Source organism: Ochotona princeps, chromosome 28, assembly GCF_030435755.1.
Source record: "Ochotona princeps isolate mOchPri1 chromosome 28, mOchPri1.hap1, whole genome shotgun sequence".
In the NCBI taxonomy this organism is placed as follows: Eukaryota; Metazoa; Chordata; class Mammalia; order Lagomorpha; family Ochotonidae; genus Ochotona; species Ochotona princeps.
In genome coordinates, this window is record NC_080859.1 from 24,405,416 (window position 1) to 24,477,504 (window position 72,089).

General features: G+C 44.5%; 1 protein-coding gene and 1 long non-coding RNA gene across 2 annotated transcripts; one reads left to right on the plus strand and one right to left on the minus strand.

The window, feature by feature from the left end:
* Nucleotides 1-27,205: 27,205 nt before the first annotated feature.
* Nucleotides 27,206-29,399, minus strand: LOC131478191 (MAP/microtubule affinity-regulating kinase 3-like). The gene has a single exon (XM_058656327.1). It carries the CDS (start codon nt 28,801-28,803, stop codon nt 27,310-27,312), a length of 1,494 nt encoding a protein of 497 aa, XP_058512310.1. The 5' UTR covers nt 28,804-29,399; the 3' UTR covers nt 27,206-27,309.
* Nucleotides 29,400-50,097: 20,698 nt separating this feature from the next.
* Nucleotides 50,098-58,106, plus strand: LOC131478209 (uncharacterized). Its single transcript, XR_009244361.1, has 4 exons — nt 50,098-50,259; nt 51,948-52,084; nt 54,635-54,807; nt 57,874-58,106. It is a non-coding gene; the product is annotated as an uncharacterized LOC131478209 (long non-coding RNA).
* The last annotated feature ends 13,983 nt before the right edge of the window (nt 58,107-72,089 follow it).

The window sequence follows — 72,089 nt, forward strand, 5'->3', positions numbered from 1 at the left end:
CAGAATAATGACACCCTAAAATTCTCTCTCTAGTGTTAGACTAAAACTAGTTAGTTATTCTCAGGACTTTTTCTCTGAGATCCAGACCCGATTCTAGCTGACTGCCGAATGTCCCATGGATATTCCATGCTCATGCATACCTCCAGCTTCTCACACAACTACTTTTCTACTCTACTTGTGTTCCTCAGACATTTCCGTGGTAATACTGTCTCTGCTGGTGCCATCCATTCAAGTCCCTGGAGACCATCGAAGCTCCTCTTCTACACCCATCCACTTCAAAGGGTTTCCTTCCCTTGCTTATTCTCAACCTCTCCCTTCTCTTCTAGCACACTGCCTAGCTTAATGCAGTCATTTCCATTCAACCCTTCCCATGATATTGCCTGTCTTAAGAGAATTTTACAGTTTTCCTCCATTTATACAGGTGAGATAATCATCTTCAACTAATATGCACATAATGATACATGTATAGCCACGGAGACTTGATTTTATGCCATTTTCTATTCTAACTGCGTCATGTATATTTCCCTGTAACATCTCACTTTGTTGTTTCATTAGTCGTTGATGTGGGAACTGGTATCTCAGTACTTACGCAGGCATGGAAGCTCCTGTCCTACATACTAAGGCCAGTTTGTGATGGAGTAAGAACAAACAACAGGTTCATTGCAGAGCTGCTATTATTAAGGCCTGATTGGCCTTACTGACTAGAGTGGCTTTATCTTCGGACATCTTCTTCCCCTCCTGAGACACGCCCCTCACAGGACAGCTTCCTGAACCTGTTACATGATGCACTATCTCCATATCTTTGCATAGGGGGATCTTCTATCTCCCTTTTCCTGCATCTTACTGGATTCCCAATAAACTCTTACTCATCTCTGTCTGAATAACGTTCCAGGAGCCTGTCTCACTAGACAGAGTCAATCTCGACTTCCAAAGAGTTTTTTGAGAAATTGTCTTTTTTTCTCTCTGCTTACTTGGGACCATGATGTCTTTCTACCGTGGTACTCATCCTAGAACCTTCCAGCAATGTGCCATGGGTGATTATTTTCTAGTAACCTCTAAGATCTTGGAGGGCCAGGACAGAGTCCTGCCAAACATGCTCATGCATGTTTAGCACTCCATGAATTAATAACAGCTCCTTCCCATCCTCGCACAGCACTAGACATCAGGTTGACTTTCCCATCTCAACTTGGAATATTGTAAATAAAGTTTAAGGGCACTCTCCAACCCCGGTATTCCCTTAATTTGCAGTCCTACCCTAACCTGAGCAGTTTCAGTTTTTCATCACACACTATACTTTTCCTTCATTTCCAATGAAGTTAACTGAATACTGCTAGATGATTTTGCTAACGGCATTCATCCATCAGTAAGGGCAAGAAAAAGAGCCAAACTATTTATGCCTCAAGGCAATTTCCTCCCACAACAAAGTCATCTTAAAATATCATTACTTTATTTACTCTGTATAGGAACACCTTTGTACATATTTTGTCCCTTAATCAAACCAAATAAGTCAGCTGACCTTTCTCTAACTTTTCTCCTTCTTGAACATTCCTTTCAGCCTGCTGTCGCCGGAAGCACATGCTTAAAATCTAATAAAATAAACCCCATTTTTGCCAAAAAACACTTTCAACTTGCCTGTACAATGTCCCAGTGAGGTCGACATGCATGGCATCATTTTAGCAGCAGGCAAGCCCAGCACAGAGAAGAAGTTGCTGGGCCCCAGGCCATCGGACAAGTCAGTACCAGTGCTGGAATCAGATGGGAGGAACCCTGGCCCTCAGCCTTGGATGCAAACACTAGGTCATCGTAACTTCACAATCCCTTTCCTTAGACTGACATTGTATGGAAGATGTGAGAGAGTGGAAAAGTTATCTAGTTAGTAAAAAAAAAATTCTCAAACCCAACATAATTAAGAAAGTTCACTCAAGTGATGCTACAATGAGAGGACGCATGAGAGATCTCATCTTCCTTTCTCTGCCTCTCTTTGCTCTCTCTTCTTTCCCTCCTTCTATCACTTTTCTTTCTCTCCCTTTCCCTCTCCCTCTCCCCCTTAAATAGCGGAAGTGGCCGTCTTTGACATCACTACAGGCTCAACACTTCCTATCTGAGCCTCCAAAAACCTGTTTCTAAGCTCAAGTCCCTGCTAATGTTTGAATTCAGAGTCAGCGAGTTACAAAGTTTCACTATGCATGAAATGTCCTTGACCACTCCCCAGGCCAAGGCCCCACCAAGGATAGCTTGCACCTTGTCTCCCAGATAGGACAAAGGGGCCGGCGGCTCTCTTCTGTAGTTGCTCTGGGAACAGTCCCCTCCACCCTGGCCCACTCTGCAGCAAAGTATTCTCAAAAAGCATTTCTTGGCAGCAAGCAAAATTTCCATAAAGCTTTTAAATATAATAAAATGTAATTAAAGTGCCACATTGAGTTAGGTCTCTTTGAAGTTTCACACTTGCATAATAAACCAAGTCGTAAACCAGGATTTGAATTGGAGGTTTTATTCCTTTTTACAGATTAATTCTCATTAATTATCTACTTGACTCCTCCTGTTATAGAGAAGTACCTGGTGCACCATAATTTGTGCTGATAAAAGGCAGTAAAAGATGAACTCACCATGGAAAATGGAAACTCACACACTGAATGTCACTCTGTAGAGAGAGAAAATTAGAGCCTGTGTTTAGAAATAACATTCTCACAGCCCCATATGACCCCAGAAATGTGAATGTATTTTGTATTACTTTGTCTTTTACTTCTCTGAGAATTTCCATTTTTATGTCATGGTTTCTTACAATGCTTCCTTCTCCAGACCCACAGTGCACAGACCTTGAAACCAGCCAGCCAGCATACCATAGAGGGTATGGAACAGCTATTATGTGTCGAGTTAGAGAAATAAACTTGCAGGGTTTCCTGCAGCTTCACAGGTACACTAATAGCCCTATAGACAATGGAGACTCCTAAGAAATACCTAACTTACAGGTTGTGTTTCAAACAGTGACTTACACTCAGTGAAGGCTCCTTGGATGAATTGCCACTAAGTCTCACTGCTAAAAAGTATGTGTGTCCATGGATACTTACTTGTTTATACTGCATGCATGCCTGTGTTAAGTCTCTATACAAGCAGTTTGTGTGTTCTTTCCTCCTGGCCTAAGAACTCGAGGTGTCCTTTAGGAAACAAACACGTCCGTATAGTGAGAGGATTGGAGCAGATTGTTCAGGGAACCCAAACAGCATAGTTGGTTTAAAAAGAGCAGTTGAGAAAAGGGCTTTTTAGGCAAAAAACAAACAAACATACAAACAAAAACCTAGTGTTTGGGAAGAAAATATGATGGATAATGAAAGTCACAGATTTTTTTTTTTTCACATAGGTATCTCTTGACTGGGAAAGTTGCTGGGCTTGATCAAATGGAGGAAAGATAAGATTACACAAAAGAGGCTAGACAGCAACTAAGGACCCTGAAGCACCAAGTTCAACTAGAGGATATGTTGACCCCATCCACATTGTCTTGCTGTATCATGGGGACATGCTGTCATAGCAGGTCTCAGCAATGAGCCCTGGTGATCACATCTACCAGAGCACATGTGCATCTTGGAGGAGGATATGCAGTGTCAAGTTGGAAAAGAAGGGCCCAGTGAAGCAATGTCATGAGCATCAACAACTTGATGTATCTTGCTCAGAAGATATTTGGAAAGATGCATGAAGTAAGACTTGGGATTCTAACTAAGAAAAATGAACTCTAGCAAGATAGCAGAAATGGGAAGATTATTCTGAATAATTCATTGGATTCTGGGGCAAATATAGATCCAGGATTGACAACGACCTGGAATCAGAGGTCAGCATCTTTGGGGCCCAGTAGGCATTCTTTATTTGATTTTCAACTCGTTTATGTTTTTGCAAGTCTCTGTTTTTGCATGCTTCCACAGGTTAGTTGTCTTTCCTTCTTGATCTGATAAACAATCCTAACACAAGTCAACAATCTACAAGCTTTATTTCCTTGGTCTAAAAGATCAGCATGAAAAAACATTGCACTCTAAATTGTGAAGGCCATGTTTTCCATTGGCCCACACTGAATCAGAGGTTCACTGTTAACAAATCAAGTGTCAGATTGGGTGTAGCAGTTGGGGGACAGATTGAATGGAATTGTGTTTTGTGATACTGCAGAAGAAGCAGGATTCCTGGAAATCAGGGACAGAAGATGGTAAGTGGATTGGACAAAATTCAAATATTTGTCACACAGAGATATTATAGCTAAAATGAGAAGTAAACAGAACCACATGCGATGGTCGTCATTTAGGGTTTAGCTATGAAGAGAAAATTCTAGAAAGGTCTTGATAAATTATGATGGTAAACACAGGAAGGCAACCTTGTAATAGAAGTTTTACGACATTGCTATTTGAATCAGAGAATGTGCCACATGCGTGTTGTCCGACAATGCTAAGCGCTGTCGCCGATGGTGGAGCAGGGTGATCCAATCGATTTTGATGTTATCACAGATTTTCAGCCAAACATGGGGAGGTTCATCTTTTTAAGGGAGGGCAGTGAGGTGACAGGAAGGAACACAAGGTTGCAGGCCACCCTGCCGCCCCTACTTCCAGTGACTGCAGAGCAGTTTCTCAAAATGTCCCAAGAGCCGAGCAAGCATTCTGACGGCAGCTGTGTTTACCAAGAGAATGGGTCTGCTTTTCTTGCTCACTGTGTGTGTCGCCTGGCTGATTCAAGTATTTCACAGTGCTTTGTAGCTGTGTAAACTATTTCCCTACAGAGAACAGCAACTCTCCCAGGGGTAAAAGCCCACTAAGCCAAAGATTTCATAAAGAGTCATAAAAATTAGTGATGGAAACAATTATGAGGTCACCCACACTTTCCTCTGTCAACCATGAAAGACCCTTCCCCAGGACAGTCCCTGGTGAATCTTGTCTAGCCGTGCTTTGAATGGGAATAAAAGTGACATTTCAGTACTTTCCCAGATGATATACAAGGCTATACTTAAGACTGCTTATTTTGTGGTCTTGAAGTCAACTATGTGCCTGGTTAAATTGAATTTTTCTTTCTTTCACTTATGTTTATGGTAATTGAATTTATTATTGCCATGAGCATCGTGCACAACTGGAGAATTAGGCAGAAGGACTAGGACTAGGGGAAGGGAGCTGTTGCAGTAGAACACAACAGCAAATGACAGCAAACAGCAGAGGGAGAAGTTGGCTTTGCATGTGTCCCTCTGAAAAGTCTTCTTCTTTTTTTTATATTTATTGATTTTTTTTTTATTGCAAAGGCAGATTTACACAGAGAAGGAGAGACGGAAACATCTTCCATCTCCTGGTTTACTCCCCAAGTGACTTCAATAGCTGAGCTGATCCAAAGCCGGGAGACAGGAGCTTCTTCCAGGTCTCTCACATAGGTTCAGGGTCCCAAGGCTTTAGGCCATCCTCAGCTGCTTTCCCAGGCCACAAACAGGGAGCTGGAAGGGAAGTGGAGCTGCTGGGATACAAAATGGCGCCCATCTGGGATCCAGGCGCATGCAAGGTAAGGACTTTAGCCATTAGGCTATTGTGCTGGCCCCCCCCCCCAAAAAGTTTTTGCAAACTTTGGGAAGCTTGGGTGTGCACAATGCAACCTGGGAGCCTCAAGGGGCAGTTCTCTGCATTTGACAGAGTTTCATTTCACTCCTGCAAATGTCATTCTTCTGTACTGTAGGTATCACATAATGTCAAGGATAGATATTAACTCTTCCATATGTTAGACCAGATTTTATCAGAGTTCTTCAGAGAAATAGAGTAAACATGAGGATCCTTCAAAAAGTCTGTGAAAAGTAGAATTGAAAGACAAATTCTTTTGGTGCCTCTCAGCTTTCTGAAAATAACTCACATGCATGTATGTTCGTTTTTAGGCACCAAAATAAGCCAATCTTTTAATTCTTATTTTCCATGAACTTTTTGAAATATCCTGCCACAAATCTGGGGGTTTGTGAAATGAGAAGAGAAAGTGTATCTCACCGAATGCATTGCCTTTCTTATGTGTGTGTAAGAGTGTGTGCATTTTCCTTGCAGTCTAAGAGAGTTACATTCAGATAAACGCATCCTCCATCGACAATATCACAAGTTAAGTGCATCCAATAGAACGAGACGACTGCATGTCAGTTTCAGCAATGATATCCTGCAGTGTGGGTTTAACCTCAGTCACCTGGCTGATGAGGGGCTGCTTATCAGTGCCACTGCCTGGCATCATGGAACAGAAACACACCACAGAGCTTCCGCCTGGGAAAAGACCAAAAGTCAAACTGTGATTACTAAGTGTGAATGCCTATTTCTTTTGCGCCATCCAAAAGTCGAAACATTAGCCGTCACATCATTGTAAAGTCAGGGCCAGTCTGTGTAGGGCGAGAGACTGCTGACAAGGTATTCATTCATGGTTGGCGAAAGCTCAGAACTTCTACATTCCACTGTTGACAAGCTGGAGATCTGGTACGATTTCAGCTTGAGCTTGTGTTTGCAGGTGAGAGCTGGCAGCCCATGCTAGTCAACCTCTGAAAGCTCAGACCACTCATTGGGGAACAGAAGTATAAGAACAGAAGTTAGCCAGTGTTCGCTACCTTTGGATGAGGTAGCTATGGCTTTTGGGGATCAGTGATTTCCACAGCCTACAGAATATGGCTGCAAGACTTTCTGATGAATATCAGAATTAAACATTTGCTTCACTGTTGTGATGAAGCAAATCGCTCACATCCTACAGAAAATACAGCTCATGCTCACCCAAAACCTATAACATGGTCACAGAATTATAGGCAAAGCTGCAATCTTCTTATCAACCAAGTGTCCAAGCCTGTGCATAATTTTAGATGAAGGCCCTTCTCATATCTGTGAGTAAGTATACTTTGGTGCAAAAAGAGACAAGGTGTGGCTCCCATGCCAACTGTATGCATAATTTAATAGGACAACCTAAAAGCTAAAGAACACTCAAGAGTCTGCATTGTACTCTGGTCTGCAGGAAACATTGATCAAAGCAGTGCCTGGGGCCCAGCGCCGTACCCTAGTGGCTAAAGTCCTTGCCTTGCATGCAATGGGATCCCATATGGGTTCTAGTCCATGTCCTGGTTGCTCCACTTCTTTTCCAGCTCCTTGCTTGTGGCCTGGGAAAGCAGTCACAGACAGCACAAGGCCTGGGAACCCTACACTCAGGTGGGAGGCCCAGAAGAGGCTCCTGGCTCCTGGTTTCAGATTGGCTCAGCTCTGGGCATTGCAGCCGCTTATGGAGTGAATTAGTGGATAGAAGATCTTTCTCTCTGTAAATTCACTTTTCCAATAAAAATTTTGGAATGTCAAAGTCAGTTTTGAGGCTCAGCTGATGCCAGAAAGCCAGCTGATCCACCCTACAGTGCTGAAGAGAGAGGAGAGAATTCTCTAAAAGATGAAACACAGATGAAGCAGAAATGGACGGGGGTAGGAAACAGGAAGTGCCTCTTTGCACACTGCTGGGGGTTCTCACAGGCTCAGGGAGCTTAGGTTTGTTCATAGCTCTAATACTAAGGACAGTGAGTTGGACCCTATCTTAGGAAAGGAGCAATTTACTCAGAGAGAAAAGGAGCTGTAGGCATACTTTCATCATTGACCACACTTAGGGAATGCGAGAAGCCAATGCATTTTAGTCTTGATAAATGTCTTGGAGAATTTTGGTTTCCTTTATTTTAAACCTCAGCATATTTTCAGGACAATGGGACACCACCATTTTCCTTTCATTTCCGCTTAATGCATCGTGGTGATGTGCAATGATTGCCATTAATGTTCAGACCCTTCCATTAACACATTAGGAACATCTTGAGGCATTCGTATCCCGAGTCTGGAAGCCAGCTAAACCAGATCTGAGGAGAACCCCATTTGGCTTGAAATCTAATTCTCTTTAGGCTCTTTTAGATACCATCTCTGGGAAAATAATTTTCTCTTATCTTAAATCCAGAGTTAACAAGACTGCTACATTCAGCCCTGCTTGCCCTGCTCAAGATTGAGTGTTTAGGGAAATTGTTGGAACACTTGATTGCAACGCTCATCCCAAGCAAATAGTTCTGAAACAAATGAAGAGTAGATATTCCATGTTCAAGTTTGTCTCTAGGATGAGTGTAAAACAGCATGTGATGAAGCAATCTTCCCAGGGAAACCCAGCAGGGAGGGCTTGATAACAATCCATGATCTATTTCTCTGGCCCTTGCCTGCTTCCAACTTTGGGTCCCCACCCTCTTTCGTAAGGACCATCAGGAACGCTCCAGAAATCCCTCAAAACAAACAAACTAGAATAGATAGACAGAGAACAACTAGGAAAGCTTAGAAACAGACAGGAAGCGGTCAGCCGGGATGCACTTATAACTCACTGGGTGGGACACAAAGATCAGTTTCTCCTCTCTGGGGTGATAAAGATTTCTCTGCACACCCCTCCCAAAAACGTTCACCTAAACTGTTGACATATGTCCTGTTAAAGTTATAGAGTTAGACTACCCGAAAAACAACCAGGTTCAGCAAACTCATGCTTCAATGCTATAAAATGCTAAATACTAACATTAAAATAGACAAGAGACAGCTGAATAGCAATCTATAGCCATTTTAAGGTATATAGAACACGGTTGAATATAAACCAAAATTGAAATGTCTATGAGGAAGTCACAGGTTGTGGTTGAGAACCTGCATTTTCCTATTAACATATTGGTTAATCAATACCATGTCAATTAATGCCACAATGTTGTAAATGGTTGGAAATATTATGTTGGGGCTTTTAATTGATTGGGATGATACTCTGCTGGCTCTACCTTCAGACCAGAGATGGTTCCACCAAGAAACCATTGAACTTACCAGGACAATAAGATGCTGGACTTTATGATTGGTAAATACCTCCAATGAAAGAATGTCAACTGAATTTGAATTATGGAAATGCAACAAGGTGGAGCAATATGCCGTGGGGGGGGGGGAGGGTTTGGGGAGGAGCGGGGGGAATCCCAGTGCATAAAAAAATGTGTCACATAATGCAATGAAATTAATAAAAAAAAATCCATGATCTACTGTAATGTGAAACTCAAGTTTGCTTCTCAGGAAGATTCCATCAAACATTTTTCCTATTTTCATTGACGTCAAGGAAGTATAGGATGAGGAGCAAAGGAATGCCACTGTCAACGTAATGCAACAGAAGTATTTTTAAAGACGCAGTGCAGGGCGAGCTGTCATGTGTTATGACTCGTTGTCATTGCAGAGAAAGGAAGTGAATTCTGCGTTTCTTTCCAGTACTAAAAGTTAAAAGTCATTGGTCAGAGCATTGGCCTGGTGTCTAGTTGTAGCATACTCAGTTTAGACGGGGAGACAAAGAAATCATCCCCCCCTCTTAAGAACAAATAACTTGTACTACATTATGATTGATGCATGAGAGAAAGAAATGATAAAGCAAGTGAAGGAATTTAGTTTAAGATGGATAAGAAGGTGTTTCTGAAGGATGCAGGCAGAATGAGTAAGAATGGGATAAAGAAAAATTGGTCCCATTGCTGGGCAAAGGAAACAGTAGGCAGAAAATATTTGGAATTGGAAGGTGGTCAAAAAAGGCAGCTGGGAGGTGACAGTCAAGGTCATGGCCAAGTAACACTGGCATTATCCATGCATTCGAAACAGGCGCATTGCGTTAATCTGTGCCAAACCGTGTTCCCAAGCCATCTTATCAATGAGGCTATGTTATTCTTACTTTTTGATTCTTTGCTAGTTTTTTTTTTTTCCTCTTTGAGTTCTTTGCCCTTGATTTCAAGACTGTGTTTGTGCATTTTGTCCTTAGTATAAGTCCCAAATGTAGGTGACAGGTCATGTTTCCCTCCTCGTGGTTTTCAAAGTGTGGCACTATCAGTTGTCTCTGCGTTGCCTGGAGCTTGTAAGGAAAGAAAAAAGGAGGGAGAGGGACGGCTGGTCATGACATTTGGAAGCACCTTCCATGAGCAGTACTGTTCTACTTCATTCAAAGTCTTGCAACAGCAGCCCCAGACAAGGTTACCCTGAATCCATGATACATGAAACAAAGCAAGGCCATTACACGACTTTATCTAAAGGCAGACAAAACAAGGTCAGTGTGCCCAACACAGGTTACTGAACACCCCATTTTTTGACCGAAAGGAGTGATTGCTTCTTTACAAAGTATAGCTTGTGTTCCAACTTTCCTTTCCTTCCTATAGATGAAATTTGTAAGGATTCCTTATCTTAGGCTTGCCCCCATTTTATGACAACATCCAACATATAGCAAGGACCTGCTTTGTTAAACGTTCTTTCAAACCTCTTGAAGTCTAACTTCTACAGTAAGATGTTCACACCACTGACTGAAACACCCATGAATTCCCGTGTTGTGTGTTCTTTTTTGCAACCACTCTTCGGCGGTGTGGTTTCAGACGTGTTTAAGCTCAGGTGGGTTCCTGGTGGTCTACAGCTTAAGGGACATTGACTTCTGAGTTCCATCCCAGACCTCGGAGTCAGAAACTCCCAAGGTAGAGCCCAACATCCTGTGTTTTCACTTTGAGTGCCACTGCTTTGTTAAGGCAATAGTTCCCCGTCCTGGCTGTCACTTAGAATACAGATGCTTGAATCCCCCCCAGATTCCCCCTCGTTAGTCTGGAGTCAAGTCTAGGAACATGTACATTCCTTAAACTCCATAAGCAATTCCTTCGGCGGTGACATGGTCATTGGAGCATAATGTCCACATTTGAAATGATTTCATATCAGCTTAGATGTGCGTGCTAGGGACACTATTATAATTCTGTTTCTCGCTATCAATGGCATGCAGTGTGTCTTATCACAAAAAAAAGTTAGAACTTTGTTTGAGGGAATTTCACCTTGGCTTCCTAGTCATGTGCCAACATATTGCTAACCATATTTTCTCTTGTCCTAGCTACCTTTCTCTCTTCCTGAATTATATGGACAATTGCTTAACTAGGAATGCATGAGTATTTCTCTCTCTCAGTGCCAAAATGCTCTTACAAGCCTGGGTACTTGATACTAAGTACATTTATTTAAATAGCTCAGTGGCGCATGGAACAATTCTAATCTTGACTTTTATTTCATGTTGAAACTCTGAAATTAGAAGATGTCTTAGCAATAAATGATTGACATCAGATTGACATTTTTGGGCCCAGTTTGTGTATTTTTCAAATTTAAATTTGATGAAAAATGCCAGGAAACACTCAAGAAATGCATAACCCCTCCTGCCCTTCCTCCTCTTCCTGCCATTGCCACTCCTGTTTTTATATCATGAGATAAGCAGTCCTCACCATGATGATGGGGAGGACAAGTGGAAGACACTTTCCATAAGTTGCATGGCCTAGTTGCTACATTTACCTATCTGTTCTGAGAATAATATTCACTGGCCATCTTATGACCACTCACAGAGGAGGAAATTCTCATCTCCACATCTGTGCAACAACTATTGCAAGTCCATTCCATATCACAAATTTGTCTCCGTATAATAGCTCCTGGTGGAACATGAAGAAACTGCTAACACAGAAGAACACCATGTGACGGAATACTCTACCACTCTTCCCTAGGATTGCCATTATCATCCTCTCTTTATCAATACAGGACTCTCTTTATCAATACAGGACTTCCCTTGTGACCATGAAAGCAAATATGGCACATTAATTTAGAAGTTCAGGTAGGATAAAGTGAATGGTAAATATGATACCTCACGGCAAAAAATCTATCAGAATCCACACAGAATGGCTGTTGCTTTCTCAGATTCTTGCTTCAATGTTCAAGTCTGAATTGCCTCATGACCTCTCACTTAGTGTTAATCATATTTGCTCTCAGATACCCCCTCCCAATTTTACCAGTTCATACTCCCAGACACACAGACACTCATAGAAAACATGTACATATCCCTTTCCCTATGGCTTATCATTTTGTAACATAAAGACTTCTAGTTCTTTTTAAACTTTTTATCCAAATTCCTTACATCGCTGTAGCCACTAACTTCTTCCCTTCCTGTGGAACTCATTACATTCATCTTTCTTGGTGTAATAGAAAAGTAGAACCTGCAGAATTACAAATCAAATTCAGTTGAGAGTCTTTCATTGCAAGCATGTACCAAGCAGAGTCCATCATCTAATTGTCCAGATACATTCGACGGTTTCTTGGGGAGATCATCTCTGGTCTGAAGGTAGAGCTGGCAGGATATCATCCTGGTCAATAAAAACCCCCAACTTGACATCAACGACAATTTACAACAATTTACAATTTACAATTGTCATAGTATGGAGTAACCAATATGTTACAAGATGCAAGCTCTCAACCTCATCCTGTGACTCCTTCATTGACATTTTTGTTTTGGTTTATATATAACCAGTTTCTATACACCTTAAAATGGCTATAGGGTACTATTCAGCTGTCTCGTGTCTATCCTTATTTTAGTATTTAGCAGTCCATAGCATTGAGACATAATTCTGTTCAACCTGGCTGATTTTAGGATAGTCTAAACTAGCTTATAACTCTAGCAAGGCATATAACAACAGTTGAGGTGTAGAATTATATTAGGAGGGGTGTGCAGAGAATTCTTCCATTCCCCAGTGAGGAGTATCTAATCTCTGTGTCCTACCTAGTATATCCACCATGGGGGGAGGGGAGAGGGAGGGGTTGGGGAATCCCAGAGCCTGTGAAACTGTGTCACATAATACAATGTAATTAATAAAAAAAAAAAAAAAACAAAGTTGAACAGCAGCAATATAGAGCTGTGCCCCACAAAGCCTAAATTATTATCAAGCCCTATTAAAGATGCTAAACAGCAAAAAAAAAAGTAGAACCTAACAGAAGTGTGTGTGTGTGTGTGTGTGTGTGTGTGTGTGTAGATATGGAGAGAGAGACAGGGCAAATACAATATAGCATGTACCTCTGTGACAGAGAATAACATTACAGCAAAATTACATGAAAGCAGATTCTTATCCGAATCTCAGAAAAACCAAGTTATATCAATGACTGACATATCTAAGGATGCCTGGAGATATTTCTAACGACTCTGATGTGCAGTGGGCATATGAGGAGTAGCAGCCAGGATTGCTGTCAAGCACCCTACACTGCGCAGAAAGACTTCAGAGCAAAGCTTTGTCCTCAGACATCACAGCAGTGAGGTGGAGGAACCATGTGCTATCATTCCAGAAAGAGAGGCAGGCTACCAGGATTTGGGGGGAAAAAAAAAAGGACTAGGAATGGCCTAATTGCTAAGTGGTCGAAAAACAATTCTGTAGAAGAAACTTGTATGGAAAAATTTTGGAAGATCATTTTGACAAGAGTTTGAGAACCATTTCAAACATTTAAAGGGAGTTAATCTCTATTTAGCATGGGGAAAGTCACTAAAAAAGCATAACTTCTAAAAGTGTCATTTTAAGCCTGCCAGACAGCTGAGGTTTCAAAATATGTAATGAAGCAAAATCAACAAGAAGACAAGCTCCTCCTAGGAGAGATGGGAACCATTGTCATTTTCATTGTTGGCAACACAAAGAGAGGTAAAAAATGCAATCTTTGGTGTGAGTCCTAGAAAATGGTGGAACTATTAAAGGACTGTAGACTGAGTGTGGGTGGAGGGCCACGGATTAGAATCCTAGACAGAAAAGATGTCTTCCTTCACCCTGTACACTCACACATCTTCACATTGCCTCATGTGGTTGGAGCAGAAGAATGGAGAAAACGCCTTCTGAGGACAGACACGCTGATTCTGCTGTGCTTTGAGAGTGAAGCACGAAGACCTGGAAGACATCTCCTAGTATAATGTGTTTGAGGCAGAGTGGCCTTGCCCTGGGAGGCTCAAAGGGAGAAGACACTGGGTCTCCTCTTCTTGGGAAGATAACTCTGAGCAGTGACTCAGGCACCACCGTTGTTGATGGGGGCAGAGACCTTTGTCCATGAGATGAAGGGTAAGGTAGCTGACAGAGAACTCCTGAAGTGCAGCAGCATAGAGCTGGCTAAGGACAGGGCAGGGGGAGTCTAGGCAAACCCTAGGCACGCTGATAGGTGAAAACTCGTGGCAATGAAGATGTCAGTTCTTGACCTCAAATGTTTTGAATCCTGCAGTGAGTAGAACACAGTGTAAGCAAACATCCATGCCCAAATCACGTCAATCTAATTTACCTTTTTTTTTGAAAAGACTTATTCATTTTATTACAGTCAGATATACACAGAGGAGGAGAGACAGAGAGGAAGAGCTTCCATCCGATGATTCACTCCTCAAGTGAGCCGCAACGGCCAGTGCTCTGATCTGAAGCCGGGAACCAGGAACCTCCTCCAGGTCTCCCACGTGGGTGCAGGGTCCCAATGCATTGGGCCGTCCTCAACTGCTTTCCCAGGCCACAAGCAGGAAGCTGGATGGGAAGTGGAGCTGCCGGGACTAGAACCGGCGCCCATATGGGATCCCGGTGCGTTCAAGGCGAGGACTTTAGCCGCTAGGCCACGCCGCAGGGCCCAATCTAATTTACTTTTATCTCAGTAGTAATAGCTTCAAAGAATGAAAAGTGCATCTTTTCTTGCACATTAATATAACCTACCTCATAGCTACCTATTTTCTCATGCATTGCTTGCATTCACTCATAGCAACAATAAAATCAGAACCAAGAAAAAGAAAAAATGACACAGGGACAAGCAGGTGGAATCGATGGTGCCAGACTTGAGATGGCCCAGATGTGGAAACATTACGGCCAATTACCAAAAAACAGGTGCCAATCATTGATGAAATAGGATTTTTTTTTTTTTGTCAAGGAGGTGATAACTATAAAAAGTCTAAATGGCAATGGTAGAAATGAGAAAGTTAGTATCAACTAGACCCTCTGGAATGGATTGCACAGAAACCTGGTTAGGAAATCCACAGAATCAACAGATCTGAAGGCTTGTCAATAGTCACCACGAGCCTAAAATACACCTGGGAAAGTGATCATGACTGGAACAGAGCCAGCCAGATGTTTCAAATAACATCAAATCCTGTCACATACCTGCCACTGGAGTTCCAGAATGGGTGGAGGGAGCAGAAAGAAAATAGACAAATATATTTGCAGAGAACAGCTGAGAATTTTCTAAAATCATCAAACCCCAGAATTTGAAGCCCAGGGAACTTCATGCACAGTAGACACAAAAACCATCATGAACACCTGTTAATGTTGAAAGCCAACAATAAGGAAAAAACAATGAATGAAATATCTACATATTTGTCTTACAGTAAATTAGAATTTTGTTTATCATGCCTTCTAGTTTGGGTTATAGATAATTTTTAAAAGTTAGAAGTCTGTACCGCATCTATTAAACAAATAGCATATCCAATATTTTAAAAGTCTCATTAACAACTTCTGATGTTATGCCATGTATATTGAGAATAAGAATACTGATTGTGCTATAAAAGCTTGAACGTAATCAAAGAGAAGACATTTCCCATTCAGGGAACTGATAATAATGACTATGAAGGCATTGTGGAATAATGTACCCTGTATCACATGAAGGGTTTGAAGCTTGCTCTGCTTCAAATCTAGCTGCTTGCTAATGCGCCAACGAAGGCAGCATTAGGTGGTCCAAGCACATGGGCCCCTGCTGCCCCCGTGAGAGACTCAGATGGAGTTTCTGAATCCTAGTTTTATCCTGGCCCAAACCTGAATACCCATCTGGGCAGAAAACCAACAGATGCAATATTTCTATGTGCGTCACACTGTCTTTCTTTTAAAAGAAAGATTTCATGCTAAATAATTGTCAAAAATAATAAAGGATAAAGGCCAAAGAACAATCTAGTTCAAGTAATGAAAGAAAAATGCAATCCCCAAACAATCAACCTAAACTCTACCTCTGATAAAAAAAATCCTTCAAAAGTAAAGAACTTATAGAGTTAGACCACCTGAAAAACAGCCAGGTTCAGCGAAAATGTGCTTCAATGCTATAAACTGCTAAATACTAACATTAAAATAGACAAGAGACAGCTGAATAGCAATCTATAGCCATTTTAAGGTATATAGAACACGGTTGAATATAAACCAAAATTGAAATGTCTATGAGGAAGTCACAGGTTGTGGTTGGGAACCTGCATTTTCCTATTAACATATTAGTTAATCAATACCATGTCAATTAATGCCACAATGTTGTAAATGGTTGGAAATATTATGTTGGGGCTTTTAATGGATTGGGATGATACTCTGCTGGCTCTACCTTCAGACCAGAGATGGTCTCACCAAGAAACCATTGAACTTACCAGGACAATAAGATGCTGGACTTTATGATTGGTAAATACCTCCAATGAAAGAATGTCAACTGAATTTGAACTATGGAAATGCAACAAGGTGGAGTAATCCACCTTGGAGGGGAGGAGGGTGTGGGGAGGGGCGGGGGGAATCCCAGTGCATAAAAAATGTATCACATAATGTAGTGTAATTAATTTAAAAAATGAAATTAAAAAAGTAAAGAACTTAAAAAAAAGAATTAATTTTTTCTCTTTTATTCATGGAACATGAAAAGAATTCATTTCAAAAATTCCCATATTTCAGGAAAACTGAAAGAAGTTGTATGAATGGACAGAAATGACAACAAATAGAAACTTCTTTCTTCAAGACAAAATAAGAGAACCAAAAACATTGAAAACTTGCAAAACAGAAAGACCTCTTAAAAATTTACGCTTTGTGGGTCCGGTGGCGTGGCCTAGCGGCTAAAGTCCTCGCCTTAAACGCCTCGGGATCCTAAATGGGCCCTTGTTCTAGTCCTGGCAGCTCCACTTCCCATCCAACTCCCTGCTTGTGGCCTGGGAAAGCAGTCGAGGACGGCCCAATGCATTGGGACCCTGCACCCACGTGGGAGACCCGGAGGAGGTTCCTGGTTCCTGGCTTCGGATTGGCGCGCACTGGCCGTTGCGGCTCACTTGGGGAGTGAATCATCGGATGGAAGCTCTTCCTCTCTGTCTCTCCTCCTCTCTGTATATCTGACTTTGTAATAAACTGAATAAATCTTTTAAAAAAAAAGTTACGCTTTGTAACAATAAGACTCTTGGCTTTAATATAATGTAGTATTAAATCTTACATTCACATGGAACTTGCACACGACAGGGAGCACCAATGTGGGTGGCTTATATGTGGTTGAAAGCACAGGAACTTACAATTTAATGAAATCAACATTTAAAGATAGATTCTGTTAAGATGAAGATGAATATTGAAATCTACTATGTAATCACAAGAAAATGTAATGCCAAGAGCATGTAGCAAATAATTAATAGAAGGGATTCAAAACGCGGAACTATTTTATTCACCCTCAAAACTTCACTTTCACTAGAATGACTATCCTAAAAGTGATGACGGCATTGTTATTGAAGAGATGTGGAACAACTGGTGTTCTTGCACTTGGCAGACGTGAGTGAATTCAGAACCACCTTGAAAGACAGGCAGCTTCTAAAACAGCAAATGAGACAGAATGTACACATCTTCACTACCTGCCTCAACAAGGCAACGGACATCAATGGAAGTCTTGCAGGTCTATGTCCACGTCTGCTTTATTCACAGCAACATCAGCAAAGCACAGAAATAGTACAGACACACTTCATAAAGAATGTAGACTTTCTGCCACGCTCTTCCGGTAAGAGACTATTAACACAAAAGGGACCAACTATTGATGAACACAGTACCCATGAATGATGCTCGGATACGTAATGGTGGTGGCATTTGGCCGAACATTGAAGAGCCTGGTTAAACACCTCCATTCTAGAGTGGATATCAGGTTCAATGCCCATGTCTAACTCTCAGCCTCAGCTCCTGTTAATGCAAACGCTACAAGACAGTGATGATGGCTCCGGTAACTGGGTTTCCGGCAGGGATGTAGAGAACCCAGAGTGAATTACCAGTTATCCGCTTTGTCCTTGGTCTAGCTAGATCCAGCCAATGTGAGCACCGGGAAGTGAATCAGTGTGGAGGTGTTCTCCATCTTTCCCTTCCTATCTTTTTCAAGTCAGTAAGCTGTTTTTCAGAAATTCATGGAAAATGGAAGGCTAAGTTGATTTTGGTACAAAAGGCTTTGAAATCCCTGCGTCAGAGCGGATCTTCCAAAAGCTCTTAGAAAATGAAGACTGTGAAAAATCCTGTGCGCGTGTAGCCCTCTTCCGCCTTCCGCACCTGCTGTAGCCACGTCTCAGTCACCCTGCTCCCTCCCCGGACCCTCCTCCTCCCTACCAGAGGCCCACATGGGTCTGCAATCCCCATCCCCTACCTCTGTTAAAACATTAAAAATGAATGATTTTGTTATGGAAAAGTTTTAAAAATAAAAATATATCCTAACAAAAAAGGAAAATTTGTATGCCTGTAACTTATTTTTTCATGATGTTGTTAATCATTTTTTTCTGATGATAAAAAAATGATATATGCTTATCATAGAATACTATTTTTAAAAAATTATTTATTTATTTTTATTGGAAAGGTAAAAATACAGAGAGAAGGAGAGACAGAGATGAAGATCTTCCATCTGCTGGTTCATTTCCCAAGGGGCTGCAACAGAGCTGAGCTGATCTGAAGCCAGGAGCCAGGATCTTCTTCTGGGTGTCCCATACCTGTGCAGGGTTCCAAGGCTTTGAGTTGTCCTCAATTGTTTTCCCAGGTCACAAGCATGGAGCTGGATGGGGAGTGGAGCAGCTGGGACATGAACTGGTGCCCATATGGGATTCTGGCACATGCAAGGCAAGGACTTAAGCCACTAGGCTATTGCACCGGGCCCAGAATATTCTGAAAACAGAAAGGAATTTTGTTTTAAAAAACTAAAATCTTGTTATTTAATTTAAACATTTCAACATTTGGTACATATTTTTAAAACATTTTCCACTCTTTTATTATTATTAATCCTATGATACAGTTCCATAGGTGGTACTTACTGTTTTAAACATTTTTAGCATCTATGCATAACACATCACATGAGTACTATCAAGCAAATTAACATTATATAATACTGTCATGATTCTACATTTCTATTGGTTTCCTATAGTTATATCACAAACTATGTAATAAACCATCAATTGCACAATATTTAGGTGCATAATCCACTCCTTTCCACTTCTCTTATCTACCATGTGTATCTGTGTGAGAATAGCATAGCAGGCAGTTAGGGCTTTCGGTCCCTGGTGAAATTATTTTTTAAAAACATAAAATTGTATTTCTGCCCCATTTTTTTCTTTCCCAGAGCACATTTTACATAGATAGAGGGGGCAGAATTAACATATCCATTTACCATCTCAGAGTTATAAGAAGAGCAAGGAGAAGTGACCCACCTAATCTCATCTCTGGGTCACTGTCAAGGATGCTACCTGAGTGATTGGCTTATCATTACAACAGAAGGAGAAAGTCAACCAGTCCCACCTTTCTGACGTTCTTCGACTCAGTTACTATCATGCACAAATTTTTCCCTTTGTCCTTTGGCCTTTCTTTCTTGCTTGCTCGCTTTCTTTCTTTTCTTTCTTCCTTTCTTTCTTTCTTTTCCTCCTGCCATTATGACAGGAGCTCTGAGATTTTTCCTTAGCACCCAGGGAGCCCCCTCCTGCTGCAATGGCAGGACCCTCCCCCCTCTTTTTTCCTTTTTAATCAATCTTGCTTCTGCTAACTGGAATTGTCCACATGAAAATTCCTCTTTCATGTGAGACAAGAAGCAAGTTTGCTGCCGTGATTCATGCCAATGACCCTACAATATATCCTGACGGAAGTTATTAGAATTTCAAGTAAAGAAGAAAAATATTTAGAAGAGTTTTACTTCCAGGAATGGTGACGTGAGTTTGGTGATTCCTAACTGAGAAAACAAGAGAATAATTTGACAAATTCTGCAAGGAATCTTTCTAGAAGCAGCAGCTTCTCCCGCTTGCATCTCCTAGCAGAGTGACAGGGCTGGGGTCTCCATCCTGCTTCTGACCCTGTGTCCTGGTAAGGAAGACACTGAGAGGCAACAGGTGATAGCTGAAGCACTTGGGTCTCCACTCCATCAGTACAGGACCTGGATTGCAGCCTGGGGTCTGGGCCTTTACCCTGCCTCACCCGGACTATTGCAGGCATTTGGCAAATGAACCAACAGATGGAAGATCTCTCTCTTTCTTTTTCTGTGTTTCAGAGTGCGTGTCTGCCTTTCAGTTACATAACAGTAAGAAATAATTTTTATATGTTAAAAGTGAACCTTCCAGTGTACTTAGAAAATGAGCAAATTAAACTAGAGGTTGAGAATGTTAACTCCTGACCCAGTGTTTGAGGCATTGCAGAGTGCAAACGAGATCATGCCGAACAAGTCTAAGGTCTATTAACCAAGTTTAATTATAACAGGACCCACTAGAAATAGCAAATCACAAGTCCATATGGCAATCCTGTCAATTATAACCCCAAGAGGAACAAATGGTCATTTTCCTCAAGTTACATTAAACTGAAGACCTATGCCCTAGCTTCCCCAACAACATAAATTATCCTAAGAGACATGCAATGAATAACCTGGACACACTTACAAAGCTGCAGACATTCACCTTTCCCTGGCTTCTCTGCCCACATTCCACTACTACTAGACCTCACCTCTCGTGGAACTCCCCATAGTACACACATTAGAAATACAAAGCATCTTGACATTGCTGTCTTCACTGTCCCACCCAAGCAGGGAACAGAGGGTGAGGAATACAGACACACAGGGGCCATGTTCAGGGGCTACTTGTCCTTGGAGTCCAAGGCCAGACACCTGCTCTTACAGTCATCACCATTGTCTCTCAGGGTCCACAGTAACAGGAGCTGCAATCAGAGCCAGAGCTGAGAGCTACACCAGGTCCTGTCACGGGGGACATTGGAGTCTGGCATTGCAAGTGCTAGGGCAAACGCTCATCCAGATTATCCAACAAAGTTTGCAACAACACTACGTATGCATACGTATGTATGTGTATATATATACACACAGTGTATATTATTTTAAAAACCCCAAGGAATTTGGCACAAAGATAGACTTATCGTTCAATTCCATTCTTGCACAAAGGTTTTGCAGTATTTTTGTACCCACACATATAGGATGTAACTTTGTTCCTATACAACATAGACATTATGTGAAGGTATGTATACTCGCACACACACATTTTTCACAGTTTTTCCCAGTATTTTATTTTTACATTTGCAACTATCCATCTATATTCTATAAAATTGGGGTTATACTAATTATACAATGTTTAATTTCCATTGCTTTTAATAATGCATGTTTTCAAGAAGTTAAATTATTCACAAGCACATATTCAAGTGGCTGCCTGCTTTCACACTTTCTGGGTGTTTCAAGCTTTAGCTAATTGTTTAGTGATGGGGATTTAGTGAATTTCAGTTTTACTCTTACCATTAGAAAACAGCATTGCTAGGAATGTCCTCATCTGTGAATTTTTGCGTTCATTTCTTGAAAATATTGTAAAGGCTCTTCCTATACACAGTGTTTGTTACCTTCTAGACAGCTTGATTTTAAAATTCAGCCATAAGAGGCTGCTGCTGCTGCAGATGAAGCCAATGCCTGTGATGCTGGCACCGGAGTTACTCCATCCAACTCCCTGATAATGGCCAGGAAAGTAGCAGAGGAGGGTTTTAGTCCCCTGCACTCACATGGGAAACACGAAAGAAGCTCCTGGCTCCTTAGGATGCTGTAGCCTGGCCTGACCCGGCCTGCCTCTAATCTCAGCCCTTGCTGGTGAGTTCTGGAACCTGGCCCTGCTCAGTCTGCTCCCCTCCCTGGCTCATGCAAACCAGTAGGTGTGACAGCCTAACCTGGCATGACCTGTACTCCAGCCTGATTTCTGTACTTGCTAGTGAGCTAAGGTTTGCTCGGCCTTCCCCAGTCAATTCCCTTCTGAAACCAACGCACACATTTCCCATCAGTTGGAGTTACCATGCCCAGCTTTCCCAACCTCCAGGGCTGGACCATGTGCTCACCAGCAGGAGCTATGACCCACTAAGGGAGTTTCCCAAGTTCCCCCACTCAACCCACTCCAAAACCCAGATCTCACGCAAGCCAGGGGGGGGGGGCCTTTGCCTGGTGTAGCCTCTTCCTACATCTTAGCCTAATATGAGCTAATGAATGTTGCAGCCCAGCCCACCTCACACCATGTTTTAGGATGTATATGTGGGTGCTGCAGCCTGGTCCTGCCCAACCTGTTTCCAGCCCCTGTACCTGTGAGTGTTGGTAGGTTCCATAGCCACCTAGATCAGCCCATCACCACACTAACTCTTGAACTAACTAGCAGGATTTGTGTTTCCAGAGTCTGGCCCATATATTCCCCACAGAATCTACCCCTCCTAGACCTAGTTCTCTCACTTGCTGGTTAATGTCATGGCCCTGCCTAATGTAACCCATCTCCTGTTCCGACATTCAGTCAGGTACTGGGATCTAGTCCTGCTAGACAGAACCCCAGCCCTAGATTTCAAGTGGACTTTTATGTTGTGGTCAGTAATGTTCCATGCTAGCAAGTCGAACTCTGGATTCCCATGTGTGCTGGTGCATAAGTCTAACCTATACAGATCTTCCAGTCTCGCCCCTCCAAACCACCAGGTTTCAGTACCCTTGCTTACCTGTAAGTACTGTGGCCCTGTTGTGGGGGGGCCCTTCACCTTCACATACAGTGCCTTTAACCATGGTTTTCCTAGGCAGTAATTTCATGCCCCCAAGATTCCAGAGCTCATAAACCTAGAATTTGCCCAGAATTTGCCAGGCAGCTAGGATCCCCAGCAGGAATCCTGGGCCAGCATGGGTACCCCAGCCACAGCCACGTGGTTGGGAGATTCAGACACCCCACCTCTGTGCAGATTTACCTAGGATCCACCCACCAACACAGTGATTGTGGGCGGAGCCATGATCTTGATTGAGCATGCCTAGAGCCCTCCGAGATCTGCCTGCAGCATGATTGCTGTGGACAGAGGAAATTCTCATACTTTGAGCTTGGGCAAGCCCAGGATTCACCCTCGCTTGCCAGCAGTGGAAGGGGCTAGGAACCCAGCAGGAAGCCTGACCTGGCATGGTTCAGACACCTGTACCTCTGAGCAGACTTACCTGGACTCCCGTCCATTTCTAATAGGATTGTTTTTTCCTGCTGTTGTTGAGTTGTTGAAGTTCTTTGTAAATCTTGGATATTAGTTCTCTATCTGCTGTGAACAGTATAAAGATTTTTCCCCCATTCTATTGGTTGCCTCTTTGCTCTGTTGATTGTATCCTTTACAGTATAGAAGTTTATTGGTTTGATGTAGCACCATTTATTTTGGTTTTGACTACCTATGTTTTTGGTGACTTTTCCAAGATGTCTATACCAATGCCTATATCTTACAGAGTGCTTCCTATGTTTTCCTCTAATAGTTTGATGGTTTCTGGATAGATTTAGGTCCTTGATCCAGTTAGAGCTATTTTTTTGCAAGATGACAAGTGGGGGTCTTCTTTCTTACCTAGCCCTGGAAACTATGATTTAGTAAGAGTAGTGTGTATCCTGCTTAAAAACCTACATTCTATCAGCTTCCTGCAACAAACAGGAATAGTCCATGAGATGTAGGTAAAGATGTTGGGTTCTGCTGACAGGAATGGGAAGTGCCTCTTTTCCCCTTCCTCTCTCTGGTAACATGGAGAAAATTTGATGGCTGGTGCAATAGCAACCATCTTCATTAAGGATGTCACATTCAAGACTAAAACCAGTACTACAGGTGGCAAGTTTGGAAACTACAAAGAGCTTGAGTCCCTGATGATACTGACACTATCAGAATAGCACAGGTCCACCTTCCTCTGCCTAGGTCTCTCTTGTTTAAATCACTGCTGTTTTTGTTGAGTTTTTGTTGTCTGTAGCCAAACCTAAGTCTAATTGCCATGGTCCCCTGGGCCTAAATCTGCACACTCATTAAAATGGGTTTATCTATTTAAAATATATAATTTTTACCTGAAAGGCAGAGTTACAGAGAGGAAGTTCTCACGTCCAGAGAGAGAGAGAGAAAGAGAGATCACTGGTTCACTCCCCAAATGACCACAGTGTCTTATGCTGAACCAATCGGAAGCCAATAGCCAGGAGGTTCTCCAGGTCTCCCATCTGGGTGCAGAGGCACAATGACTTGAGCCATCCTCTACTGCCTCTCCAGGCCATTGTTGGGAAGCTCGATGGACGTAGAGCCACTCACACTTGGACCAGCACCCATATGCGATGGTGTCGCAGGTAGAGACTTAGCCTTCTATACCACAGCGCAGGCTCCAAGAGTACCTCCATGGTTGCTGGTTCCCTGGCTGGCTATGTCCTTTCTTCACTCTAAAACCTCTCATTCATGGAGACCCACTACCTCCAGGAAGTGTCTTTGGCTACTCCTGGCTTCACTGGTCTTTCTCTGCTGAATAACCAAGCCGTACCACACTGCATGGCTTGACATGGGGCCAAGTCACCAGTCCCCATTGTGGGCCTGTCTTACCACAGCTCCTGGGGGCAGGGTCATGCAAGTTTTCTTACATCAGGGATTGCATTTTCTTTTCCTCTGGACACCTGCTCATCTTCCACTGCTTTCCCAGAGATGTTGGATAGGGAAAAGACATGTCTCACTGCATAATAGTGTACCTAATTTTCTGATTGATTTTTTACTTTCATTCCAAGAAAGAGGTATTCATGAAAAAAAATCAACTGCATGATGGGACATAAAAGTTCACTGGTAAATGGAGTTAAAAGATCAAGTTCATTTTGCATAAAACAGTTGGAATACATGCACAGTGTTTCTACGAACTTAAGACTTCAATAAGCCCGGATTTCAAGATTTTTGCATCAAAATAAATATACTTTCATTCCGTTGTCCATGAAAGCTTTAACACACTGTCCCATGCAGAGCATCCTCAGAGTGCATCTTCCCCTCCCCACTCTTCCTGAACTACTCACACTTGAGAGCTTCTAGCGTCGACTTCCACACCTGCTGTCACATACCTGCAGACTGATCTTGGGACCAGCATCATGGTGCATTGGGGTAAGCCATGTGTGTGGTGCCAGGGTCCCACACGGAGGTCAATTCAAGCCGTAGCTGTTTCACTCCAATTTCAGCTCCCTGTCAATGCACTTGAGAAAACAATGGAGGATGGCGTAAGTGTTAGGGTCCTGCCATGCAGGTGGGAAGCCCAGGTGCAGTGGGCAGATTCTGGCTTGGTGAACTTGGCCTGTTGTTGCCCAGAGAGCACATGCGCCAGCTCAGAGGTGACCCAGGATCTGTGGCTCACCTGACAGCTCCATGTGTGTAGTGGGAGGGTCTGTGGGGAGACAGGTGAGGGGAGGCCCCAGAGGTCAGAGGAGGAGCTGAGTTCTGCCCTATGGGGCGGGACCACAGGTGGTTGAAGCGCAGTAATGTAGGAAGGCCACATGCGGGGCTGCTAGGCATAAAGAATCCACAATGGGGCCAGACGGGAGACAACCAGGCCAGCCCCTGTCCCCGGGCTGCACTGGCATCTCCCATCCAGCTGCAGGGTACAGGGCAATATGAGCAGACTGGGGAGATCAATGCCACCCCTGACCGTGACCACTCTTCCCTCTCTGCACAGGAAAGGCTTCCCCAGAGGCAACCCTGAGACTTCCTCCCTGCCTTCCCTGCAAATACGTGCGAACCACGGCCGAGCACCTGCCTTGGCAAAGGCCCCTGCCCACCATGCAAATACCAGTGAACCGGGGCCGAGCACTTGCCTTGGCAAAGCCCCCCCCCGCCCACCAGGCCGCTAGCCCCCACAGGCTGCTGTTTGTCATCCATCACCCTTCTGACCCATAGGATTTTGGCAAGATGAAGACCCGAACCTGGCCAAGCCTCCCAGAACTGCTCCACATCACAGCTTCAAGAATAGAGAACACCAGCCTGAAAGGCCCGAGAGGGTGGACATGACCCAGTTGAGTGACCCAAGGCTCCTGGGGGCCCATCTAGGCCACCTCTGTGACTCCCAGCAGGATCTGGTTATAGGGACTGTGCCCCTGTGCTGTGGACCTGGGGCAGGTGCACAATGCCAGAAGGCTCTGTGCTCCCATTGCACCTTCTGACAATGGTACTCAGGGGTCGAGCATACCAGGAAGATATATGGAGTATGCACTGTATACAGTTCAGAGTCTTGACCCTTCGGGATCACCATGGCTCATTTGTCACTCCTGAGTGTGACCTTCCCAGAGGCATTCCGGGGGACATGACTGCCTGTTCCAGCTGGAGCATGCGCTGCCCCCATTCTGTTCCAGAGGTACAGGATAGCACGAGAGCTGAGAAATGTCTTGGGGGAACGGCCAAATTACCATCAGATTTGGAAAAAAGGGTTATTTCACTAAGTGCCATGTCCCTTCCCCACTAGAAACAAGGAAGCTTAGACAGAGGTGGGGGCAGGCCCTACCCCTGGCTTCCCCAACTGGTGTCCCAGGGGCTCTCTCTTCTGCAGGTGACCTCTGGCCCTCTTTTCAGCTCATGCATGCTTTGCTTAGGTGGCTTTGGAAGGAAACACGTAGCCAGGGGCCCCGTGGATCCACACACCACACAATGGATGCACAGGTACCTCGGTCATCCAGGTCGCACTTGAACTTCCCGCTCTGTTCTTACCTGCAACTGTGTCTACAGTTGGAGTATTGCCCACACCATGCATCGGGACCCGTGATGCTCAGAACATGCCCACCTCTGCTGCAACGTGCATCACTGTGGACTAGGACATCCTTCCTGTGCCTGTGTCCTCAGATTCCAGCCCTTCTGTGTGGGTGCCTGTGCAGGCAGGCTCTGAGCACCCCTCTGGCTCTCTCGGCCACTCCCCTTCACTCTCACCACCCCACCGCTCCCCTGCCGTCTTTCCTTTTCCTCTCCCCATAACTCCCCTCTCCCTCTTCCTCCTTTAACTGCGTCCTTCTACCTGCTTTTTCTTTTCTCCCCTTCCCTTCCTACTCTCTCCCCATTCCCTCTCCACACGCTCCTCCTTTTCCCTATTCTTTCCTTCCCTCACTCCTTCTCACCTCCTTCTCCATCCTTTAGACCTCCCAAAACATCTTCTTCCTTACATCCCCCTCTGCCCCTGCTCACTGTTCTCCCTCCATTCGCCTCCCACTCCTTTCCCCCAAGGCTCTGGGAACCAGCACTCTGTTGTCCACCTCTGTGAGGTCCCCCTTGAGAAATCCTCACAGCAATGAGACAGAACAGCACTGCCCTTCCCATGGGGGTCTCCCCAGGACTATTAACTGGCTTAGTTGTTGCCAAGGCACACACAGGGCGCCACCTCCCACCCCCCAGGTCCAAGTCCATGTACACAGTTGGGATTTTTATTCATGAATACCTCACACAAGGCTCAAGGCACTCTCAGGGTGCTCTGCTGGGGCACCCCTGTTCAGGGGTCCTGAGTCCATCTAGCGGGGAGCCACCTTCCGGCTGCGGGGGCCAGGCCCAGTGTTTGGGGCTGGCCCCAAGCAGCAGACTTGCCGCAGGAACCCGATGATCCTCCGGCCGATCCTTCTGCACAGTCCCTGGCGGCTGCGGCTCTGGTCGGAGGCAGCAGCTGAGGGCCCGGGCTCCTCGGAAACAACTTCTGGGGCCTCTGCGTGGGCTGGGGTCTCGCTGCTCCTGGCACTGGGGGTGCCCGGGAAGGCCACAGGGACTGGAACCAGGGCTGGGCTGGAACTGGGCTGCCCCTCCTCCTGCTCCTGGCCAGGCAGGGGAGTGGCGAGCACAGGACCTGCACCAGAGGATTTGTGATCCTGCAGTGGCAGGAGTTCACTGGTGGGCAGGCCAGGCTCACTGTGCCCCTCCCTGCAATCCAGGAATGCAGGTGCTCTGTACAACATAGGCGGGCTGCACCTGGAGGCTGAGTCCCAGTCTGACCTCCTCTCCCAGGGCAGCAGGCGCCCTGGCCTCTGGCTCCATGCCTCCAGCCCCGGGGATGATGTGGCCTCTCCAGAGGCTGGTAGCAGCCCCACATCTGCCAGGTACTGCAATGCCTCTAGGTCCTCAGGAACCCCAAGGACCTGCACTGGGGTGACTCCAGTCATCTTGTCTTCGTTGTCATGCTTGTCTTCTGGCTCTTCCTCTGGGCACAGCTCGAACCAAGTGTGCTGTGTGACCTGGGCTGCCGTGGGCCGCTGGCTGGCGTCCCAGGAAAGCAGCCACTCCAGCAAGTCCTCTAGGTCTGGAGTGACCTCGAAGGGCATCGTGTAGCCCCCGCACAGCACCGAGCGCCGCAGCTGCTCTGTGTCCTGGCCGTGGAAGGGCAGCTCCGCCGCCACCATCGTGAAGAGTATGACGCCCACACTCCAGATGTCTGCCTGGAAGGGGTCATAGGGCCGCTCCAGGAACACTTCTGGGGCACTGTAGGTGGGCGTCCCACAGTAGCCGCTCACCATCTGGCCCTCCGGCAGCCGTCTGCTGAGCCCAAAGTCTGACACCTTGACATGCAGCCTGGAGTCCAGGAGGATGTTTCCTAGCTTTAGGTCCCTGTGCGCTATGTGCTGTTCGTGGCAGTACTCCACGGCTGCCAGGATCTGGCGCAAGAGGTCCCGGGCCTTGTCCTCCTCCAGGCCACCGTGGCTCATCACATGGTCCCATAGGTTGCCGCCACCTGCCAACTCCAACACCACACACAGGTGGTGGCCCACGTGGCACACCTGCAGCAGCCGGATGATGTGGTCGTGCTGCAGGGTGCTAAGGATGCTGGCTTCTTGAGCCAGCTCCCTCGAGCTGTTGGGGTTCACTCGGTCATCCATGGCCACCTTCACAGCCACTTTCCTCCCTGATGGCCTGTGGCGGGCCAGCAGCACCATACCGAAGGTGCCCTCACCGAGAAGGGACAGGAAGTCCAGCTCAGCTTGGCAGTTAGCATCAGCCAGGAAGTGCTCCTGGCCTTCCATTGGGGGTCCCTAACTACTCTCTCTCAACTACTCTCTCTAACGGAGCAACAAACTAACTAATCCACAACCCTGACTGCACTAGCTAAGAAACAAAAAAGGACCACGAGGGGACTAGCGGCTAAGATAACTAAGACACAACACTAGCTAAGCTAACTATGCTAACGACGTGAAATGGCAAGACTAAGGGCTATCTAACCAAAACTGAAAACAACAAACAGGAAAACCACTCCAAACACCGCCTAACTGCACTGACACTGACCAGTCTAACCACGCTAACTAGCTAAAAGTGGGCACAGCAAGAAATGAACAAAACTGCAAAAAAAGACAAACGGGGCAAAATAACAAATAGGTAGAAAAAAATAAACTAAAATAAAGTGGGAAATGGATAAACCAAATAGAACAAGAAACCAACAAACCAACCAAATAGCACTCACCACCACCAATCGCAAACGCTAGGGAAGATGGGTCCAAGCCACACAGGTCACCAAAATAGCTTCCTGGCAAAGCGGACCAAAACCCAGGCCCGCGCAGGGCTTATATAGGCTGCGGGAGTTCCGTCACCATAGGGATCCTTGTGACGTCAGTGGAGAAATGGACCAATCATGGTCCGGCAGGGACACATGATGGTCTGGTCCTTGTGAGGTCAGAGCAGGCAGGGACCAATCACAGCTGCGGGACTCCTGGGGTGGGGGAGTGTCTCTCATGAATATTCCACCCGAATAAAAATGGGGATCCCAACAGCTTTTTAAATAGGTAGGTGATATAGATGTACATTTTACATTAAAGAAATTATTGTGAGAAATTTAAAAACCTGTATTGTGCTGTAATGTAGTGTCTTACATTACACAAAACCTGTATTGTGCTTCAAAAGCCTATTCGTTCCCAGGTTGAACAACAGTAACTGCAGGCTTATGAAGATGTCTTGATGTCTACACTCGGAACACACGTTCCTTGAACCTCTGAGAGATGGCTCTCTGGTGATGGCACAGCTTCTCGGGCATATTGAGACTGCGTCATCACGTTCTGTTGACCCAGACGCCCCCGGGGACGTTTGCACCTGTGCAGAGCTGAGAGGAAGGTGTCTTCCATGATCGTGTGCCCTACCTTCACCATCGGATGCCCCACCAGGGACCCCGGAGGCCCAGAAGGTAGTGGGGCTCATACGGACCAGGAATGGAAGGCTAAGTGTCAGGGGAGACAGCCACATCCCGCACAGTTGTCCTTCAGAGGGCAGGGAGAGGCTGAGGCGACAGTGCCTTGTTGCGTCCTCCAGGGGTGACGAGCAGTAGCTCACCCTTTAAGCCCAGCGAGAGACCCCCGCCTGGGCCCAAGGTTGTGGGTCAGCGCATCTGCTGCCAGCCTCTCAGTAACCACTGCTTGGTGTCCTGACTGCTCCGCTTCCAGTGCAGCTACCTGCCAACATGCTGGGAAAGCAGTGTGAGAAGTCCCATGGACCTGAGCCCCTGCCATCCACTTGGGAGACCCAGATGGTGTTGAGGCTCCTGTCTTCTGCCTCACCCATTGTTTACTGCTGTGGCCAACAGGGAACAAACCAGTGATCTCTAGCTCTTGCTTTGCCTCTCTGTATCTGAGTTTAAAATAAACATATAACTTTAATTTTTAGAAAAAAAAAGTCATTTATCCTGTGCAGGACAGAGGAGCATGAGAAATCACTTGGATTTCTCAGCTCTTCCTACTGTGGTGTTGACCTCGATGTTGGAAGATGGAGTTGGGAGGGACATGGCATTTCTAGGAAAGGAAGTTATAGAGGTCAAACTCTAGCACTCTGCATGGGACTCCAGGAATGGCATGAAATAAAATCCCTAGAGAGAATTATCATTGTGTTGACCTGTTTGTGTTGATTGTATGTGTTCAGTTCTAATACTGTAACTGTAAAAGTACCGGTGTGTTTACATTGGTTTCTTTTCACTGAACAAATTCATTAGTCACTGCTTCCTGTCAGTTTTGAGGAGGATAGTGATGCTTAAAAAACATGTTCCTAAAGTCAAGCCCCCATCCTATTTACATTACAGACCCAACTGGATACTGATTCCAGGGAATGTTTCCTCATCCTGTTGCTCCCTCTCTTTCGCCAGGCATCTTCTGCTTCAGTCCCTTGCTGACTACTTTTTTCAGCTTTAGTTTAAGGGCACAGCATGAGAGGGGAAATCAAAATGTGGGGAAGAGGGCAATGAACACCTCCCTTAGACAGCCAACACTTGGCATTCATATAACAACCTCACAGTCCATTCTCAAAGTGTTGATTTAACGTGAGCTGTTGGGCAGCACTGGCGACAATAAAGTATGTTCATTCACTCAAGGCCAACAACATCTATTGGACAAGGTGAAACTTACGCGTTCCACTTCCTTCAAACTTACCACAAAGTAGCAGGTGGTAGAGGAGGGACAAGATGAAATAACCAAAGAAGGCTCATAAGGGGCTACCTGGCTTCAAATCTCAACTATAGCTAAGCTTCCTGAATGTTTTTAGAGGAATGTTGTTGGGAACAGGAAGAACAGCAAGGTATCAGGTGCCAGCCAGAAGAAAAACATGGCGTCTAAAACCACGTATTAGGAGCAGGCCTTACTCCTTGGCTTTCTAAAACAGTCATAGCATTTAAGAGGACCATTTCCATATTGACAGTACTTTTCTTATTTTTGTAACACTGTAGAGAGAGAAGCTGTAGAGCTTTACAGCCCTGGGGTATCAAAAAGCTATTTTACTTTACAAAAGAAAACAAAGAAACAAACAAACAAACAAAAAAAACTCATCTGAGGGACATCAAAAGGAGCACTAAGCTTGCAGCCCTGCTCAGGGCTTGAATCTACGTTCTGTCGCAACATCTATCCGCATGATCAGTTTTGAGGCATCAGTGTCAGTTTTGTTTTATGAGAGCAAAATAGCCATAAAATGTTTGCCAAAGCATTCCAAGGAAGCACCCTGATGGAACTGCTCATCTCAAGCCCCGGATCAGTTTGGATAATGTACACACTGGGTCTGTTTAACCCAAGCCTTTCAGAGACACCTTGCACAATACTTTGCATCTGCTTTTGAGGTTTGTTTATTTTTATTTGCAAGGCAGATTCATAGAGAGAAATAGAGACAGAGAGAGGAGTTTTCCATCTGCCAATGCACTCCCCAAGTGGTCGCCCCAGCTGAAACTGAGCAGATCCCAAGCCAGGAACCAGGAGTTTCTTTTGGGTCTTGCACACGGGTTCAGGGATACAAGGATTTGAGCCATCCTCCAACTGCTTTCCCAGGCCATAAGCAGGGAGCTAAATCAGAAATGGAGCAGCCGGGACATGAACTGGCACCCATAAAAGATGATGGTGCTTGCACCATACCAGCCCTAAGCCCTTTGTTCTTGATTTACAGATTCCTTATTCCCACAGTCATTCTGCTTAGAATTAACCAGTAGCATTTTAGAAGAGCACAGCTTGTTTTTAAGGGTGTCTATAATTAGTTATATCCTAAACAAGGTAGTTCGTCCAGTCTGTGAGAAATTCATCCAAGCTTAACTAAAACTGACTCCCCCACACCCTTGGGCCAAGCCAATGTATGCTCACTGTGTGATAATAATCAAAACGGGTGGTCATGGATTTGAGCACTTTGGAACAGTGTGCAAGAGCCACTGTGGGCATGTGGCCAGAGGAGCAGAGCCACGTTGGCACAGCCCAGAATAAGGCTCACGTTAATCTTCTGGAAGAACCTGTTTTGTTTCTGCCACAAACTATTAGTGGGTACAAAATCCCCACATCTCAGAATGGTTGTATTTGTGTTCACAACGTAAGCAAAGGTAACAGACATATTTGGATGCTAACTAAATTATCACTGAATACAGTCTCAGATTCTGGTTATTTAAAAATTATTTATTAATACGAAGAGAAAATATTTCACTCGTTTCCTAAGTACAATTCAAAGAAGATCCTCATAACTCCCTCTTGTATTCCCTCCCATTCATGCAAATAACATTCTTCCATGCTTTTGTTCAAATGCTTTAACTTTGAACCTTGGGTCTAAGGAAAACATAACTGTCTTGTTTCCATTTTCAAAGACATGGACACGGAAGGGAATCACAAAGAAAAGAGCATGTCCCATAACAGCAGTAACGAGGTGGTTCATGAGGAACATTCCAGAAGTTGTTTTTTAATGCCCCCAGAACAGTATCTGTGACATTCTATAATAAAAATTCAATGATTCACTGAGCAGTGGACAGTGGGCATATTTGGATGCATGTCCTACATTTAGAAAATTGTTCCTGCACCTAGAAGCACTTTGGCACTTGAAAAGTAAAGAAATGAACTCTGCACAGGACAAGGTTTATATGTCTTCCCTGGATTCCCTCAGCTCTTGGCATAAACCTTCAAAGGCCCCTTGGACTTTCCTGAGGGTAGAGTCTTTTTTGACTCGGTCCATGCTCTTAAGAATCCCAGGTCAGTTTATGCTAATGAAATAACTCCTAGCTAACTTCAGGCTGAGGGCTGGTTGCCAGAGAAACTAACCTTATTTAAAGGATTGAAAGTATTTAGTTCCATCCATTCTCTGACCTCCTGGAAACGAGAGGGCTGGTAATGATGCTCACTCACATGAACAGTAATTCTATAAATCACACGTGCAAAAGGAAACAGAGAAACACGCTGAACAGCGAGGGTCCAGGAGCTCGCTGCTTGATTGGAGGGAGGCATTTCCTGAGTCCCCAGGAGTCCAACAGACGCCCATGTGCCCACTATGGTGGGCGCTGTTAGACCTGCAGGACCCAGGTCCAAACCTCGCAGACACAGGACAACTCGGCTTCTCCAGTGATTGGGCGAAAGGCTGAGGTGGCGAAACCCCACCATCTCAGATGTAGCTAAGCCATCCATCTTCCCTGACACCTTGGTGTTTTGCCAAGCCTAATGATTGCTCACACCCCCTCTGGAAAGATCACACAGGTCTGGGTTTTTGCTTCTGTTTTTATAAAATGTAGCCTGATCAACAATGCACCACTTGCCTGTTTTCCTTGTTTCTCCGCTTTGCTTCTCTGGGATCATTTTAATTCCTGAATTATTGGCATGCAAGGTTTGCCTGACTTCCATTTCCAAGCACAAGCCAAAACTGTTGTCGGAGCTAGTGTGCTGGTGAAGGGAGCACCAGCTGTTGCCCCTAGAGCAGCGGTTGACGCCCAGTGCCTGGAGAGCTGACCCCAACACCTGCCCCAACTCCAGGAGCAGCATGTTCTCTGATGGAGCCACCTGCTCTCATATGTTCACACTACCTCCTGCTGCATAATTTCAAACTGTGTTCTTGCTCTAGATAGACTCACAATTAAAAATCCTATCACAGAAAAATTGAAAATTTATGAGCATAATTATCCCCACACACCTTCTGCTGTCTAGGAAGCTAATTGGGCTTTCTGTTATTCTCTACTCATGGTGATGATGGGTGGACAGTATGATTATTAAAATAAAAACTTACATGACAAAATAAAAATTTTGATTTCTTTTTAAAAAATAAGATTCAATGAAATGAAGCTCTTTGCCACCACTGAATTTCCCTCTGAGAAAAAGAAGGATGATACTTAAGTTTAAAAGCAAGCTCCTAGAGCAAGTCAGAAAACGGATACACAAGCTCTTTACACATCCTGTCTCATTAGTAATCTACTGATTTATGCAAGTGAAAGCTGAGAGGTTTCAGCAGAAAGAGAAAGTTGGGAAAAACTTCACTGAAACTGACACTTTTTAAAGGTTTATTTATTTTTATTGGAAAGTCAGATATACAGAGAGGAGGACAAAGAGGAAGATCCTCAATCCGCTGATTCAAAGAGGAAGATCTTCAGTCGCTGATTCACTCCCCAAGTGGCCTCAATGGTTCTAACTGAGCCAATCCGAAGCCAGGAGTCTGGATCCTCTTCTAGGTCTTCCACGTGGATTCAGGATCCCAAGGCTTTGGGCTGTCCTCAACTGCTTTCCCAGGCCACAAGCAAGGAGCTGGATGGGAAGTAGGGGTTGCTGGGACACGAACCAGTGCCCATATGGGCTTCCTGCATGTGCAAGGTGAGGACTTTAGCCATTAGGCTGCCGCACTCTGTCCAAAAGTTGACACTTTCAATATACTTCTCAAGCTTATACAGGTCCACTAACAGAGATGGGTACTTTAGGGAAGCAATTTCTCAAGAATAATAATTGCCATATTATTGATTGGTCAATGAACAAGGGATGTGATGCGGATCCAGCAGCAATCGCTACCAAGGCAGATGCAAACATGAAAACAAGAGGCAACAAGATGGAGAGACTTTAGTGGCTAGATAGTATTAGAAAGAGACATTCTACAGAACCAAAGTCCATTAAACAAAATAGAACAAAACAAACCGCCCATGGAGGGAATTTAGGATTCACATTTGCTATAAGATTTGATCAAAAGTATGCAGTTTATAACAACTTGAGACATTCATTCAAAGAAATGCGAAAGAATAAACTATACTCAGGCAAAAGGGCTTAAAGAAATTAATGGTTCCAATGGCTAGAATCAGCAAAAATGTCCAGCAATTACTAGGTGGAAAGGGAAACTTGAAATGTGAAAACAAATAAAGCTAGCTAGCACTCAGATTTTGCTTGCCGGTACCCTTCTCCAACAGGAAGCAGGGCTGTGGAAGCTGCAGCTATGGGAAGGGGTTTACAAGCCGAGTATATTCAAACCAAAACAAGAACATGGTGGTGCGACAAAGAGACACAAGGCGCAGACAAAGCAGTTCCACAGAGACAAATCTGAACCAATGTTAGCAACAAAGTAACACAAAGAATGGCATAAATGTCTATCTACATGATGGTTGGAATAAATAGGGAAAATATAGAAGTCTCCCAAATCAAAGAAATTTGAAGAATTTACAGTTAGAGATGAACTGCCATATTGCTTAAATGTGCACTAGAGTTTTCTTTAAGAATTGTGTTCTGGAAAATTGGAAGACGTCATTTCGTGGTGGAGAAGCCACCCACACCTCCAACACCGAGTGATCAAGGTTGACATCTGTGGGACTTCATGTGCACAGCTGTGCCCTTGATGTGATGGGATAAAAATAGCACTTAGGGCTGTGCCTTTACCCTCTAAGTCCTTAATTTCAATATATCCATGGGAAAACACCAGATAAATTCGCATTGAAGGTCAGATCAAAAACACCCAATCATGACTTCACAGGCTTGTGAGGCTGATAAACATCATGTGAGGTCTAAGAGTTTATTACAGTTTGGAGGAGCCCAAGATGACCTAATCATCAACTTACTCTGGCATTCAGGCTGAGAACTTAGAACACAGGGAAAAAACTTTAGACAAAAACTGAGGAAAATGCAGAACATCGTGGACTTCAAGAACAATATATAGCTAGTGCTCAATAGCTATAACAAATATATAGACTCATCATGGGAAAATTGGGTTAAATACAAGGAGGTGGTGCATGTTTGCAATGTTTCTGTGAGTCTTCAACTGTCTCAAGTAAAATATTATTTTAAAAAAATGAAACTTGGCAGAGACAAGGAAATTATAAAAATTTAAATTCTAGATTTTAGAAGTATAATAACTTAGGCGACACCTAACAGAGAATACCAACAGCAGATTTGAGTTGGTCATGCGAAGAATTCTCACTTCCTGGTTCCCAAACTAGCTATAAAGTCTGATAGATGTCTGATATTACTACATATGCATGTAGCTCATTGGGATGAGAGAGAAAGTTTATAGTAAACTCTTAGCATTTACAGCTAATTGGTTTTTAATTAAAGGTGCCAGAAATATATTCAACAGATGAAAGGGGAGTCTTTGGCAAAGAAAAGTCACAAGAACTTTGAATAACCATATGTGGGGAAAAAAAGAAACACATAGAAAGAAGACAAAACAAAAGCTGAGATTCCTCCTTTCTTCACATAGAAAAATGAAGTAGAATCCCTGGATGAAACAGAAAAGTTTTCTTTTGAATGTGAGCACCCATGCATGATCTTAAAGAAAAAGGAATTGATAAATTGGACTTCTTCAAGCTGGAACATTGAAGTTTTCAAACGATTTCACTGAGGAAATGAAAATGTAAGCTGCATTGAAATAGTTATCTCTGTGATTGAAAAAAAAAGGAGGACTCCAAACGAAATGAAACAGTTTAATGTCCCTTGACAATACGATGATGCTTTTTCTACCTGAGTCTTACAATGCCGGGATGCGCTTAGACAGCAGAGTGTTAAACAAGTCACTGTTACTAAAGGACTATACCATTATGACAATATGGGGGAATGGTGAGAGGAGAAGATGGGAGGGAGAAGAGGAGTATCTACAAAACTGTGTCATGGGAATCAATAATAACTTTTAAAAAAATGAAAAGATAAGCTACACGTTGGAAAAAATGGTCAATCATGAATCTGATTCAATGCTAACATTTAAGCATACTGGTTTTGACTCCGTAACAAAACCAACAGCCTAATTATGAGAAAGTCAAAATATCTAAATACTTTTCACTAAAGGAGATACATGAATGGCAAAACAGCAAAAGGATATGGGGTCAGTACCATTAGGGAAATGCAAATCCGAATTTCTTTTTTTTTTTTTAAAGATTTATTCATTTTATTACAGCCAGATATACACAGAGGAGGAGAGACAGAGAGGAAGATCTTCCGTCCGATGATTCACTCCCCAAGTGAGCCGCAATGGGCCGATGCGCGCCGATCCGAAGCCGGGAACCTGGAACCTCTTCCGGGTCTCCCACGCGGGTGCAGTGTCCCAATGCATTGGGCTGTCCTCAACTGCTTTCCCAGGCCACAAGCAGGGAGCTGGATGGGAAGTGGAGCTGCCGGGACTAGAACCGGCGCCTATGGGATCCCGGGGCTTTCAAGGCGAGGACTCTAGCCGCTAGGCCACGCCGCCGGGCCCGCAAATCCGAATTTCAATGACGGATCAAGGTATATGCACTAGAAGACGTGTAAGAAAAAAAAAGTGGATGACACCAAATGTTGGAGATGATATGATGAGATTGGAATTTTCATGTATTCTAAGTGTAAATTGATGCAACTACTTTCGCAAAGTTTGGTAATTTCCTAAAATCGTAACATACTTATCACACACTCTAGTCATTTGATTGCTAGTAACGCCCGAGCACGTCTACCTGAAAACTTGTGCAGGATTGTTTGGACAGCCTTGTAACATCCCAAACTGGTCAAAGCAAACAAAATGTAGTAAGTGCTGAGAAATGAACACTTGGATTCAGGGCTGGCACTGGGGCTCAGCAGAGTGTCTGCTCACTGCATGCCTGCATCCCACAGCAGAATGCTGCTACATGGCCTGGCCCCTCCACTTCTGACCCAGCTACCTGCTGATGTGCAAAGGAAGCCAGGGGATGTTGACCCATGTGGGTGGGCTGTATGGAGTGAGTTCTGGGGTCCCAGCTTCAGCCCAGCTCAGCCTCTGCTGCTGTGGGCACTGGGGGAGTCCAACAGTGAGAAGAAGGTCTCTCTATCTCCCATTTCCCCCCTCTCTTAACCAACCACCAGCCCCTAACTCAGCCTTTCAAACATTAATTAAATAAATCAGAGTTTTTTTTAAAATGTACCCAACCAGAAGATAGTATTCAATAAGTGAAAACAAAGAGTTCTGTGAAGTCCTAAGTTAGAACCTTTGTGGTTGCTTTTAAAATCTCCAATAAGGTAAAGGAAACCTTCAGCTTATGAAAACTTGAATTATTCTGCAGAGATATTGAGTTGACTCCCACTTGGATTTGTGAAACTGGAGGTATATTCTAGCGCCTCAACAGACTATATATTCTGCACACCATTCTAAGCAGAGAGACAAGAACATTTTCATGGTTCTATCTGGGCCCTTGCAGGTTTGGATCGGGCTGAAGCCAGGACCTTTGAGCATCATTTGGGTCTTGCAGGTGGGTATCAGGGGCCTAAGTACCTGGGCATCTTTCAGACCCTTTCCCACATGCGTTAAAAATGCATGGAAAATGGAACAGCTGTGGCTCAAACTAGCACCCAGAGAGATGCCAGCTCAACCCACTGCCCTTCAGTGCCAGACCTGGGAGCACTTTTTAAGCCTGCTTAGGTACTGACACCATCTTTTCCGAAATGGAGGTTTTTAATGATCTGTTTTGGCTTCTTCCTGCCATTTTGGGAATCACAACCTCTATTAGTATTTGATAATTTCTTGTGTATGACTCAGTGTTATTATTAATAAAATGATGGGTACCTAGACTTACCTGAGACATAATAAAAAATATTTGTTGTCTTTCTCCGGATGACCCATACCTCCTAACACATTTCTACTTTTCCTTGTATTTTCCTGAATGAAGGAGAGAAGCCTCTTTTCTTACAATATTTTGGTTGGTGAAGTTTTCAGCCAAGAACGCTCAGATGTGTCTGATATCGTCTGTGGACTACATAAAATTATCAGCTTAAAAATGAGCCTTTTATAGAGTCATTGAATTTTGAATTCCACCTGCTGTTGCCTTGGCAGGGGCAGACAAAATGATTTCAGGCACCTGTGCCTAAACCCTCAGAATCTCCCAATGCTAAGGCATCTTTTTCACTGATGGCTAAGAGGCCTCCAGCCAACTTCAGGATAGGGCTGGAGTTGCCAAACGAACAACTCTTGTGCTGTAGAGGACTGGCACTTTCAACTCTACCCCCAACTTCAGGAGTGACCGGAGCCAGGCCATCTCCCAGAGGCATTGTGTTTGGCCTGCTCAGTGTTTTTTAAAGAGGACACTTGGTAATATATTTGAGAATTTCGTGTTTTATCACATGGGCTACCTTATTTTATTTATGTAAAATACACCTGCGTTCTAGCAAGGCTGTGGTCAGTTAGGCTGTTAATTCTTTAGATTTCAAGGCTCCTTCCTATCCTAATGTCACACACTCTGCTTTCTTCGCTCATGCGCATGGATGGTGGCTTGTGCATTTATAATCTTGGCGAAGACTAACTTCCATGGGTCTGCATAGCATTAGCTCGTTAATGTTCATTTAGGGGGTCCTCACAAATGGCACATTTATGTCTTGCCATATTCACTGTTAAATTAGATGCTATATATTCAAATACTTAAAACAATGTCCGCTATATAGTAGATATTGAATATCTTGATTATTATAATTATTAGGATTTCTAGAACATGAAAACACATTTAGAAAAGACTTCATTGTTTCATTTTTCACAGCTTCAAACTGGCCATACATCATGATATTTTTTTTTCTTTCAATGTCTGTTTTACTCAAAATATGTTGAATCTGTACTTATCGGAGAGTCCCCAGAAGCCTGGCTGTGTGCAAGGACTTCTGCAAAATCCAGTGTCAGGCCCGTGTTGGTTATCAACTTACTAATGGACTGCTGATGGAAGAGGAAAGCTGGCAGCCACAGTGGAATCTTGAGAGTTCTCCTCTGGGGAAAACTGTTTAAACACCCTGTCAACCATCCAGGATGGCCAGCAAAGGAACAGATCCCTTTGTAATGAAGAAAAGATACTTTAAAAAAAAAAAAAAAACCCTATGCAATTATGAACTAGTCAGGATTGTGAAGAGCAGATATAATCCTAAAAATGGTGAGGTCTCATAATAATTTTTTAAATGTATTTATTTGAACAGTAGAGAGAGAGAGAGAGAGATAGAAAGAGAGAGACTCCTCTGGGTCTCCCATGTGGGTAGCAGGGTCCCAAGGCTTTGGACTGTCCTCGATTGCTTTCCCAGGCCACAAGCAGGGAGCTGGATGGGAAGCGGGGCTGCCGGGATTAGAACTGGTACCCATATGGGATCCTGGCATGTTCAAGGCGAGGACTTTAGCCACTAGACTAGCGGGCTGGGCCCTCCAATGCTTTTCTTTCGTGGAGGAAGGAGAGGAACTCCAGGAGGGGTCCCCGCTGGAGGCACCTGAAGCCTAGGTGCTGGTTGGTGGCAGAGATGGGCGGCACCATGTTTGCTCTCATAGCCCAGAGCACATGGAACCCCACACTTTGGACTTGTCAAACACAATATGGAAGCACAGGGCCTTTTCTCTGCTTCAAGTTGAACTTGAGCTGTCACGTGCTGTGCTTCTCACCACCCTTGAGGTGGAATTCTACAAAAGTGAAAACAGCAGCAATTGTGTTAACCTATAGGAGAACAGTCTATGAAAAGGATCAGAGAGAGCTAGGAAGGAAGCTTAGTTACGGAAGTTGAGCTGGAATATTTTCTCACGACTTTTGTACAGACTTTTGTTATAACTCCATACCTTTACTTGTTGGGTTGGTAGCCTATCTGAGTCTCATATGGGAGCCAGAAGGAAGGGACACTAGGATGGTCACATGCAAGTTGACCTTGATATGAAGGAATCAAGAAACTCCCAGAAGTCTCATGCATGCTAAGTTCTAGCTCACTGACATTGAATTAGAGTACCACTTGCTGCCTCGCAGAAGTTGTTGATGCGGTGGGAATGGGCTCTGTTTGACACTTGGCTTCTGGACCAAGGCAATTCTGGCCGATCATGATGCATGTCTCGATGCATGACCATTACTCTCTGAAATCAGCCCTTCTCTCACCTCTGCATTGCCTTTATGTCCAGGCTTTGAATTATCATTTTTATGATTATTTTGAAGGTTTACTTATCTTTATTGGAAAGGTAGACTTACAGAGAGAAATCTCTTCTCTTCCATCCGCTGATTCACTTCCTATGTGTCCAGGAATTTCTTTTGGCTTTCTCATGTAGATACAGAGCCCCAAAGGTCTGGATCATACTCCACTTCCCTCCCCGGCCATAAGCAGGGAGTTGGATGGGAAATGGAGCAGCTGATGCAGGAACTGGCACCCACACGGGATCCTGATGCTTAAAAGGCAAGGATTTAGCCACTAGGCTATTGCACTGTGCTCAGGTTTTGAATTCTTGTCTCAGCAGCGGGTGGGAGGGGTCAGCGGGTGGGATTCATTTAGGATCATTACAAAAAGACTAGCAAGGGGCTGTGGATCATGTTACTGGAGGAGGAGAGAAAGAGGGAACCCAAGGGACTCCACAAAATGCATGGAGGGCTAAACAAATGCGTCCTGAGACAACCAAGGACAGAGCTCAGGATAGAGATCTGGGCTGGGGTTGTTGCACCCGCTTTACCACTCAAACAGAATGTTATATTCACCAGTGACAGTCACAACAAAGTTTTATTATAAATGAGAGGCAAGACAACTAACTGACCAACTGACCAGCCGGCTGACTGGCCAGCCAGGACCAACATGCCTTACTGGAAGGTGTCCGGAACAGCACATTCATAGGGTTTTTATAGGGACGGTCCACAATAACTTGAAAAGGGGCAATTCACAATAGCCTGCGAAGTGAGGCGGAAATATCACACATTCCCTACCTTTATTGGCTGCGCAGCACACGCCTGGCTCTTCTCTGGTCCAGCAATTAAGGTAACCACTCACGTAATTACTTGGAGCCACCTGAGATCACCAGGCTTGGGCCTTGATTCATGAGAATTGGGGGCCCATCAGTGCTAAAGGTCACATAGGTCATTGGCCTGCAAACTCACGCAGTCTCTTAGCAGCAACGAGCCACGTTGACTCCATTTTGATTTTAATTCCACAAGGTAAGGTCAGATGCCTCAGTTGACGTAAGCTGAAGCGAAGTCACCCAGCGTGCACCTAAGTACGTGACCGAAATCAGACATCTCCACGCACCTAGCCTATCCTCTTCTGCTTAGCACATTATGAGCCACTGCAAGGAGCCAGCCAGCAAGAAGAAAACAAACACGGGGCTAGACGTTGAAGACTACTAGGCCAAGGTCTCAATGGAGAAGACACATGTCAGCAGTGGCAAAGACAAAATAAGAGGCAACCTGACTTTCGTTTCAACCCCTGTAATTCTAGCTGTGAGGCCCCAGTCCCCTTCGTTTCCACGGTACCTTCCCATGTTCTACCAGACACTCCTGCTGCCTGAAGGCTTTCTGCTTTGCCCCTGGGGGTCTCAGATAAAGAGGAGGAAGACAATGGCAAGGCCTCCGGCATTAGAGAGTTAGAAACCCTTTCAGCACCTGCTATGAAGTGAGGGCCCCTGGTATAGAATTACAGATCAGATATGCCACTGGAGGAAGCAAAAGCAGCTTTCTTTTTTCTCCTTTCCTTTCACTGTCTATCCCACCGCATCTTTCTCATTGGCAACACAATCTAAATGTTTTCACCATGCCAGTAAGCTCCAATGTAGAAGAAAATGATCATTTCATTTGTTTGCAGGGAACAGAGACCTAGATTTGTAACTATGAGGTCACTGTGGCCCTCTCCATGGAGGGTCGTGCACTTGGCCTGTTAGTGGGCTTCAGCCGCCAGAGCCTGGCTGGGGGACACATGTGTTTTCAGGTCTGCTTGAAGCAGCATTTCAGGGGATAGGTCCATCCAGTTCTTCCCCAAGTTCATCGCCACGTTGCTCAGAGTTCAGTAATGTATTCGCTCTCTATCACTGTTTCTAGATTGATGTTCTATGGTAATTTTTTTGTTCTCTTTGTTAGACATGAGTGTGATTGTACAAAGACTACAGACAGTCTGTATGGATGAAGTCCAGGTGTTTCCAAGGTTAAAAGCAGCCATCAAAGTTGTGACTGATGGCTTCAGTTAAGTTTAAGAAAGCCTTTGGGTATCACCAAGCAGAAAAGCCTTCTGGCTATGTAAAATGGCTTAACTGAAAAGAATAGATCAGGAGAAAGTGATTTCTTAATGAACACGGTGGCTGTCTTCTCCCACTCCTGCTCCAAGCGGTTACTAACTCCTGCACATGGTAGTTTTTCCATGAGTGGACACGGTAGGGTCTCACTTGGGAGCTTGTTCGTGGACACTGGACCTGAGAGGCTTCCAGCAGCCTCCACCTTCACCATAGCTGAGCTCAGCCACCTGCTTAAACTCCACCCCTTTCCCTATGGATGCAGTACACCTGCTTTGCTGGGATGCACCCGAGCTTCCTGCATCATGCAGAGGATGACTGATGAACAACTGTGTGCCAAGTTCCTCCTGGAGAAACCGCGGAACCTTCCTGGAGATCGCAACACACTCCAAACGCTACTGCATTTGCAGATTCAGTGAGGGCACTAGCTCTTTTTTTTTTTTTTTTTTTTTACAACATGTTAAATGATTTATTGATTTTTTAAATTTATTTATTATTTTTAATTCATTAATTACATTGTATTATATAACACAGTTTCATAGGTACTTGGATTCTCCCCACCCCTCCCCAAACCCTCCCACCATGGTGGATTCCTCCACCTTGTTGCATAACCACAGCTCAAGTTCAGTTGAGATTCCCCCATTGCAAGCATATACCAAACATAGAGTCCAGCATCTTATTGTCCAGTCAAGTTCAATGGCTTCTTAGGTATACCCTCTCTGGTCTGAAGACAGAGCCAGCAGAGTATCATCCCAGTCAATTAAAAGCTCCAACATACCATCAGCAAAAATTTACATCATTATGGAATTAATTGACATAGTAATGAGTAACCAATATGGTAAAAGTAAATGCGAGTTCTTAACCACCTTCAGTGACCACCTCATTGACATTTCAATTTTAGTTTATACACAACATATAACATACATAACATAACATGTTACACATAACATCGTGTCATCTTAAATTAAGGCAAACATGTGGTATTTAACCTTTTGGGATTGGCTCATTTCCCTTAGCATTATGGTTTCCAGTTTGGCTCATTTGGCCACAAAGAACTGCATTTTGTTTTTTTTTAATAGCTGAGGGCACTAGCTCTTATCTGCTTAAAAAAAGAGGTGATAAAATCGGGGTGGGTGCGATTCTTCCTTGTGACCTTGCCTGAATTCTCACTTCTGAATGTGCAGTATGTGTACAGATATTTATATAAATCCTTTCCATTCTTGAACACTATTAATTTCTCTGCTTGAAATTCTTCTCACTTCCTGAGGAAAGAACTTGGAATGAATCCAGTTGGGGCTACCCATAAGTATACCAGCCCATCCTATTACACATGGGACTACTGAATAGCTCTATCAATTACAGCATTTTTGCTTTCTATTTTCACCAAAACAATTGGATTTTTTTAAAAGATGCATTTATTTAAATTGGAAAAGCAGATATACAAAGAGGAGAGATATAGAGAAAGATTTTTTTGCTTACCAATTTACTCCCCAAGTGGCCGCAATGGCTGGAACCAAACAGATCCAAAGCCAGGAGTCAGGAGCCAGGAGCCAGGAGCCAGGAGCTGCCTTCAAGTCTCCCATGCAGGTGCAGGGTCCTAAGACTCTGGGCCATCCTCTCCTCTTTCCCAGGCTATAAACATGGAGCTGGCTGAGAAGTGGAGCAGCTGGGACATGAACTGGAGCCCATACAGCATACCCATGTGTGCAAAGCAACGATTTAGTCCCTGGGCCACTGTACTAGGTGCCAAATGGGACTTTAGGGTTGAAAGGAATAATCCTTCTGCCACCGTCATTAACGGCCAGCATAACAGGTTAATTCTCTGCCATGTGATGCTGGCACTTCATCTGGGTACTGGTTCATGTCCTGGCTGTTCCATTTTCAATCCAGCTCTCTGTTTGTGACCTAGGAAAGTGTCGGACGGAACCCTGAGCAGATCTCCCAGGAGGGAGACCTGGAAGAAACTCCTGGTTCTTAGCTGCAGATCGACTCAGCTCTGGTGATTAGAACCATTTGAGGAGTGAATGGAAGACCTTCTCGCTGGCTCTCCTTCATTTTCTGTAAAATCTGCCTTCCAAATAGAAAGAAGTCATTATTTTTAAAGGAAACCTCCCAAGTCAAAGATTTCTTCCACACTTTCAGATTTACAGCTGTACCTGTTCTGAGGCTCTTTGAAAACCAGAGACATCTCAGTGAAGTAGATGTTATTGACACAGCTAGCATGGAGGGATCATGGCTTAGTATCCTTAAACGCTACCAGTGCTGAAAGCGAGTGGAGATCTTGTGTATCCGCATGGACAGCATAGTTGTCATTCTTATTTGTGATTTAGAAGTTTTCCAGGGGCCTGCGTTGTGACAATGCACAAACCTCTGCCTGCAACGCCAGCCCTGTGTATGTGCACAGGTTTGTGTCCTAGCTGTTGCGCTCTGACCCAGCTTCCTGCCAATGACCTGGGAAAATGAATTGAAGTTGACCCACGCGGGAGATCCAGATGAAGTGCCTGGCTCCTGGCTAGCCCTGGCCATGGTGGACATCTGGGGAGTGAACAAGTGGATGGAAGCCTGTCTCTTCCACTCTCATGTTCTCTGTCTGTTCCTCTCTGTGTAACTCTTTCAAATAAATAAGTCTTTAAAACAGAAGTTTCAGAGATTAAATAATGGCAGTTACAGGGAGGAAAATATATTTTTTGCTTAGAGAATGGACCATCTTGAAAACAAAGCACGTGTTAGCAGGGAAGATAACACGTTTACTCTTTTCTCCCTTACTCTAACATACAATTTTTATTATGTTCACATTTCTTACAATAGAATCCATTTAAAATGTGATATATATTATATATTATGTTATAATATATAATAATATATTACATATAATACATCACATATATCATATATCACATATATACACATATATATGTAATGTAGTTATTTTTTTGCTTTTGCATTTGGTGGCACCCTTAGATTGCAGACTGATTTAACTACATTTATTGTACATGCATATGCACATGTAATATATTACCATATTTACATGATGTACTTTATAATATATTTAGATGAATATATAATATATGCATTACTTTATAAAATATATACTTGTACTATATAGCATATTATTGTATTAGTGCTAATGATATTAATTATTAGCATATAATTATGTGTTGATTATTTACGTATTCATGTAATTTAATTACTATATTAGTATACAAAATATATAATACAAATCATAATGTAAATATGTTATAAAATATATAAATATAGAAAGGTGTGCTTGTTTCCCATTACCAACTTAAATGCATAGGGAATCATCTCTCCTTCTCCCCCTCCTCCCTCCCTATGGCCCTGCTTATTTGTCGCTAAGTTATCACAATGACATATTGTCTGATCAGTTTTTAAGCCAAAGGAAGACTTTCGAATCAACGTTCAGTCCAGCCTACCCCTGATAGCTGCCACTCCAACTTAGTGGCCTAGCACCACGCCTAGGGTTAGACCTGAGTGTAGGCTGCACCCTACCCTCCAAAGCCAAGCCGACATGAAAGGGAGCTTGTTACTAGGAGAGTGGGAAGGACAATGTTTCCTTTTGTACTTAGTACTCATAAGAACAGAGGTGAGTAAAAGCAGACCCCAAAGCAATTTGGATTGATTTGCTTTGGGTATTTGACGTATTGCAGACCCAATAGTTCTCGCAAAAATCACGTCACGAGCGTGTTTTATTGAGCTGATCTAGTCTTGTTGACAAGGTGGTGGTTAGTTTCTGGAGATATCAGAAGGCAGCTGGAGTCTTTCTTCTGCTCTCACATGTTTTCAATTCTGTGTTTCTATGTATAGCTAAGTCATGATTTCTGCTTTAATTACTCTCAGCCAACTATTCAATTAACAAACTAATCAGTCTCTGGCATACCGATCAGGTATGCTATCAACATGGTCATTCCATAGAAGAAATGGGGGCTAACATGTATTTTTTAAAAAGATTTATTTATTTTTATTGGAAAGTCAGATACATGTATAGAGAGTCAGAGAGTCAGAGAGGAAGATCTTCTGATGATTCACTCCCCAGGTGACCGCAACGGCCGGAGCTGCGCCGATCCAAAGCCAGGAGCCAGGGGCTCTTCCAAGCCAGGAGCCAGGAGCCAGGAGCTCTTCTGGGTCTCCTGTTTGTGGGTACAGGGTCCTAAGGTTTTGGGTCATACTCAACTGCTTGCCCAGGCCACAAGCAGGGACCTGGGTGGGAAGCGGGGCTGCCGGGATTAGAACTGGCACCCATATGGGATCCTGGCACGTTCAAGGTGAAGACTTTAGCCACTAGGCTACCGCTCCAGGCCCCAGATCGCATGTTTTTCTAGCAATGATTTTGACAGGTTTTTTTTTAAGATTTATTTATTTTCATTGCAAAGTCAGATATATAGAGAGGAGGAGAGACAGAGAGGAAGATCTTCCGTCCGATGATTCACTCCCCAAGTGAGCCGCAACGGCCGGTGCTGGACCGATCCGAAGCCAGGAACCAGGAACCTCTTCCAGGTCTCCCACGCGGGTGCAGGGTCCCAATGCATGGGGCAGTCCTCGACTGCTTTCCCAGGCCACAAGCAGGGAGCTGGATGGGAAGTGGAGCTGCCAGGATTAGAACCGGTTCCCATATGGGATCCCGGGGCGTTCAAGGTGAGGACTTTAGCCACTAGGCCACACCGCCGGGCCCGACAGTTTTCAAATTTGTCTTTTATTTGTATAATCATAATCCCACATTGAAACAACGGTTCACATGAAACAGACACATCCCTAGTTTCATCTTCAACATTCAAATCAAAATGTAGAGAAGAATGTAGAAAGCATGTGGCAAACAGAAAATTCTTCAATGATTTTTCACCAGGGGATTTTGCAGTTTACTTTTCTTAAAAATCTTCTTTATTGGGAGGGGAGAAAGGGAGACAGCATATTTCCATCCGTTGGTCTGCTCTCCGAACACTTGTCATGATTAGGGCTAGCTCAGGCCCAAGCGAGGATGCAGAAATGCAGTCCAGTTCCAGTCTGGTGTCAGGACCCCAGGAGCCGTCACGGCTGTTTGACATGATCTACGTTAACGGGAAGTTGGGGTCAGAAGCCAGAGCTGCATGTAAAACCCACACACTCATGAAGAATCCAGAAATCTTAAGCACCAGACCAAAGCCCTCCAGCCAAGTGTTTGCTACTCTATTTTCGAAATTGCCTTCTCTGTGGGGACTCCTGAGCAATAGTTTATGTCCCACCAACTGCTCATCCACAGACTACGCCGAGGTCTGGAAGTTCTCTTCTTGGTACCTGCACTTGCCCCCTGCAGTCATTTCAAAGAAAGGTGACTGAATGTGTGCCAAACCGGGGTCACGAAATGAATTCTGTTGCTGAGAAGTTGGCTCTGATTATAGCAACTCACATCAAGGATGTATCAAAATAAATACGGTGATATAAAATATTACCTTCCCATCACTCCATGTTCTCAATAAATCTTTTTGGGAGTCTATTAATGTACTGAGCTGGAAAAAAAATGTGTTTTTTTTTTTCCCCAAGTTTGGGCATGGTCATGCTACCAGGGCATTCACTTTGGTGGAAAGGTTTGCTTTCTTTCCTAAGAATTTCAACAGCCAAAAGTATAGCAGCAAAGATTCAGAAAAAAATATATATTGTACTGCATAGATGCTATGCCCCCAAAGAACGAATGTGAAATGCTGCTCCTTCAGGAGATGTAGCTATTTTAAAACTACTTGAAAGAACTATCAACTCCTCCCTTGGCCTTGCCACTCTCCAGAACCCCAGCGTCCACCCAGTTCCACGGCTGGTAGGATGCGGAATGTCTCAGCAAAGCCCTTCAGGCCCAGCCTGGAAAAACATCTGATTTTCATTTTTCAGTTGGCATTTTCACACATACCCTTTTATAAATTTGATTCATTTCTTTTTAGCTCTGCAAAAAGTACTGTCCAGTTGGATGAGGGAGCAGGAATGGGAGAATTCACACATTGCATGCGTGTGTGGCTAGGGGTGCTGTGTGCCATTTTTGCACATCCCTGGCCGGGGGAAGTTCAATCGTTTTTGGATCAAGTTTGTGGCGAGAGGAGCCAATGTGCCAAATGGAGGCCTTTGAAGTAACATTCTGTACAACCTGTTATTGAAGCCTTTCTCACCAGCTTGAAACAGAGGAAGTACCCATTGAAAGTGGAATATTTTCCCTCTGTTTCCATTCAAACCACACAGGGACATTTTTTCAATTCATCTAAAAAAAAAAAAAAAAGAGCTTCTACAATGTTCTTTGTTTGCTTTCCATCTGTTGAAGACCTAATGACTTTTGATACAAACATGTTCTCTTCTTAAAATCTCTATTTGCCTCTCTTCTCTACAAAAGTAGAATTTAAGAACCAGATGTGTAAATAAAACATGGTTAGCAGAGGCAGGTATTGTGGATGAAAGAGCTCACCTTAGAAGGTGAATAAATACAATGGCCTCCATGGAATCGGGCCTTCTTATAGGATTGAAGCTTTAGCTCTGTAAAGATGGGGGACAAAAGACTTTGGGAGTACAAAGTGGCAGCACCAACCTTGGCTGACCTGAAGCCCCATGCTTTGTTCCCAGGGTTAATGGATTTGCAGAGGTTGTTTTTTTTTTTTAAAGCAGTTCATTCTACTGAGCTTTCAACATGCTAAGAAGTACAAAGCCACAAGAGAAGAGAATTTTAAAAGGCGCAACTCCCAACTGCCTTAGATTTTTACGATCGAGTTTTTAACATCAGCAGCTGGTTGAAGGAACCGCCAGCCTTATCACAGAGGTCGGTTTGATCAGCTCCTAGATCCCAAGCTGGCTTTCTTCATCTCTTCTACCTTCAGGTGAGAAAAATGTGAGGCAGCCAGTTTCCTTACCTGTCAGTGGCTGAGAGTTGAGAAGCTGGGTGAGGTCCACGGACACTTCACCAATCCCACCCCCGAACACCACATCCTGTAACTATCTCCCAGGCCAGTCCTCCCGGGGCAGTCCTCCCAGGCCCAGTCCTCCAAGGCCAGTCCTACCAGCCATCCACCCAGGCCCAGTCCTCCCAGCCAGTCTTCCCAGGCCCAGTCCTTCCAGGCCCAGTCCTCCCAGGCCCAGTCCTCGAGGCCCAGTCCTCCCAGCCAGTCCTCCTGGGCCAGTCTTCCCAGGCCCAGTCCTCCCAGCCCTGCCAACCCTGGCTCAGTCCTCCCAGGCCAGTCCTCCCAGGCCCAGTCCTCCCAGCCAGTCCTCCCAGGCCCAGTCCTCCTAGGCCATGCCTCCCAGGCCAGTCCTCCCAGCCAGTCCTCCCAGCCAGTCCTTCCAGGCCCAGTCTTCCCAGGCCAGTCCTCCCAGCCCTGCCAACCCTGGCTCAGTCCTCCCAGCCAGTCCTCCCAGGCCCAGTCCTCCTAGGCCATGCCTCCCAGGCCAGTCCTCCCAGCCAGTCCTCCCAGGCCCAGTCTTCCCAGGCCCAGTCCTCCCAGGCCCAGTCCTCCCAGGCCCAGTCTTCCTAGGCCCAGTCCTCTCAGCCCTGCCAGCCCTGGCTCAGTCCTCCCAGGCCAGTCCTCCCAGGCCATCCCTCCCAGCCAGTCCTCCCAGGCCCAGATTTCCCAGGCCCCATCCTCCCCAGGCCAGTCCTCCCAGCCCTGCCAGCCCTGCCAGCCCTGGCCAGTCCTCCCAAGCCAGTCCTCCCATTCCTCCCAGGCCCAGTCCTCCCAGCCAGTCCTCCCAGGCCCAGTCCTCCCAGCCAGTCCTCCCAGGCCCAGTCTTCCCAGGCCCAGTCCTCCCAGCCCTGCCAACCCTGGCCAGTCCTCCCAGGCCAGTCCTCCCAGGCCAGTCCTCCCAGCCATCCACCCAGGCCCAGTCTTCCCAGGCCAGTCCTCCCAGGCCAATCCTCCCAGCCCTGCCAGCCCTGGCCCAGCGGTGCCAGTCCTCCCATCCCTCCCAGCCAGGCCTCCCAGGCCAGTCCTACCAGCCCTGCCAACCCTGGCCAGTCCTCCCAGCCAGTCCTCCCAGGCCAGTCCTCCCAGCCAGTCCTCCCAGGCCCAGTCCTCCCAGGCCAGTCCTCCCAGCGGTGCCAGCCCTGGCCCTGATTTTCACAGTGCAGGAGCAAAGCCTGAGTTCTGGGTCCTGAGTCTGCAGTAGCCCACAGTGACCTCACATCAGCCTGGCTGGGCTGCTTCTTTGAAAGGCAATGTTGCTGCCGCTCTAGGCAAAGGCACAAAGAGGTTTGTGAGCTAAGGAGCTAAATGGTGGTTGTATAAGACCAAAGAGATGTAAATTATGAATGGCTTCCTAATCAGGTCAAAAAGGTGCTGGCTAGGAAACCTTACCCAGACACCACCTGGGTAGCTGATTGTCTCTGAGCAAAAAGGAAATGCTTCCCGAAGTCTCATATGTGACCCTGCTACTGAATGGCTCCCAAGAGACACCTCTCTTTCACATTCTCCCTTTAACATTCCATTGTCACAATAACATCTGTATGCTTTTGTAAACCCCCTTAAGCCTGTACTCTCACCCCAATCATCCTCCTACCCCAGGATTCCAACAGATGAACTGTCAGCCGTGAAAGAGCCTGAGGTCCCCCTGAGTCCTTGACTTTCAAGGCCTCTTGCGTCAGCCACTGTAAGGAGAGCTTGTGACACCTGAATGTACTTTCTGGTAGAGGCACCTGCTGGTAAGACAAGGGTGGGTCCTTGTTTGAAAAATCCTCGTTGCTAAACCAGAGCCCCAATAAGACTGGCATTTCTGAGGTCCAGGACTGTCTTTGGGCTCCCAAGTTGTGCACATGTCTAGACGACCATTGACATGATAGAGGTCTTCTTTCCAGGGAAAGTTCGGGCGGCTGATGTCTCCCTGTGTCCCTGTCCCTGGAGCTGTGATGCCCTTTGTGTTGGGAAGCAGGAGGTCACGAGCTTGTCAGGCACAAACAGTACAGCATCTAACAGGTGGGAGAGAGGCCAGAGTTCCGGGGAGGAAGGCTCCTCGTTACTGCAGGAGGGAGCAAACAGACAAGGCTTAGAACTCACACTAGCTGTTCTCTGGCCAAGTTCATGAACCAAGTCTTGTCAAGTAGTAGAAGCAGAGGTTCCAGAAACTTCCATGACAAGTGGGAGCCCCCCCTTTTTTTACTAGCTATGCAAAAATAAGAGTAATGAACTTGAAGCAACTACAGGAAGCAAGCTGTGTTGACTCTGATGTGCCAGAAGTTGCTGGACTCTTGGGGCTCATTCTGTTTATTCCTCTTATGAACTCTGAGATGTTGGCACGGTCAATGTTATTTGATAGATTAAAAAAAAACTTGAGGCTGAGAGAGGCTATGTAATTAACCCATGGAAAGGCAGATGATAGAATAGTCATAATTATGGGATATGCACCCTGGGATCAGGTTCCAAAGATGACACTTAATTCACTAAGTCAGTTCTGCTTGCAATTTTACTCTGGAGTCAACTTCAAAGGACACCTGTGGGAGTGGCGGTGTGGACAGAGAGGTTGTATGAGTCAGCTTTCCCTTGCTATCAAATGTCTGAGCCCTAGGAACGAAAAAGGTTTATTTTGCCTCATGGACGTGGAAGTTCACAGCCCGAGTTCATGTGGCCTCACTGGTTCAGCCATTCAGTGAGCTTAGGGAATGGCCACGGTGCAGTGTGTGTACAGGAAGGATCTTAGAATGAGTTAGGAAGCAGAGAGAGGTGGGGCCCTACTCAACCCTTAGATCCAATCTCTTCTCAAGACTTCCCCTTCAAGGATCCCCTCAATAACCTGAGGATCGTGTTTCTCCCTTCTGAGCACCATCACTCCTGATTGGAACTTTAAGTCTTTTTAAATTGTTTAATTTATTAAAAAATAGATATTGTATATTTCATATATACAATCTTATACACATGATACTTTCCTCTTTCCTTCTTGGTTTTGTTTCTTTTAATTTTTGTGATAACATTCTTCTAATTCATCGTATGATCACAGGTCCAATCCTCCACCAAGTTCAGAGTGTGCAGAAAGCTAAGACCACTGTTCTGCAGAAGTGTAGGAAAGGGCCACCAGCAAGTCCAGCCTGCAGTGCCCAGAGGTGGGAGGTTCAGATTCTAGTGGGACAGCATGTAGATACAAGAACACTTTTCAAAATCAACTTATTTATTTTACGATACAGTTTCAAAGACTCTGAGACTTCCCCTTCTACCCCTGATTTCCCTTACTTCATTACAATAATATAGTCCTTTAGAAAACAGTTATAGGTCTGTTGAAGAATACTTTTAGGACCTGGCACAGTGGCCTAGAGGCTAAAGTCCTCACCTTGAACACGCCAGGATCCCATATGGGCACTGGTTCGTATCCCAGCAACCCTGCTTCCCATCTAGCTCCCTACTTGTTCCCTGGGAAAGCAGTCAAGAACAGAGCAAAGCCTTGGGACCCTGCACCTGCATAGGAGACCTGAAAGAAGTTCCTGGCTCTTGGCTTCAGATCTGCTCAGCACCGGCCATTGCGGTCACTTGGGGGTGAATCATTGGATGGAAGATCTTCCTCTCTGTCTCTCCTCCTCTCTGTATATCTGACTTTCCAATAAAAATAAATAAATCTTTTTTTTTAAAAAAGAATACTTTAAAAACTATCATGTATTATGTTAGGATGAGTGATGCTTATTTAATATTAAATTTTAGCTGTTTCTTCTTCTTCTCTCTAATAATATGATCGATCATTGAAGAGGAGACTTGTTGAATCAGTGGCTTTGAACGCCTACTGAGTACAACTGGCTGTGATGCCTCTGTCTGCTTGGATGATGCTGGTATCCAGTTTGACTGATTCCAATTGTGTGATGCTGCTGCCCTGTTGGAGGTCATACAACCACTGTGTGCTTAGTGAGGCACCAAACACATCTGTCCATTCAGTGATAACATGGACTCAAGGAGGTTGAATGCCTACCAACTTTCAATGGGACTGTATTGTAACTATTTGAACTTGGATTCCAACACCTGCCAGCTGTATCCTTTGAGGCACATTGCCTTCTTCAAGCCTAAGATCCCTAATGTGTAAAAAGGAGTTGGTTGCACTTATTGCACAAGATATATTGTAAGGATATGTTAGTACAGGGCATACTCAGCTCAGACTATTCACATGTGGTGTGTACCGCCCTTGTTGTTAAGGAGACTTTGGGATGTGAGTGGAAATGAGTTGCCCCACAATCCCCTTTTACCTCTGCTCTCTGTCCTCCTACCCTTGTCTGCCTTGCCCTAGGAATAGAAGGTGACTGAAACCCTGGCAGAAGACGAAGGACTGATGTTGAGCCCTTTCCTCTGCAGCAAGTCAAAATGTTTGGGCTTCCTGTTTGCTGCCTGTGGTTTTGCACTCCTGGGGAAGAACAGTCATCTGTGTACATGTCTTTCTTCTTCCCTGCAAGTGCACATAGGCACCTGGTAAGGAGCATGTGGTCTTGGCTGGTGGCTAATGGTGCCCCCCATGGATGCTCTCAGCACTGTGCAGCGTCACGTCTAGCAGTGTGACCATCTAGTGTTTATCCCAAATCATGTGAACGAGTGATAAACTACAACAAGGAGATCCTAAAGAGAAAAAGAGAAGAGTCAGTGGGAGAAGTTCTCTTTTTTTGGTTTGCATGAGTCAGACAGACATTGCAATCACATCTCTTTGCTAACCAGTCACTGTAATGCATAGAAGTCCAGAGTCGAGAAGAGCCTGTCTTCTAGTGTCAGCAGTGCCAAAGCCCAGCTGATGAGCTGTGTCTGCTGTGACTTCCACACTGTGTCCTGTCCCACCGCGAGGATGAACTCTCTTCCTGCCTGGCCCACATCACAACATTTCCCACATACTTTTGACCCTTTCTGTTTTCATTACCATCATTCTTCTTGCCATCAAAAGCATTCATTTTTGCTTTCTATTTATAAGAACTGTATACTAGACAAATTTACCAATAGTTAAATCCTTGCCCAAAACAAATTCACAACATAAAAAAATGTAGCAACTGGTGGGGGGATTTCTGAACAAAATCTACTTCTCAAATGAGCCGTGCCTTAGCGATTTACCATGAACCTTACTCAAGCTCCTCAGACCCTGGGTGGCTAGCCAGCTAAAAAGGGAAGGTAGGTGGTGATCCATCATGTATTTAAGGAGAATAATTTGATTCCCCTAACACACAAAATGGACCACCCCCAACCAAAAAGAAAAAATATGGCCTTTCCAATGGAGGTTCTAAAACAGAGTTATAGTAAGAGCGACATAAACGTTTGTGAATGGAGCTCCTTGTCCTGGCTAATGGAATATTTCCTTTTGGTGGAAATTGGCTTTTCAGCCAAGAAACCTGAAGGAGTGATTGGGAGGGTTTTACATACTATGTAAGCAAGTTTATTTTGGGAGCTGGGGAGTTGTGCGCCGCTGCTTGAAGCCACATTTGCTCTATTTCCACAATAACCACTGCACTCCTGAGCTGCACAGCTTCTTGCAGTGCCAACAGAGCAGCCTGGAAGAGGTGATGGGGCTCTAAAATCAGGCCTGGGCTCCCAGGAAGCTCCCTGAACACTGCCCAGAACTAAACATATGCTAGGGGTCATTTAAAGACCCTGCTGATGGAATCAAGCCACTCCTTTCAACTCCCATTCACAAATGGATCAGGGGACCTCTTAGAGTACTCAGCTTTGGGTCTCTGTGTAGACCTCTATGTTTTTTTTTTTTTTTTAATGGACTTGATGCAGTTAAAATTGATTTTGATCAGAATTTCTTAATGGACTTGGCATACAAATTCTATATGCTTCCCACTGCACATGATGTAGTGTTGTTTGAACCTGGGAAGTCCATGTCTCTTCCAGGACTTTCTTGCCTAGGACTGCCCCTGTTCCCCTCTCTGTGAAGTTACTCTCCAGCCCATAAGCTTCCTCTCAGCTTCATGAAGTTCGTGCTGGATCTGCCCTTTCAACATGCCATTTTACGCTGGTTTGACAACTGCAAGGGAATTATTTTTTTACTTTTTTTTAAGATTTATTTATTTTATTACAAAGTCAGACATACAGAGAGGAGGAGAGACACAGAGAGGAAGATCTTCCGTCAGATGATTCACTCCCCAAGTGAGCTGCAACGGCCAGTGCCATGCTGATACGAAGCCAGGAGCCAGGAACTTCCTTCCAGTCTCCCACATGGATGCAGAGTCCCAAAGCCCTGGGCTGTCCTCGACTGCTTTCCCAGGCCACAAGCAGGGAGCTGGATGGGAAGCAGAGCTGCCGGGATTAGAACCGGCGTCCATATGGGATCCCGGGGTGTTCAAGGCAAGGACTTTAGCTACTAGGCCATGCTGCAGGGCCTTATGTACATTATTTTTTAATAAGAAAATATACCTATTTCATTGATTTATCATAGTTGCTCTGCCATATTATGTAGAAAATGCTGGATGCACAAATTAACACCAGAAACATTGAATCCAAAAATAAACTATGTTTTGTAAGATGGACTGTTTTCCACTATCTCATATTAATTTTTAAATATCTTTGGTTAATGTAAAAAATCCTCATTATTTACTGAATACAGTAGTATCAGTCTCTTGTATTTCTTCCATTAGTTTATGTAACAAAGGGAATCATTTTTTGAGAAGTGAAAAAATCACCATCCTTCAGCAAATATAAAATAAAGCAGATAATACATGATTAATAAAGGGAAGGGCTGGTCAGATCTTAAAGCTGATCTAAACAGCACTTGAAATTCTATGCACAGCTCAACAAAGAAAGCTTAGGAGAAGATTTTTCATTTTGATATAAGACACCCATCAAATCCAACAGGTCTATACTTGTAATCCGTTTGTTTACTCTGGATTGAAATGGTTTATGTCTCTACTGGTTAATCTCTACCACTACACGATTGTGATATTTTTTTCTAAAGAGTTGTAAAAGGTGCACCCTAACGCTGTACTGAAAATACACCCAGTAATCCCCTTTGAAAATATTGGATATTTTTTCATGCACAATCTAGTTTCCTACATTGCAAAAGAGGAAAACACCTTGTTTTGCTGAATTCCTCATCATTTCTCATTTCTCCCGTCTCTCTCTTGTACCATTCCACAGTGAAGGACTGCACACAGCTGTTTGCTTTCCTTGGCTCTGTTTGTTTACTCCCCACATACCCTCCTGCCCAACAACGTGATTTCTATCCGCAGCATTTTTCATGTTTCAAAGTTGGTTGTAGTCAGCAGTGCCTCACACGGAGTTGAAGCCAATGAACACTTTCTATGGTTTGTCTCCTGGGAGCTTTCAACTGCCTTTGGACTTGGCCGCACACTTTTGACGTCCTGTCTGTCCTGCTTCACGAGATGCTTGCTCTCTCTCCCTCTCTCTCTCTCTCACTCTCTCTCTCTCTCTCTCTCTCTCTCTTTCTCTCTCGTTACACACTTGTCACTACATTTTGGAATTTCTGTCTCTTGGGGATGAGGCCATCTTTATTCAACGTCATATGCTTTTCATATTGTCCGTTTTCTTCATTTACAGACGAAACACAAATTGGTATGTCTAGGCTACCTGCCTCAGCTTCTACAGCCACTGCTTACCAGCCACCCTCTGCTGAGCTCCCAGAAGCATCTCCAGTTTATTAAGAATAGACCGAAATGATGAATTGTACCCCAACACTCTTCGTTAGAACAAGCCTCCCCATGTTCTCTGTCTCACTGACCAACAACACTGGTGCTCAGTTAGCCAAGCAATAGCCGAGGAGTCCACTCAGGTCCTTCCATTGTTACCAGTGTGCGGAGCTTTTTGAAGTTTAGTGAAATGGCCGCTAGACTTCAGGATAAACCACAAAAAATGTGCATGATTACTAATGTATTTATGTAGTTGTTGAATTGTTTATTAATTTGTTTCAAAGCCAGAGTCATAAAGAGAGAGAGAAAGAGAGCTCTGTCTTTCACTTCCCAGATGATTGTCACAGCTGGGCTGGGCCAAGTCCAAGCCAGGATCCAGGAGTTTCATCTGAGTCTCCCACGTCAGTGTCAAGGACCCAAACATTTATCTTCCATAGCAGGGAGCTGAACTGCAAGTACAGCAGCCAGGACACAAACCATATGGAGTATCGACACTGTAGGTAGTAGTTTCACCTGCTAGGCCACAGAGCTGGCCATGGTGTTTGATAATTTAATATGTCAGTTACAATCATTGATAAATACCCAGTAATTTAGAGTCTATTAGAGTCTTTGGCATGTGTGCTTGGGTTCCAATATGTATAGGACACACATGGGAGTTGGGGTTTTAGGGAAGTATAAGTGTATTGGTCCAAAGAAGCTAGGGACAGTCGTAGCAGACAGGTGGTCAGCCAGCTTGACTTAGAATCTCTTTTATTAGGTGTGGGCAAGTCACAATCACATTGAAAAAGAGATGAAGCAAGGAGAGTTTGCATTTACTTTTGTTTGTTTCTTTTGTTTTAAATACGATTAACTAAGTTTTCAGCCACAGGTGTCTGGTCCACCAGTGACAAGTTCCGTTCGGATATCTTCCCCTTGTATCTGAGTGCCTGTGTTCTGGATTCTGACTGCAGCTTCCAGTCAATAAAGACAATGACAAGCAGTGGTGTGCCTCGAGCAAATGAGTTCCAGCCACCTGCTTGGGAGACAAGGACAGAATCCCCCGGCATCTGCTTGTGGCCTAGTCAGGACAGCATTGGAGGAGCAAACTGGCCCATAGGAAGGTTCTTTCTCTCTTTGACTTTGGCTCTTTGACTGTCTCTCAAATGGATGAGAAAGGACAGCTCCTCACTGGGGCGCACGACGGCCATAGCGGTTCAGTCCCGGCTTGGGATACCTGCAGCCCTTTTCAGAGTGCTTGAGTTGGAATCCAGTTCCACCTCTGGTTCCAGCTTCATGTTTACGCACACCCTGGGAGATGGCAGGTGAGGGCTCAAGGACTTGCTTCCTGGCCGCTCAGGTGGGAAACCCGGATTTAGTTTCTGCTTCCTGGTCTTAGCCCATCCCAGTTCTAGCTGCTGCAAAAATGTGAGGACTAAGCTAGCAGATGGACGATCTCACTGTCTCTGATAATATCATTCAGATACATTAAAAAAATTACATTAGTTCTTTTTTATTTTAAATTTTTGTATTTATTTTATTATCTCATGATACAGCTCCATAGGCTCTGGGATTTCCCCTACACGCGCCCCCACTGTTTTCCCCCATGTCATTACAATAGCATAGTCTTTTAGAATCAGTCATAAGTTCATCATTCTGCCATTTAAATGTGTCCTGACCTTGTGGGCACACACCTGGGCTGCCTATTACAGCCTATCTTATAGTTAGGTGTGAACTTGGGACTGAATGCTCTCCAACAGAATGGGCAGAGATGATGTAGACAAGGTTCAAATTGGCCCCATAACTTCTCTCTCCCTCTCTTTCCCTCCTTTCCTGTCCCCCCCATGCTTCTCCTCCTTTTTCTCTCTCTCTGTAACAGCTACAAGATAGAAGGAGACAGGGCCCTGAATTTCTTCTTCAAAACTAACTCCTGCATACCAGTTACATTACATCAGGCGAAAATGAACTTGAACTGTGTAAAGCCACTAAGATGTTATGATTTAATAGTTAGCCTGGTTTAACTATTACAAATTCAAAAATAGCATATGTGTGTTGTTCATACCTTGGTGTGGGTTTAATATAACCTGGTTTCTGATGGGGCCTCCATGGTCCATCTTTCTTAGGCTTCCACCTGAGGTGGGTTTCCTTGAATTGCCAATTTTTAAGATAAATTTCCACATCCCTTTCCTCTCCCAGGGCTGACAGGGAACTTATTTTGGTGTCCTTCCTTTCTACTAAACAAGAGTAACAGACTAATATTGTTCGCAGTACCAAATACAAAATGCACATGATTTGTATTCCAGTAGAATGTACATAAAACACAAATAAAATGTTTACCGTTAGGAGAGCAGTGATGAGAATAATCAAAAGGAGACGCCTGAAAATGGCTTATTGTTGGTTGTAAAGAAAGCTAGAAGTGGCCACAGACTGTGTTGGCTGAGTCCTTAAGAAGAAAAGCAGTCAAGCTTTAATCTGTAACATACACTGTGAAATTAACAGATATGCTGAAACTTTACATGTGTTTTTCTCTTGCCCTGATTAGAAACATACATTCAAAGTCTTCAATAGGAAAGTGGTGTTACAATGATAGAAAAATGACAGAAAATCCCACCAGTGCTGGAAATAAAAAGCCAATAGTTTTATGTACAGAGGATGCCTGACTTATTTTATGATGATTTTTCAATGTTATGATGATGTGAAAATCACATGCATTCGGTAAAAGCTGTATTGCGAATTTTGATTTTGGATCTCTTCTTCATCTGGTGTTAAGCAGGACAATAGTCTTTCTTTTTCAAGAAAAAAGAAAGAATTAATGCCTGACACCTGTGAGAATTTTGATTGCAATGGATGTACACAGGGTAAATCCTTTATACCAAGCAGAAATGCCTTTCCAGTTCCTTTTTGAAAGATTTACTTATTTATTATCATTTGAAAGAGTGAAAGGGACATGAAGAGACACACAGAGATCTTGTGTGCACTGGTTTATTCCCTGGGTGGCCACAAGGCCTTGGTTTGGTCTTGCCAAACGCAGGAGCCAAGAGCTTCTAGGTCTCCCACCGTGGGGAGTAGCAGGCACCTATATGCTTCGCCCATCTTCCGCTGCTTCCCCTGGCATGTTACCAAGGAGATAGAACAGAAATGGAGCAGTTAAGACATGAATTAGCACCCATGTGGGTGCCAGCGTTCCAGGCAGAGGGTTTACGTGCTCTGTTGCAGCACTGGCCCTCCCTTTCCTTATCTTCTTTGCTTTTTGGAGCCCACTAGCTCACCTCTCCAGTTCTTCAGACAGGAAGTGACGCAAGGATGCAACTGTTGTGCTTTGGTGCATTGGAGCCTGTTCCCTTCATCTGATGGGATGCTTTTGTTTCGTGCTGAGCAGTGGCCGTGAGACACAGCTCTCAGGGCCACAGTCCCCTGATGGAATGGCCGGAACCTTACAGTGCAGTGTGCTGTCAAGCCAGACCCTCTGCTTCCTTGGGTGAATTCCACGTGTTCAGGTTACATTTGGTTGCACAGCATAAGTTGAAAATCAGCTGTTTATCCTTTCAGCTTCAAATGGACGCAACCACACACACATGTACACATGTTTTATAATGGAGCTCAAGCCATACACTGTTTCATAATCTCATTTGACACCTTAATGCCATGGAAACATTTCTCCTATTTCCTGTAACAACTATAAATGGTTCTCTTAAAGCTTTGTGTAAGATATATATACTCCACTGAATAAATCAGTGTGAGTGAGCCAGCAGATTGTAAATGTGTTTCACTTTATGCCAGCAAAAGCAGAAGTCCTGGTCTTAAAGGTATTTGCATTTATTTGGGCGATGATCAAAACATGAACTCAGACAAATCAGACAAATTCACACACTGCTGAGTTCAATAAGCAAGAGAGAAGACCATTACACAATGCTTAAGAGCCACTAGAGTAGGGCTGCAAAGGCCAGAGCTGAGCTGATCTGAAGCCAGGAGCCAGGAGCTTCTTATGGCTCTCTCACGTGGGTACAGGGTCCCAAGGCTTTGGGCCATCCTGTACTGCTTTCCCAGGCCGCAGGCAGGGAGCTGGATGGGAAGTGGGGCACCTGGAGCAGAAACTGGGCCCCTTTTGGGATGGCAGAACCTGCAGGTGGATGATTATCTAACTGAGCCATTGTGTCAGCCCCATGAATAGTCTTAACAATAACTCTTTCTATTCCCCAAAGCATAGGTTGGACACAGCAGATTTTTTTTGGTTCTGTTTTATTTTGCCTTGAATGAATATCCAAACCAGCAATAAAGCTAGCAAACTCTGAAGAATCAAACAGAGAAAGTAAGACATTCTGCGGAATAACAGTTAGCTTAGCATCTCCCTGGGACCGTGGTAGCCACATGAGATGGAGCAGGCAGAAAGGGAAGCTGGATGAGGAGAAGCAGGGAATTGGAAAGATCCCAACAATTTAGGACCCCTGCAGGGCTGCCTTTTCTGTGAAGGGAGGCTAGAAAACAGTGCACCCTTGGCTGAAATGGGACTATGAGAGAACTTCTGGATTTGCTGCAAACCAAGGAGGAAGAAATCCATGGTCTCTCCCGGGTTTCATTACCGAACCCTATCTTTGTGTGCATTTGGAGTTTCAATTGATACCACTTGCAGGAATGGAGAAAGCCTCACCTCCCTGGTCTCAGAATCCTCCGCTGATTCTGAAGTGCAGGCCTTCTGATTTCTAGCAGGCTTCAGTGCCTCAAGGAGCTCCAGCCTACAGAAAGAGACACAGGGAGTAAGCTGCCCTAAGTGAGAAACTCAACATGCGAGGGACACTTTATGCAGGAAGTGGATTGATTGAAGTGTCCGACTTAAGAAGCTGGGGAGGGCAGGACAGAAGGAAAGAAAAAAAATTGGGAGTACTTGTGGAAGTAAAGCAAAGCTATTATAGAGGCTTTCACATTCCAGAAAGTGGGTTTTTTAAAAGAAAATCAAGTCAGCAATCCTTGAATAATAATCATCAGACAAAGGGCAAAAGGCTGACCAAGATTAAGGAGATATTAACAGAATCCATTCGTAAGGTAAATTTGTTCATGCCAATAAAGTTGAAAGCTTAGGGCTTGTTGGGCCTATGCAGAAGGGGACTCTTATTACACTCAAGACTTCTCAGAGCTCATTTATTTCAGTGGAAATCTGAGTGGTGGAGAAGACTATGCAAAGATCCAAGGAACAAGTCAAGTGGGGCCTGTGTCATGGAATTGTGAGTTAAGCTACTGCCTGCAGTGCCAAGATCCCATAGGGGTACCATTTGGGTCCCAGCTGCCCCACTTCTGATCCAGCTCTCTGCTGACGCATACAGGAAAACACCAAAGAATCACCAAAGTACTAGGACCCCTGCTCCCATGTGGAAGACCAGCCAAATCCCCTGGCTTCGGCCTGACCCAGTCCTGGCTGCCGCAGCCATCCAGGGAGTGAATGGATAGGCAATATCTCTCTTTGTCTCTTCCTCTTTCTCTCTCTGTTTCTGTAATTTGGCCTTTCAAATGAATAGCTTTTTTTTTTTTCCAAAAAAGAAATGTCAAGTGCAATGGGAGTGACATAATAAGTGACATCAAACAGAGCAGAAATAAAAAGTTCAACAACAAACCATAAGCAACATTAAATTTTAGAGACTTGCAAAATTCTCACAGCAAATATTGACTAGGTTCTCCAGGGTTCCAGCGAGCAGAGCCCACGTTAAACAGTCCTCCAACGCGCCTGCAGAGTGGGGCCCTTCTCCATCTCACTGGAGAGTTGACTGTGCCCATGAGTTTAAATGACATGGCCCTCAGCACAGAGCCCATGGCAGCTCCAGGATTCATACCAGCCTGCTCAACCATTAGGCTCATTTATGTCAGCTGTCAGGAAGAAGTGATCAAGAAAGTGCCTCCTAATGTGACGGCTTTCCAAGTGTGGTGTCCAAGCCAGCGGTGGTGTCCAAGCTAGCGGTGGTCCCCAAGCCAGGGGTGGTCCCCAAGCTAGGGGTGCCAGCCTTGCCTGGACCACCTGGGAAGGTTGAGTGCTCACACGGAAATGACACAGATGGAGAGTTACACACACCTGGGTTTAAGTCATTACGATATGACCTGATGTATCTTCAAGTATTTCTTTTAAATAAGGTTTTATTTATTCATTTACTTATTTGGAAGACATAGTGATGGGAGTGGGGCTGAGGGAATGAGAAATCTGCCTCCCAACTGTTTTCACTTCTCGAATGGCTACAATAGCCAAATCGAAATCAGTCAAAAGCAACCAGTCAGGAGCTCCATCTTGGTCTCCCGCATGAGTGACACAGGCCCAGGTGCTTAAACCCACTGAGCTTACAGTGTGCTAACCGGAACTGAATCTGACCAGCTGGGACTCAACACTGCAAGTTGTGGCTTAACGTGCTGTGCTACAACACACACTACACCAAACATTGCTCTCTTCTGTTTTAAAAATGTAGCTATTTATCTGAAAGGCAAAGATGCAGAGAAGGGGAGAGACAGAGAGAGAGGGAATCTTCCATCCACTGGTTCATTCTCCAAGTGGCCATAACAATCAGGGTTAGGCCAGGCTGAAACCAGAAGCCAGGAGTTTCTTCTAGGTCCCACATGTAGGTGCAGGGACTTGAGCCATCTTCTGCCAATTTCTCAGGCGCATTAGCAAGGAGGTGGATGGGAAGAGGAACAGCTGGGATTTGAATTGGCACCCATGTGAGAAGCTGGTGTCCCAGGGAGTGACTTACCCTGATATACCACAATGCCAGATCCATCCCTTCAGTAAATGTTGCTTTGTTGCTGTTCTAGTACCTGTAAAATGAGATGCTGATGCTAAATGCTTTCACACGTTTGTGAAAAGGTAACTGTAGATACTAACCATCAGTGCCCAGTGCATTTATTAAGGTGGACCTATCTTCAGTCTAGACAGAGAGCGGTAGTTTGGCTCTACATCAGAGCAACAGGAGTGGAAACAGAGAACGGGAGCATGCAAGAGATGTCCTCGGGGAGCATGCGGGATCTTGGTGCCTCATCTGATGTGGGAGGCTTCAAGAAACAGTCGTAGCAGATCCTGCACCCTTGGTTAGCTGATGGGTGTAGCGTGTTTTCTGTGGGAGATAAATTTAGGAACAAGAACAGGTATGGAAGTGTGAGAATGTGTTATCCAGGTGATTTTTAAGGGGTGTGTGTGCAAGGGAGAGAGAGAGAGAGAGAGAGAGAGAGAGAGAGAGGCTCCTAGAATTGCTAGAACTACCTATTTTGTGACGGCATGTTCCCTGCAACTGAAATTGCTGTCTCCTGGATACCAATGTGACAGAGTGCTGTCGGGCAGCCAGCAGGCCCTGCTGGAAATGCCACATTCCACAGGTAGCCAGTGGTCATAGTCAATGCTAAGCGCAGCATTACCACGAGGAATTGGCGGCAATGGCATTCAGGAGACAGAATGTGGGAAGGCAAAGAAGGCATCACTAATGAACAGACTAATGGAAGTCGATGAGCAATGACAACCAAGGAGGTAAAACTGCCTGCCCTAAAACGTGAACAAGGCAATGACTGCCAGACGTCAGGGCACAAGAAACCAGCGCTCATCCTTACTTGGGGAGAAGGCCCAATCCCTCCTCATCCTTGGCCTTGCCACGGGACACAGCTGTGGATCATGGGCTGTCGTCCTCAGGGAATTCACTTTACTACTAACTGTAGATTAATGTAGTCACTTGTGGCTCAGGTGCTGGGTGAGACAGAATGTAGTTTTTGCTACTACTGTTTTCTACATTGTTCTTTGTTTTTAAGTTTTATTGCAATTTGGATAATTTGGATTTTATTTTAATTTAAAATGTTTAAATTCAGGGAGACTCAAGATGGCGGAATAGGGAAAGGACATGTTTAAATGGACTGAGAAACATTTAATCAGAATGAAGCAGAGAGGACATATTTCAGGAAATAGGAAAGGACAGAACAACAACAGAGAGGTACCTGGAGACTGACAGACACAGGAAAGCAGTGGACACAACGGTGCGGTGTTGCGGTGACTGATAATCCAGCGGCACTCAGCTAATAGGCGATCTGAACTCCACCAGCAGCTGAAACTCCACCAGCAACCATGTGGGAAGGGACTTTCACTGGGAGCTTTGGAGGCAAACCCAGACAAAGAACCATCTGTCCTGCTGGTCTGTTTATTTTGACCAGGAGCAGAGACAGAGCAGCAGATCCCAGATTGGCAGTGCGAGAACAGGGTGGATTTCACAGCCCAGTCAGCCCCCTTGAGCCGAAATGGGTGTCATTTTGCTTAAGGAGTCAAAGGCAAGTGAAAGGACTGAGCAAACGCTGAGCTGGGAGTGAACTCATTTCTGACTCAGTGAACTGCAGCAACGTGGCATTCTATAGGTTCCACCCAAGACAGGTCTGGGTAGCCCTCAGATCTGACAGCCAGCATATCAATAACTGTAGTGGTGGTACGTCAGGCGCCATTTTGTACACTGTGGCAAACGCAGGGGACAACAGTGAACTGCGCATGTGCTGAGCTAGCGAAAACTCACTGAGTTCCGTGGATTGCACTGGTCCTGCAGGAAAATAATACCGACTGTGGCATTATACGGGTCAAAATAGGTCCGTGTGGCACCCAGACCTAACGGCCAACAGGTTCCGGCAAGATCAGCGCCACCAACCTAACTATACAGGACACCTGGTGTCTCTCTAATCCTGGTACCTGCTCCAACCAGAAGTGGGAGAAAGGTTGCAGAGACAAAGGTGCAGCCTCAGCACGGTATCACAGGAGGTGAAGATTGGTGAGCCAGGAGTTGAGGGTATGGAGTTCTTGGTGGAAATCTAACGTAAGAACCCAGACCTGGAACTCGCTGGAGGTTGTGGCACAAGTGGCTGCAAGCAAAAGGTTGTGTACCAACTGCAATAAGTAAAATCGCATTGTAGACCTGTGGGTGACACAGCTTAGAAACCTGCCCCAGGGAGAAGGCTCTGCTAGCCAGAAGTGCAATGACCAAGAAAACAAGAAGACACAAAGGCACAATGAATATCACTGAAAACTCCCCTGCAAAGGAGCAAAACCCTATGCCAACCTCAGAGTTAACTGAGGAAGACATCAAGAATATGGGGGACACAAAATTGAGAAAACTCATTTTAAAGCTTCTGATCAACAATGAGAAGCACATACAAGAGTTCAAAGAATTTAAGGAAGCAATAAAGCAAATCAAAGCTGATATGTCAGAAATTAAGAACACAATAGAGCAAATTAAAAGTACAGTGGAGAGTCTTCAAAGTAGAATAAAGCAAGCAGAAGAAAGAATCTCAGAATTGGAAGGTATTTCCTGTCATCAGGAAGAAGCAAACAAAAAGCTGGAAGCAGATCTGGATCAGGCAAAAAAAAAAGTATTCAAGAATTGAAAGACATTATTAAGAGACCTAATATAAGAGTTATGGGAGTCCCATAAGGTGCAGAAAGAGAAACTGGTTTTACAAATATATTTAATGAAATAATAAAGGAAAATTTCCCTAATCTGGAGAAAGAATTGGGAAACAAGATCCAGGAGAGGCACAGAACTCCCAATAGGCCTGATCAAAAGAGATCTTCACCAAGACACATGATCATCAAGCTCTCTTCAATTGAACACAAGGAAAAAATCCTTAAATGTGCATGTGAAAAAAATCAGTTGACATATAAAGGAATGCCAGTTAAACTCACAGGAGATATCTCACAGGAAACTCTACAGGCAAGAAGAGAATGGAGAGACACATTCCAGATTCTAAAAGAAATAATTGTCGGCCTAGGATAACATATCCAGCAAAGCTTTCTTTTGTCTTTGAAAACGAAATAAAATTCTTCCATAGTCAAGAAAAGTTAAAAGAATTTGCCTCTTCCAAACCTGCCCTACCAAGGATACTTCAAGATGTTCTCTTCACAGAGAAGAGGAATAGCACCTACCAAAACCAAAGGCAAACGGGAAGAACATTCCAGTAAAATGACAACAGAGGACTAAATCAATGAAGAACCCATTCCTAAAATGACATGACCAAAGTACCACACATACATATTAACCCTGAATGTAAATGGCTTAATCTCAATCAAATGTCATAGATTAGTAGACTGGATTAAAATACAAAACTCATCTATTTGTTGTCTAGAAGAGACACACTTCACCAACAAAAATCAGCGGAAACTATATCGCATGGGATTTGATGTTTTTGGTTAGTTTCATCTTTTCAAAACACTTTCTTCTGATTAAATCATTCAATGACTCCTAGATCAAAAAGTAACATCATTTTCTTCTAGAAGGTTCTTGATTTTCATTTATTCAGCTACATGTTAGTCATTTAGTAGCATGTCATTTAGCTTCTTGGTGTTGTTAATTTCTTTTTTTCTTCCTGATGTTGATTTTGTTTTGTGGCTCTTCATTTAAGGGGATGTATAGTAGCTGTGTAATGGAGACTGTCATATCTAATAACATCTTATTTAACTTCATAGCATTATAAATTTCTATTTTTCTTTCTATTGTTGATTTTGTATTATGACTTTTCATTTGAGGGGATGTACAGTAGGTGTGAAACAGACTAACATCCAGATGTGAGGATGTAGTGTGGTATGCATTTCTGCTTCCAGACAAAGATGGGCTTAAAATGAAACTGTTTACTATATCTTGACAATAGGATTATGGACTCTCTGCCATTGTCCATGCCCGCAATGATGGACATATGACTGTGTATGAAGAACTATACTTCAGTAGTGATATAGAGGAACTAGGTGGGGGATTGGGGCTGGGATAAGGGAAATACCAGCAGCCTATGGAACTGTATCATAAAATGATGATAATAATAATAAAATGTAAAAAAAAGTTTAAATTCAAATCAAATTTCATAGAATTTAAATTTTTAAAATTTAAATGCAACATGGATCTCTTATATGGATGTCAGAGACTCGAGTCCTGGGCCCCCATCTCCTGGCTCCCTGGGTATGCATTATCTAAACTAGTCAGAATCCAAAGCGGAGCTAGGCCATGAGCCAGGAGAATGATACATGATGCAGGCAACCCATGTGGTACCCTCACTGTTGCTTAAAATGCCCACCCCTTCCTCCTGCTCTTATCACATAACCACCATCATCAGTGTCATCACTCACGGCACCCATGAAGTACTTTTAGATCTCTTTAGCTATCTGTGGCTGCATAGCTTACACAATCATAATCTCTATACCAAATCAAGATACTCACAGCTGCTATTCTTGCCTGCTGTCCAGACAGCAGGGCTGTTCGTGGGCCACTTTCTACCACTTCCTGTAACACTAGGTGGTGTGCATGACAACGGACTCTCAAACCATCTCAAATCAACTTATCTTTTAAGTCCATTTTCCCACACACTCCTTAAAGTCCTTTCACACATGGCAGGACCTCTGTGTGAGTGCCTGGGTTTCTGACTTGCATCGAGGCATCCATCTGTTGCCCTCAGACCATGGTGACTCCTCACACCTGCTCTGGATCCTGGAAAACTGAATCTGTTCTCTACACATTCAGCAAACGCAGGCCCAGCACCTTGACCCACACTTCTGACTCCCCCATTGTCCAGAAAGCAATGCTCAAACAGCATCATGCAAAATGCTATGGGCCTGGCCTGGAAGAGGCTGCCCATACAGTTGGAGGCTGATCTGACATCAGCATTACTGAAATGGTACTCATTTCTTGGTATTCGTTGTGTTCTGAAGACCCTGCCGGGATAAAGGACTAGAAAGACTGAACCTGCACTGCCTAGCTAAGGCCTAGCTTAGAGGGGCTTGCTGCTGAGACTCGTGGGTAAAGTTCAGTAGATATTACTTTTATTATGTGATTTTTAAGGCTTTTTCTTCTTCTTCTTCTTCTTCTTATTATTATTATTATTATTATTTTGGAAGTCAGAGTTCACAGAAAGAGGAGGAGACAGAGAGAGAGAGTTCTTCCATCTGCTGGTGGCCACTCAGCCAGGACTGGGCCGAGCCAAAAACAGCAGCTAGGAGCTTTATCCAGGTCTTCTACCTGAGTGATAGGGACCTGATAAGTTTGATCATCTTAGTAACTTTTCCTGGGAGTTGGGTTGAATGTCCAGCAACTGAGACACAAATCAGTGCCCATATGAGATTCCAGCATAGCAAGAGGAGGCCTTTCCTGTTATGCCACAATACCAGCACCTATACGAGATGACTAAACAAAATGAATGCAATTGTATGTTCTAAGCAAGGGTTATTATTTCTGCCACTCTTGGTTGTCAACAAAATGCCAGGCAAATTACACAGAAATACAATAAATATCATGTGTAGGCAAAAGCATCCATTGCCTTTACTTTCACAGAGCGGCTCAGGAGCCCTCTGCGGGTCTTGGCACCAGATCCCACATAAACAGCCATTTGGGAATCCAGCTATGCTTCATTCCTGGGGCTTATGCCCTTTACCTTGACAGGAAAGAAGAAAGACGTTTAATCAGGTTTGCTCCATACGTAGCAGTTACCATTTGCCTCAGCGGGAAAGAAATCCGGTCAAATGGATATTCTTTTAAAAAGAAGCATAAGCATTTTAAAATTAAATCACACCTCATAAGACTCCGTTTTTCTTTCCTTTTGCTCACACGCCTCCAACTTCACCTCCTACAAACTTGGCAGTGACCTTTGTACCTTCATTGCTTAAAGCACTGGCAGGATCCCACAGCAGAGGAGAAAAGCTGCTGTCCAATTACCTACTAACGGAACATTCAGCCCCTGTTGGAAATTTGGAAGAAGGAAAAGCCTCAGAAGGCAAGGCCAGATTTGACACGGTTCCCTGGTATTTCCTAAGTCACTTAAGGATCAAGTCTGCAGGATCTAGATGAAAGATCGCTGGAACACCTGGAGTTTATAGAAAATTCTCTGTCTGGGACTGATGCACAGTGGCTCAACAGATTAATCCTTGCCCTTGCAGCGACGGCATCCTATACGGGTGCTGGTTTGCGTCCCGGCTGCTCCACTTCCCATCACACTCCCTGCGTATGGCCTGGGGAAAGCGGCAGAGGTTGACCTTTGGCCCCCTGAGTCCACATGGGAGATCCAGAAGAAGCTCCTGGCTTCAGTTCATCTCACTTCCAGCCGCTGTGGCCAATTTGGAGTGGACCAGCAAATGGTGGATCCTGTCTGTGAATCTACCTTTTAAATAGGAAAATAAATAAATCTTTTTTAAAAAAAGTTGTCTGTCTGGAGCAGGGGAGAGTGTCTAGACTGAGGAAAAAAGCTACTGGCTCATGTGATCACAGGGACCGAGGGCTCTCAAGATCAGTAAATTGGACATTCGGGAGAACAGGGGTTCAGTTTCAGTCTGACTGAAGAACCAGAGAACCAGCAGCGTAAGTTCAAGTTCAAGTGTGAGTTTTAGGTCAAGGTTGTATTGAAAGCTGTCCTCAAACATAACCCTGCTCTAATGTCGACACCCAAATGTGTGTGCAGGTTGTTTAACTAGCCGAGAACCAGTCTCACACAGCTCCTCTAGCCAGTTCCAGAAACCTGTTCCCACTAGGATACACAGAAATGTGCCTACGCCAGTCCACCACCTCTTCCCACGGCAGGCCACTCAGACACGTATGTTGGGATCTGTAATGGGAAGGCTTCATTTCCAGACCTGCCACGGAACTGCCGAACCACGGTGCTCAGCGCAGAGAAAGGGGACTCGCAGCTGTGCCGTGCTCAGACTGAGCAAGGGACACTAGAGTTCTAAGCTTAGCTGGTCGGGGAGGGTGGGCGGCAGGCATGCTCCCATCTCAATGCCTCAGTGTTCGAGGCTATAGTTTTTTCAGGAGATGCACCCACGTTTCTTCCTGGTGAGCACCGAGAACCCAAAAATGCCTTGTGGTGTCCCCGCCCGCCCCATTCAACTCAGACTGTTTACTCTCCTGCAGTGCATCTGCCTATTGCCCATTTGGATTCACTTTTAAAAAAAAAAAAGAAAAATATTTATTTTATTTTTATTGCAAAGTCAGATATACATAGAGGAAGATCTTCCGTCCAATGATTCACTCCCCAGGTGACCACAACAGCAAAGAGCTGCGCCAATCCAAAGTCAGGAATCCAGAGCCTCTTCCAGGTCTCTCATGCGGGTACAGGATCCCAAAGCTTTGGGGCATCGTTGGCTGTTTTCCCAGGCCACAAGCAGGGGACTGGATGGGAAGTGGGGCTGCC

Coding starts and splice junctions, on each gene's coding strand:
- LOC131478191 (XM_058656327.1), bottom strand. CDS start 28,803: ATGGAAGGCCAGGAGCACTTCCTGGCTGATGCTAACTGCCAAGCTGAG.